At 41.0% G+C, this 72,089-nt stretch overlaps 1 protein-coding gene across 1 annotated transcript; it reads left to right on the forward strand.

Moving 5' to 3' along the window:
• Window positions 1-499: 499 nt before the first annotated feature.
• LOC108680088 (mucin-5AC) lies at window positions 500-44,347 on the forward strand. Its single transcript, XM_047880040.1, has 20 exons — window positions 500-678; window positions 31,548-31,667; window positions 31,902-32,906; window positions 33,109-33,369; window positions 33,755-33,955; window positions 34,360-34,504; window positions 35,075-35,229; window positions 36,006-36,145; window positions 36,497-36,588; window positions 36,825-36,944; window positions 37,354-37,523; window positions 37,982-38,187; window positions 38,809-39,508; window positions 39,761-39,995; window positions 40,589-40,783; window positions 41,146-41,343; window positions 41,724-41,856; window positions 42,168-42,286; window positions 42,682-43,061; window positions 43,214-44,347. The coding sequence occupies exons 2-20, from the start codon at window positions 31,629-31,631 to the stop codon at window positions 43,484-43,486; spliced, it is 4,767 nt and encodes a 1,588-aa protein (XP_047735996.1). The 5' UTR covers window positions 500-678; window positions 31,548-31,628; the 3' UTR covers window positions 43,487-44,347.
• The last annotated feature ends 27,742 nt before the right edge of the window (window positions 44,348-72,089 follow it).

The raw sequence follows: 72,089 nt of genomic DNA on the forward strand, positions 1-72,089 counted from the left end.
ACCCAATCAATGGAATGAGGGAAAAAAGAAGCGCTCACATCCACTCCCTGCGCCTCACAGCTGCAATTGGCGCTCACCTTGCAAAACTAGGGCCGGTAAGCGAAGTCTAGAATACCACAAACAACATTTTTTAACGAAGTCAAGGGAAAAGATGCGAAATTTTCTTGAAAAGGCATCAATATTGCTAATATATGATTGAAAAAGTACATTTTCTTGAGCTATCTTATTATTAAGTGTTAATTAGTTCTTTTTAAAATATTGAACTTCTAGAACGTGCCTAGTGTGTCGAGTTGTAGGCGGAGACTCTACCTCCGCCTTAGTTGTGACGTCATTGTTGTTGATTTTCACCGTCATCTGGCAACGCTTGGCATCCATTCCGAGACTCTGGTTGGCTGGCATTGTTTGAAACTAGCTAATGCCAAGCGCGTAAGAAAACAACCAATCGAATACGCCAGAACTTTGAACGAATCATGGATCCTCTAGACTGCCAAGAATGGACTCGATAGCTTTGGTCTGTTGTCAGTAGGAAGTGGTATTGTGGGTGTATGTTGTGTCAGAGGTGCGGTTATTTTGTGAAATTTGCATTGAATTTAGTGTAAAAGTTGTTATGACATCACCAGCAACAGTTCAGTACATACAGTTCATCTTCAAGTTCGCTACAATTACGAAAACTGACTGGTAAGTTTCAACTTGTACGTTCGTCGGCCATGTATTGTCAAGTCCATCTCTGTGTGATAGGGGAAGGACCTTCATAGCATTCTCCTATTATATGGATGCATCCTGCAAACCTTAAAAAAATTTTAGATTAAGGAAAGTTTATGTCGTTTACTCCATTATGCTAGTTTCTACTTATTTTCAATGAGTATTTGTCCGATGATGTGTGAATTTTTTGGCGTATCTGAGAATTATGTTAAATTTGCTCTGCCTTGGGCTTTTGACTTGGTGTTCCGTTCCGGCATCCCGGCACGACTTGCCGTCTGTCGCCTTATCGCCTAGGCTATACGCTAATACGCTTACCCCCTAGCTCTATGATACTCAATCTTTAGAAAATTTGTAGCAACCGACATCATGTTGAAGTTGATAATTGGTTTAGGTATATACCTCTTAGTATATATACCCATGCTAATATATATACTAAACTAATTCGTATTAGTATATATACACTGATTAATTAATTAGTTTATATAGGCTACATCACTGAAATTTTTTATACCTACTTATTCTCGTTTTCTTTTATGCATTGCTAGTAGCCTATACCTGTGCATTAATTAGGCAAAGGCGGTTATTGTTATCACTTCAATCCATTTCAATTCTGCAGAAACACAATGGTCTAGAAAATAACGAAAGGAAACCACACGTCTTATAGCCTATTAATAATCTACGTACACTTTTTAATCCTTTGTTATTGATATGGCTCAGGATTTTGGCACAGGATTCTATTAGCATCTTACATGCGATTCATATGATATAGGTATGATTATATCCAATAAGGGAATATTGATCCGTTTACCCTAGGATTGCTGGGTTACTTTCACTGTTTCACAATAAAAAAATCAGCCTAGTTCTGAGGGAATACTAGTCTAGTTTCTATTATTATGTGTGCTTATATGATTGATGAATGTCTGTTAGCTATGTACCTACTATCTGTGAGACTGTGCACTGTGGGTCTGTGGCTGCTCATTAATACTCCTTAAGGCTTAAATTCCACCCTGAATTATTGATAGGCCTAGCCTATGCTGCTGTTGGCACTGCAAAAATCAATTTTTTAGGACTGCTGTGAATATGGTTTAATTGAACTTTTTTGTTAACATGCAAGTGTGAACTTTTACTTTTTTGATGCTAGGCTAGGTAGTAGGAAGTTTTTTAGGCAGCATGTATGACCGATTTGGAGGTTGTGACCGGAGGTCACCATGCACCCAATTCCAATAACTATGTCAAGTTCAACTTGGAACCTATCTATCATTGGAATTAAATTTTGATTTTGAACCTTCTTTGCTTTGTCCAGGTGTTACAGAGAAATATAATACCTAAATTCAAGCTAAATTTACACTGGAATGACTGGATTGTCTGATTTTTTTCAATGTAATTATAAAATTCATTTCTTTTTGATTAGGTATATCCGTACATAGTGGCAAACCAGAGCTTTTTTGGAATCAGTTCATTTTTAATTTCCTCAATAACTCAAGATTTATACCAATTTCTTATGTATGATAATGCAGGTATCGAGGATACTTTACTGGTCTACATAAAACATATAGAACTCAAAAATGAACTTGAAAGAGAGTCTAAAAAACTTTCTGCTTTGCCACTATGTATCCGTATATCATATGTTGATCTAATCTAAGCTTAGTCAGTTAGTTGCTGTGGCCTGTGAATTTGGCATGCAATGATTACTGGATGTTTTGTTTATAATTTTTGCTTCTAAGCTGCCTATTTTCTCAAAAGCTGCCATTTGCCAGCCCCCAGTGATGGCCCAGTCCTCCACACCAGGACATAAGGATTGTTCTAGTGCCAACTTGAAACTTCCAAGTGTGCAATGCAGGCTTGCTTCCTGCAGTGGTAGTGGATCCATTTTTTTTTTTTTCACCCTAAGCCTAAAAGTTGTGCTGGTGCATACACATTACACGGCGGTCAGCGGATACATGAAAATTCTGTGATGGGTACATTCCAAGACAGTAATTGTGTGACACTCTGTTGCACAATATGCAAAAAATATCTCACTATTGTTGAAAGTATGACCAAAATTTTGATTAAACAATTCTGCATCTTGGTTTTTCGGGGAATTATATTAAACCTGCCCGGATTGCCCCTACTTATGCATATTTGTATGATGCATGTCTTGTAGAAGCCTTGTAGGCTTGTAGTATAAATATATTATTTTCCTGCCTATGTCCTGCTTGTGCGGAAGTTGTGCCTGCTGCTGCTGCCATAGTGAAAGCCTAAGCTTGGGAACATGCCACCCTTGACTTGATTGCATCCCAAATGGCAAATGACACCAAAATGCTGGCGATTGTGGTATTTGTCGATGATTTTATTCATTTTTTATAGCCCTTGCCTAATTTCAATCATCAAAATTGTAGTATGTAATGTACTTGTCTTGTAATGTACCCTTAATTTTTTTCATTATGCCAAATGTAAAGTTCAACTTGACAAATTAATAAAATATATAACTCAGTACTCACTGCAGTGAGTGACAGAGAGCGCATTTTCTTGTCGACAAAAACTTGAGGTCACAGACAGACAGACAGACGGACGGACATGGCAAGCACAATAGTGCATTTTTTTCCATAAATGAGAAAATGCACTAAAAATGAATAAATAAGTATCAAACTTCAAACTAGTTTGTGTTCCATGGTTGTGATTATTTTATTCCATTAGCAGTAATGGTTTATATACAAGTTCACAATTGTTAGGATTCATGATCTGATTTTAATTTCTGAATTCAATACTATGGTGAAATTTTGGCAGTTCGATTTGTTATTGAAGTTAATTTTGTTTTTGAATTAATTTAGTCTGAGTTTCTAATTATGTTCTAATCAACCAAAAAATTTTCAAGATCAGTGTGCAGAAATTAGCCAAAGTTAAGATGTATCATCATTTAAATTTGTAAAATAAGTTGAACAATTAACTGTGGCACACAATTCTGTTTTCCTGGTTTTAATTTTTTTTGTGTGCCTTATATTCAGAGTATTTGTAAAACATAAATCATTGTAAAATATATGGTTTCATTTAATATGTCAAGGATTCTTTACCAAATGGGCTCAACTAGGTCAATATTTATTATCGTTTAACATATAGTTCCATATTTGAGGATGTTTTTTTTGTGATGTTCGAGAGAGACACAGCTGCATTTATAGACCTGGGGTGTAATTAACTACATTACTCTTTTAGCTCATTCATATATACTGTGTCAATGTTTTATTTGTAAAGCATCCTGTACTGTAAACCACCAAGTTTGAAGTGCATTTGAAACTTGCATCATTTTGACCATTGAAAGAAAATTGTGTAGGCTGTGATTTTTTTACTATATGAGCGTGCATAAGAATTTGAAATACTCGGATGCAATTTAATCCATAATCAGGCTTAAATATGAAAATAACTTATATAATAAGTGATTGGCAACAAAGTTGTCAGTCTGCTTCCGCAAGCCATGTGCCCAAGACGGTTGAAGATAGATTTTAGAAATAACTCAGTTGTTGAGATGTTTCAATATGCAGACATGGCATGCAAGTGGATGGAGTGGCAAGGTAAATGTCACTATACTTGTCAGCTGTTTTGGAAATGCTTCTGTGGTGTTCCTTCTTATACATTGTATATCTTATGCATAAGGATTGATTGATTTCTTCAAAAATTCTATTAGATTGATTGATTATTTAGAAAATTTTATCAAATTGATTTATTTCTTAGAAAATTCTATATTTCTATTGAGATGACAAATATTTTTTTCAATGACATTCCATCCCAATGCATTTTGAAACCTGTCAATTATACTATTGTATAATTTGCTGATTTTTCCATGTATGGCAGAAGGTATAAAAAATTCAAATTTAAATGTCCTGATCTTCCCTAATTTTTAATATGTACTTGGAATTCGTAAATCTAATGTAAGAACTTAGGTTACTCAATTTAGAACCTAATTAGAGGCTATTCAAATTATTAACTCCACAATTTAGCTACTGAAAATCTAACTTCAGCTGTTATTAGAAGATTTTTAAAGCATGTTTTTGCTATAGATCATTGTTGTGCGTAGCTAATGAAGCTTGGGCTTGTCACTTATGCAAATGCTGAAGGAGGACGCTAACGTTAGGGTTAGGGTGGTCCAGGCTCAGCTTTATTATCAGCATAGGGCGTTGCTGCTTCTGGTAGTTATCACATTCGATCCGCGGTTGCTATACAGCGAGCAAGAAACTTATTCAAGACTATATTAACATTCAATTTCATAGCATGCTGTGTTTTATTTTCTCATTAAAATTATGATCTATTTTTTTTTGCTGGGGAATGGAGCAACGTATGATAGCACCGCATGTTTTTCGTAGAATGATCTACATTGCATCTTCTGTCCCACTTGTCGATTCCCTTCAGTATACATTTTTTCCTGATTTTCAGGATCACGAACGTTGATATATTCATTCCTATCAATTAATCTGCAAACACATTACGGAGTGCTGATGTAATAGATTTATTTGGTTTTGAACACATATTTGCAATTGATAAGATGGGAAATTTCAGATGATGGTTGCTGAAGTTTCTTGGTGCGACTGCCGCCTATGCAGTTGGGCAGACTAGGCTTAGCGACTGGAAACTTTAGTCGGGCGCTCTCGCTAACTTGTTTTTTATTGGCATGCCCTAACATAGCAGTGGTACATGGGCAGACCCTGTCGCCTGACTCACGCATCGTGAAGACAACGCACGATCTCATTCGGTCGTCGTCAAACTCTTTGATGTCATTATACTATTATATATTGCTTGCAGACGCTCAAATAAATACGTCAACCCTGTAACGGAATCTATCCCGCATATGAATGTAGGTATAATTATTGACGGCTCTTTAGATTTTGATAGCATTCTTAGTTTATTTGGAATAGTTACAAATTACATTACAATCAACCAGATAAATAATAGAGTGTGGGCTCGAATTCTAAACTTTATTATTGATACGAATAATAAGACTTGATGCTACAACACGTTGAGGACTGCGCGTTATGCTCACAATTTCAAGAGATACTCAATCAGTTAATGTAGTAGGTCGGCAACTGGCCGTTGCTTGTCTCATCAACTGGAAAATATCACGACTTAGTTAACTTGCATGCTGCGAGCTCACGCCTCCCTCTGAAGTGATCGCTTCGTCGTATTCAGCAAGGATACCACTGACGTTCTTGTCTCTCCAGCCTGGCTATCGGCGCATGGGAAAAAATGCAAATGCGCACCTCGATGAGAAAAGCGTTTGCTGATGCTGCTCTTCCGATGCTGGCGTCCGTGTACTGCCGTCTGCCGAGATCGTGCTGCGCATACTTCTTCATAACATCTTCTTCGATTGGGGAAACCGCAGTATTTGTCACCTGTCGAAACACGACATGACTTTCGCTTGACGCGGGACTGACAAGATCAAGCTACCTCATCTATTTTCCTCATCTGATACACCCAAATTCAAAGGCGGCGCTTGCGCGTTCACGTTCCCCCTTGTCAAGTCTCTCTCTTTGTTTCTTCCGTTCTCAGAATTCTGTCCGAACTTCATCCGTACTATGTACTTTATTTCCATAAACATATAATAATTTCGATAAAACGCTGTGCTATTTGGAATATAGAAATATTTTTTCGTCTTCGTTTGGTACAGTTGGGACGGAGTTGAATGCTCCAAGCTTGCATGTGTAGTGTTTGCGGCGGTGCCACATCATCGCGTCGTCCCGTGGGTGTGAGCTGCTGTGCCACGTCTCGCATACGCTGGCCAAGCAAAATTGGCATTTCCCTGTATCAGCATAATGAACTAATGGGAGCGTTCGCACCTCTGACCTGTTGTACTGCTATTAGTGCTATATATAGTTATTTGTTATTGCTTCATTTGAACAAGGATAGCTTACGTTGTGAGCTAAGTCTGTAATAATTGAATGGATTTGGTGTTTGAAATCTTGGATAAAATTTTCACTCCAAACCTAATAATTTTGAAGGGGTCCAGATCATTTGATACGGAAGCTACTGATACTCTGATGAAGCAGCTAAAATGTAAAATTTTAGTAACATATTTATAGTCTATTTTCATGTTCCGTTCGCATGTGAAAACCCTCAGCGCAAGTGCCCGATCATTCCTTATCTGTATATCTTTAGTATATGTTTCGGACTTAGTAGTACTCGATATTCTTGAGATGATCTATTCTCTGTTATATATCGTATAAATAATCCAATTAATATCATAAATACTAATTGAGCATATATCATATATCACATATATTCTTCTTGAATGCATATAATGAATATATATCTGAGTTTATGTTGGAGTAGTATTTCTAGTTGACCTATCACTAATGACGGGCTTGTAGGTGTCACTCCTTGTGACGTGCTTTGATGTGCTGCGCGTTCGTCTCAAGTTTGCGTATTGGCGCACACGCTCTGATATGCCAGCGGACGCGCGGCGATGCCTTGCGGGGTGAAGGAATAGGTAGACGAACAGCGCTCAGGCGGAATGGCAGGCGACTAGCTAGGTGTTGGTGTGGCAGACGTCTGGCTGCTGTGGTTTGGCAGGCGACTAGCTGCAGCGGTGTGGCAGGCGACTGTCTGCAGCTGTGTGGCAGGCGACTGTCTGCAGCGGTGTGGCAGGCGACTGTCTGCAGCGGTGTGGCAGGCGACTGTCTGCAGCGGTGTGGCAGGCGACTGTCTGCAGCGGTGTGGCAGATGACTGGCTGCAGTGGTGTGGCAGGCGACTGACTGCAGCGGTGTGGCAGGCGACTGGCTGCTGCGGTGTGGCAGACGACTGGCTGCAGCGGTGTGGCAGGCGGGAGTGTTTAATGTGTAACGAGGGTGTAAAGCCAACAGCAAGACGCATGTGCGGTGCTTGAGAGGGAAAGATATTAACGGAGAGGATTCTGAATAAGTGAAACGAAAGAACAGGTGTAGAATGAAATGCATTAATTGTAGGTTTGGCCGAGGGAGCTACTGTGGCTGTGATAGAGCAAAAAAAAAAAAAAGATGTGGAGCGCAGTGTGGAGGCTGAGAGAGAAGAGAACGATGTCACGAATTGCTTGGTGATTGGTGAAAGATAAATAAAAACGAAATCGCAGAAACCACGATAAATATATTTAACCTATTATCTGTTTCTGGATGGTAAGATCATTTTGAATAAATTCTATCAAAAACCCTATATTTATTGAGTATAAACTAGCCTTGTAGTAGACCAGTCAAGTATATACTTATATTTTTTATGTATTTTAACCGGATATGCCAGCATCTACAGTGGGGGGAAATAAATATTCGTACACTTGAAAAATCGTATTTTAATGTATGTAAGTACACAAACTTAACAGGAAAAATGATTTAAATTATGTATAGAGACGCATTGTATTCAAAAATACTATCAAAAGAAATTAAATCTCAATGCAACAAAAAACAATGCAACATGTTCACTTTTCGGGTGAAAAAAGTATTCGTACAAAATGCTTTTTGGGAAAAGGTTCTTTGGACGGACGAAACAAAAATTGAGCTTTTCGGTCGAAATTATCGTCACCATGTGTGGTGGAAAGACGGTGAGTTTGGTCTAAGTGAGTGAGTGAGTGAGTGAATGAGTGAGTGAGTGAGTTTGGTGAGTTTGGTGTGTAAAGTTTGGTGGTGGCAACATCATTATCTGGGGCTGCTTCTCCGCAAAAGGTGTTGGTAACATATCACTTATAGATGGTAGGATGAATGCTGCAAACGTAACATATCACTTATAGATGGTAGGATGAATGCTGCAAACTACCAGAGCATCCTGGAAAATAATTTGACGACTTCTGTTGAGAAACTAGAGCTACCTGGTGATTGGATTTTCCAGCATGATAACGATCCTAAGCATACTGCAAGATCCACAAAGAAATGGTTCACTGATAGAAATGTACACGTTATGGAATGGCCAAGCCAGCCGCCGGACTTAAATCCGATTGAAAATTTGTGGCGGTATTTGAAGATTCAAATTAAGAAAAGGTCCCCAACAAACATTGAGAATCTTAAGGAGGTGTGCCAAGAAGAATGGTATAAAATACCAGTCAGCATCTGCAAATCATTGGTCGAGACGTATAGAAATAGACTGGTATCTGTTGAGCTGAATAAAGGGTATTCAACCAAGTATTAAATTAAAATAATGCGGATTTATTTTTTTGTACGAATACTTTTTTCACCCCGAAAAGTGAACATGTTGCATTGTTTTTTGTTGCATTGAAATTTAATTTCTTTTGATAGTATTTTTGAATACTATGCGTCTCTATACATAATTCAAATCACTTTTCCTGTTAAGTTTGTGTTCTTACATACATTAAAATACGATTTTTCAAGTGTACGAATATTTATTTCCCCCCACTGTATATATTCCATCTAACCTTTGTATGTACCTAAATTTTCAACTGTGTTTCGAAAATTTATGAATGGCTAACTACTGCATGGCTGATGGACGCAAAAGTCTGACGCAAATCGGTGAGCTGGCTGTGCGGATAAGCACAGTGGATATAGGAGCTGTGAATTACGTGTTTGAGACCCGCAACAAGCTGTGAAAAGTTTTGCGACGTTCAGAATCGGCGACAGGCCTAATGGCCTAATCTTCCGCGCTGACACCGCCACTAGAGGTCCCCACACCCTCAATCCCAGCCATAGGAGTGAATGACAGGGACTTGCAAGTTCAGCATATGCCAGGCCGTCATCATGTGGTGCGATGTGGCGGGCGTTTAGGTGCTAGTGTGGCAGGCGTTTAGGTGCGAGTGTGGCAGGCGTTTAGGTGCTAGTGTGGCAGGCGTTTAGGTGCTAGTGTGGCAAGCGTTAAGGTGCGAGTGTGGCAGGCGTTTAGGTGCGAGTGTGGCAGGCGTTTAGGTGCTAGTGTGGCAGGCGTTTAGGTGCTATTGTGGCAAGAGTTTAGGTGAGTGTGGCAGGCGTTTAGGTGCGAGTGTGGCAGGCGTTTAGGTGCCAGTGTGGGAGGCGTNCAGGCGTTGCGCTGCTAGTGAGGCAGGCGTTGCGCTGCTAGTGAGGCAGGCGTTGCGCTGCTAGTGAGGCAGGCGTTGCGCTGCTAGTGAGGCAGGCGTTGCGCTGCTAGTGAGGCAGGCGTTGCGCTGCTAGTGAGGCAGGCGTTGCGCTGCTAGTGAGGCAGGCGTTGCGCTGCTAGTGAGGCAGGCGTTGCGCTGCTAGTGAGGCAGGCGTTGCGTTTCTAGTGAGGCAGGCGTTGCGATGCTAGTGAGGCAGGCGTTGCGATGCTAGTGAGGCAGGCGTTGCGCTGCTATAGTGAGGCAGGCGATGCGCTACTAGTGAGGCAGGCGATGCGCTACTAGTGAGGCAGGCGTTGCGCTGCTTGCGAGGCAAGCGTTGCGCTGCTATAGTGAGGCAGGCGTTGCGCTGCTATAGTGAGGCAGGCGTTGCGATGCTAGTGAGGCAGGCGATGCGCTACTAGTGAGGCAGGCGATGCGCTACTAGTGAGGCAGGCGTTGCGCTGCTAGTGAGGCAGGCGTTGCGCTGCTGGTGTGACCGACAACATTCTTGGTTATGTCGTCAGGCATCGGTCCCTTGTAGTTCTATTATTTTACTATAGCCGAATACGTGATTGCGATGTGGATGATTGACCTATAATTTTTCGACACCAAGTATGTTAAGTTTAAATATTGTAAGCTTACTAAACTGACTGATAATTACTAATTGTTACTAATTACTTACTTTCTGCTAATACTTGAAGTAGAGTTCATTTCTAAAGAAGAGTGGATTGTCGCAGATCCGCTCTTCACGTGAGCTCATGAATCAATGCCGGAATTGACGATTCATTGAGATAATTTCTTAACTTTGTATTGTGTAATTGAAAACGGCAGGCCAGCGCTGCACTGTGGTGCTTTCTCGTACAAGTCTTAAGTATTGAAGCGTTAGTGTATAGTTAGTGCGTTAGTGTACTCGTACAAGTCTTACGTATTGAAAAAAACGATAGTGTATGTAGTTGGTGCGTTAGTGTACTCGTACAAGTCTTAAGGATTGAAGCGTTAGTGTATAGTTAGTGCGTTATTGTACTCGTACAAGTCTTACGTATCGAAACGATAGTGTATAGTTGGTGCGTTAGTGTACTCGTACAAGTCTTAAGTATTGAAGCGATAGTGTATAGTTAGTGTACCCGTACTAGCTCAAGTGAAGCGTTAGCACAACGCTCACGTTGCCTCTGCACTGATGTAACTGCGGCCGTGGGGGCCTCGTTCATCACCGAAATGTTGTTGTTGCATCGGTCGTTGGGAGATGCTGGAGGAGGCTGTCGTCCTGCAACCTGGTGCTACACACCAGTGCTTGAAAATCATTCGAGATGCAGCCTCTTTGGAAGATGAGATGTTGTTCGGCAACTTATATATGTATGCTATTATAGGATAGTTATTTTGACAGTTATGAAAGCGATCATTTTGGATTATTCGCGATTTATGAAAATTTATGAACTTTGACGTATAAAAGTTAACGCACGTCGCAATAGCGAGAATGTTTTTATTTCTAAATGAATTCCTTTAGAATCCTAGTATGCTCAATATGCTCTTGCAGTTTTTTTACACAAGTATTTCTTATTATGACTTCATGTTTACACGCTCGTACTTTTGAAATGAAAAGCTACTGAGAAAGAACACATTGAAGCGAAGCACGCACGTTTGGCTTACTTGGGGTTAGAGTAGCGTTACTGGTCTCGAAATATCGTCAAGCTTGGAACGCAGAGCTATCCGAGGTTGACAGTAAGCCTATTTCGTATGATTTGATAAACGGGAACGCGGGGTGAACACTATATACTGCGGCACATCGTACTAGTACATTCAACATTGTTATTATCATATTCAACATTACTATAATTATGATAAATACAATTTTCATCAATTTTTCTAAAATATCAATCATTTTCGCAAACCATCCGAATTACTTCTAAATTTACTTTTTCTTCCTTAGTTTAGTTAACGGTAAACTCACTTCAGCCCTGTCCACCGACGTTTGGGTAAGACCTTAAATAGCTCCCGAAATTGTTCCTCTAATTTGTTATATTTCGTTGTATATTGTACATGCTACCGACATTATCTTGATTTGTATTGTTCAATTAGTTTTATAGTATAGTATTTCATTCATTCTTCCGTGTTCAACTAACGTACACGTTCTAGAGCACACACTTCTACCTCGTTAAATTTCGTTGCTATTCTTTATAGTGGTGCCCAACCACTATTTATAGTTTACCACTGCTCTAGTGTCAATAAATCAGATTAAATGTATGTAATTACTATGATAAAATGCTGTTGTGGAAAACTATTGTGGTGCGTTGGTATTAGTGATACCGGTACGCGGCGACTGTACGGGAACTTCAAGTGGTACTCGATCAGAAAAATGTTTGGTACGACCGTAATGTGATGCAACATGTTTTGCTGAGGTTATTGTTGTGCGAGAAAAATCAGATTATGTACATGCTGCTCACATTTGAAACCAATTTCATATGGCACTGGGGGCCGATAATTAGGTACAGCTCAATGGACAGACAGACTAATTGTCGAGAAAAAAAGTTCCATAATTTTTTGTCCTTGTGAGTTTGGGATTGTAATTATTGTTACTAATTGGGTTGGATTTTTTCTTGTTGTGAAATGTTAAATAGAATCTTTGTACTCAGCCCCTGAATTCATGTACCGTAGGTTAGTTGGAGTTTACAAGTTTCAACTATCAACCTTATCTTCTTCTAGCCGTAATTTCTAAACTGTAACATGGCCACCTTTATCACAAATTTATGACTATTATTGTTTCACTTTTTACGTATTGCTTTGCAGGACATATTTTAGTGCACTGAAGTCAAGATGTTCGAATTACTTCGTATTACGGTTGTTTTCTGAGCCTGCGTTTGATGAACCCATTTCAACGTCCCGTAACTGCCCCAATACCGAGGGCGTTGGAAGGCTGCAAGTTGTGATACGCTAACAAATATATTATATCTTATGGCACTGCACGCGCCGAGGACTAGCTTGATTTTGGTGAGCGACTGTCAGGCGAGTGGCCACCACTCAATCTTCTTCGTCTTTGTTTCTCTTTTTTCCCCCCACTGTCGAATAATGACTTTCTCGACTTGCGGTCGCCGTCTTTCTGGCTTACGTGATTATCTACGGGGTTTTTATTGCTGCCGCGCCCTCTGATATATGGCCTGGCTTTTACTCTTGCCATGCTCACTTGTCAAAATAAAAAAGTATGGTAAACCATTCATTACACGTCATTACATTCTATGGAACGTCAAGTAATTCATAAATGAATAGGAAAGATTCACATTAAATATAAGGATGCAATCTTTTTACGATTTTATTTATTTATCATTTAATAACTCTGAAATGCAAATGAGGTTTTTAGATTTTTAGTTTCTTTACAAACTAGTTTTAATGTCTACTCTATTCATACAGCCTACTTCGAAGTTCCCCAGTGCAAATTCTTGTGATGTGGTATCATGGACGAGAGGGAAGGCATGAATGAATCTACATGCCGAGTTGCCGTTCCATACTGTGCGATATTATCGTTGAACTAAAAGGTTCTCTAATCAATGACATTAAATACAGTTTATATTTCTATCCAAAATGATCATTTATTTGTATAATTATATCATTTTTATCAACCTTTGACATTGATGAACAGCTATAACTGAAATGTTATCATTGACGGCTCTGGTACAATTAAATTATGTTCTTAACTTCTGTAGGAATGTTGTTGTGTTGTGGCAATCCATGTACGGTAATCATTATTCCTACCGTTCGTAATCGTGTATATGAAATTTTTTATTCTCACCGAACAGTCACCCTAACCTAACCGTATCTAACTATTGAAAGAAGTTCATTGAAGGACCTCTCTGTGAGCACGGTTATTCAGTGCACGAAATTGCAGCCTGTGACCGTAACACAGTCCGGCACGATCAAGTTACTGCGCGAGGACAAGTGCTGCTCCAACGGGCGATCGGCGCGTCTTGGGTGTCGACTACTCCACGTTTTCCTTCCAATATCGGGCTAAAATTTTGAAGAAGAATATATTTTTTTAGTTATTGAGTTTTATCATAATTATCAAATGTTATGGATAATAATTGAAAAAAATTACCACGAATTTCGAAGTAAAGAGTAATTACCGCTACCACTTTCTTCTAATACTTGACCAGTGTATACAAGCACCTTTAGCGCTGAGCATAACTATCTTTCCTTTATTATTTATCACTGAGCACGCTTTTATTGACTAAGATATTAACCGTTATAAATAAGCATGAGTTGTTGCCCATGTTATTTCATGTGCCTCTGCACCAAGGACTCCCAAACGTGACGTTCTCCTCGATATTTGGAAGGCGGGTCACTAAGGTCACGGTTGAGTGATTTTTTTTTATCGTTTTCTGGTTGTGACGATGTGACCGGTGCATTTAACCACCATGGACAAAAGCGATACTCGGTAAATTAATAGGTCATATTTTACAAAAAATACACATTCTTATTCAGAGCACGATCACAGAAAGGACGTAGCACTGATACGCCCTTGCTAGATCAAACTGGGTCAGGATTATACCCACACAAGGACGAAAAGTGCGTCGCTATTTTATAAAGTCTCGCTCGCATCTCTGCACGGATGGATCATTTTATTTCAACCAGAAATCATCGTCCTAGAATTGCTCCCGTTTTAATTGAACCTTTTCAGAGTATTTAAATTACTTGGTTCTTTCCCTCTGCAAAAAGGCACGAATTAGTTATCTTGGGTCAAATGTATCGGTAACCTGCTTTTTAGCGCATTTTCTCATTTATGGAAAAATTGCACTATTGTGCTCGCCATGTCCGTCTGTCCGTCCGTCCGTCCGTCCGTCCGTCCGTCCGTGACCTCAATTTTTCGTCGACGAGAAAATGCGCTCTCTGTCACTCACTGCAGTGAGCACTGAGTAATATTTTTGTTCGTCAATAGCTTAGATATATGTTCGATTTTGACTTATTGGCGTCGGGACGAGCGTTAGACAGCGTATAACAATTAACGATGCACTATACATGTATCTCTCAGGAGTTTTCCTAAGGAGTCAAACAATTTGCGAAGATAACGATGTGAAAGGTAACAGTAGGACACCACAAGTGCAGATAACGCTGTGTACTATATTTGAATGGGCTGTAACCATATTGCTTGTCCATGTTTATATATAAACACTGTGTCCACCTGATACGACACCATGCATATCACGAGTTTTCGTGTAAGTGTCGCGCTTATTTTCTTGGTCTTCTTCATGTATGTGACCCACGCGTTGCCTATCCTCTCACCGATCATTTGGCCATGTCTACTCCCATGAACGTGTCCGTTTGTGTACGTGTATGTATGTATGTGCAGTCATAGCGGTGTGGCGTGTACGTTGAACTTAGAGCGCGCGCTTTCTGAGTCTGGGCGGATCTTGCCAGAAGTTTCCTCACCGCGTGGTGGGGTTGCCAGACGGCGACAACAGATCATCTCAAGAGTGTTTCTCATTGGCCGAGCCCACGCATGCGCACTGAAGTCTGCTTACATTGTTCACCTCGAGCTTGAAACGAGGAGCTCCTCGTGCACTACTTGCCATTGGGCGAGATAAAATTTCAGCTAACCAAAGTACCACCGCTGGCAACAAGAAACTTGATGATATTCCTTGACTAAAATAAAACTAGGAAGTAAAGTTCTGATTACATTTGAGTTTAAAAATAACTGTTTGCCGATTTAATTGTTTTCTATCCTATAGGTATCAAAAAACGTATATATTACTACTACTATTATGATATATTATTCTATTTACTTCTCATGCGTAATGTTATTTTGTATGCATTCTCGGTACAGGTCGTTTTCTATGTCCGTGTTCTGCATTTTTGCGTGCACTGTATTTTGCGTGGAGTTACATGAGCGTTACTGGTGCTGGAGGCGGTACCGAGAGGTACTGCCAGAGTAGTCTTTGATGTTCTTGTTTAGCGCGTTATTGCTTCTCTCACGTCACTTCGCGTTAACCCCCCCCCTCCCCCACCTCCACTCCCCCTCCTCCACTCCCCTCATCTTTCGCCCTCCCCTTCACCCTTTCCCCCTCCACTCGGATCCTTCTCCCCACCTCACCTCCCATTGTTGACCGTCTTTCTCCCCTATGCTCGCCTCGCTCCTCGCTTCTTGCGTGCTTGGTTACGTTCTGTACTTCAGTACTTTTGCATTGCATTTTTTAGCATTACTATTAATTTTAGGCGGGATAAACATCTCACCGTATCTATATTTTAATGATCACTATGAGAAATTTTGTTTCTTGCCTTTCATAGACCTCGTGTATCCTACTCTGCTGGTGCACGCTCCTCCGTTGCTCTGTTTCCCATCTCCTCTCGCTTCGTATCCCGACCTCCCCTCCCCCTCACCCCTCCTTGCGCTGTCAGTCCACGCTCCTCCTTCGCTCAATTTCCCACCCACTCTCGCTCCGTATTCCCTCCTCTCCTCCCTAACCCTCATCCCTCCTTGCCTTGTTAGTCTTCGCTCCTTCGCTCAGTTTCCCACTCACTCTCGCTCCGTATCTCCCTCCCCTCCGCTCCCCCTCACCCCTTCTTGCCCTTTCAGTCCTCGCTCCTCCTTCGCTCAGTTTCCAACCCACTCACGCTCCGTATCCCCCTTCCCTCCCCATCAACCCTCCTTGCCCTGTCAGTCCTCGCTCCTTCACACAGTTTCCCACCCACTCTCGCTCCGTATCCCCTCCCTCGTGTCCCACTGCGCTGTGGGACATTACCCCTCTGTTACTCTCCATAAACACCCCCATCGTGCTCATCATTACCCCTCTGTTACTCTCCATAAACACCCCTATCGTGCTCATCATTAACCCATCGTGCTCATCATTACCCCTCTGTTACTCTCGCCATAAACACTCCCATCGTGCTCATCATTACCCCTCTGTTACTCTCTCCATAAACACACCCATCGTGCTCATCATTACCCCTCTGTTACTCTCTCCATAAGCACCCCCATCGCGCTCATCATTACCCTTCTGTTACTCTCTCCATAAACACCCCCATCGTGCTCATCATTACCCCTCTGTTACTCTCTCCATAAGCACCCCCATCGTGCTCATCATTACCCCTCTGTTACTCTCTCCATAAGCACCCCCATCGTGCTCATCATTACCCCTCTGTTACTCTCTCCATAAACACCCCCATCGTGCTCATCATTACCCCTCTGTTACTCTCTTCATAAACACTCCCATGCACGTAGGCGCTTGGCACTCCTCATTTTCCCTCCGTTACACTAGCCGCGTTCTCCAGCTGTAATCTGTCCGTAATTGCAGTTGAACTTTATCCGTCCGTGAATACCCCATACGTTTTTTCGTAAATGTCTTTGTACTCCCTCCGTAAATTCCGATACATACCTTACATAACACCAGCCGCACTCCATCCATAATTCCAGCTTCACTTCACCCATAATTCCAGCCGCACTACACCCAAAAGTCCGGCCGCATTCCACCGGTAATTCCAGCCGCATTCCATCCGTAATTCCAGCCGCATTCCACCCGTAATTCCGGCTGTAGTGCACCCGTACGTCCGCTGTGTGTCTCCTAAATGAAGTTCTCTCGTCAACTCGCTCTCCACGTATTGTTTCTTCCTATAATTTTAATCTCCCCATATCGCTTCTCGCTCACTTCGTAGCGTTTCTCTCTCTCCGTGATGTCCCTCGCTCTCCCCGAGTTCTCTCCTGCTTCCTCTCTATGCGTCCTCGTTTACCTCGCAGTCATTCCCTCGCCTCATTACTCTTCGGGTCCCCATTTCTCTCCATCCACTTTATTCCGTGCCGGTCTTCTACCCCTTGCTATTCTTCTTCTCATAACTAGTATCTCTCATTCTTATCTCTCATCCCTCGAGATATGAGATCATATTCCCTATTCATTCCTTCAAACCTTCGTATCCCCTCACCCCCATATCCCCTCACCCCCCTCATACCTCCGCCCCCTTCATATCTGCCGCTCGCTTGATCGCGTTCTCATGATACGCTCCTGCCGCCAGGCTCTCCCTCGCACCGTTCACCCTGCCGCTATTCCGCTACATTTGCTCCCCACTTTCATACATGAACGATCACTTATGAATTCACCTGCTCTCACTGCTAGCAAGTGAACGCTTTCCTCCCAACGGGATCTTACAATGATCACGATGATCGTAAATTATATTGATCAATGTAGTTTTGGCAAAATAAAAGAATTTTTTCGCATTCTAAATGCATCTTGTGACCAAATGTACGGTGCTGATGCGCCAGCACGCTCCTGCCACACTGCTGCTACTGTCAGCATGACAAAAGTTTACACTCACTCTACAGTCTAGACTCTAGAAGATCTTGGGATGTTTTAGTTTCTCGAATTCCGCCTCCAGTTCCCTTGCGTTGTCAAAATAGAAAGTTCAATACTATTTGATGTGCGTTTTTTTTCGTGAAGATGTTTTAGTCATCAGTTTGATAATATGTTCTTCGTGAGTACTACTACTCAACTTTCCTCTGATAATAACCATAGCTGTTGGAAACTACATTCTATTGCTTTTAGATAATTTCTTGGACTTTTCTTGTGATGTTGTTTCTCTAATTGATTGGTTGGAGCGTTCATAGAATTTTTCTCTGGCTCTCGGTGCCGAAGGAAATGCGGGAGAGGACGAAGAAGAGTCTCCAATTTCTGGAAGCGATCCTCAATCAATGGCGCTGCCGCCGCTGCCTGTGAACGTCGTCAGGTGCGCTCGTGTCACCACCACGGCGCGGGCCTCCCGTGGGTCTTGTGCTGGTCTTTTGTAATAAGTCGGTCTGTTATAATATGGGGTTCTGTTATTTTGGTCCGTTATAATATAGAGGTATGTTATAACAAGTCGGTCTGTTATTACATTTTGGTCTGTTATAATATGGAGGTATGTTATAACATAACAAGTCCGGTCTGTTATAACACGTTGGTCTATTTACCCATTTTGGTCTGTTAACGCATTTCAGTGTGTCTACCCATTTTGGTCTATCTATCCATTTTTTCTGTTCGCCCATCTTGGCTTGTACTATTTCTTCCTAACCTTCCATAAATGGTTTGTTCGACAGTACGACTGATCCCTTCTGGACTACATCCATCGAACGGCCAGATTCAAAGTGACGCGTTAATCTAAATTTTCTTACAGGAGCGTTGTCCTTTTCGCTGATAACGACAGAGTGTATAGATTTACTGTTCATAATTAGAATAAAGTTAACAGCTAACGTACGCGTGTGAAGGTTGAGTGACTAATTTTTTATTGGGAATTTATCGAGAGATGAATTCCTTAAAGTAAGGGCGCGTTACGAATCTAACTGTTCTCCTGTGACTCCTCTTTTATCTCGCCACACTCAAGAAAGACCTCTTGCTTGATTCTATACTACTTTTCTCGGCCAATGTACATAGTTTGAGGATCCCGCAACTGGTCTATACTGATGTTAATATAGATTATTTGTTTTGTCCGTGATGTTCTGCTATTGTTCACTTTTGCCAAAGAATCTTGGCCTGGGCAAAAATGTTATTTGAAATTACGGAGGCAAGCCGGCATGGCTGTCCCCCACTAATGGATTGCGCCAGAGGCAGACTTAGCAGGGGTGATGCGCGCGGTGATGGTTGGTGATGGTGCGTGAGTTGCGCCACCAGTTACTTCCTATTGCTGATGTAATTGCTAACTCATCGAAGTGGACCGAGTAGTTCACTGAATGCCTTTTAAAATAGTATAAATTAATAGTATGAATTTACAGTCTTGGACTTGCCGTCATATTTAATGGCTGATAAATAAAACCACGTAATGCATTAGCCGCTTAAATAATTTGCTAGCAGCCAGACTATATACATCTGATAACAATAGTTAAAAATGGATTTTGTGGCTTCGTATTTCAGCGAACCGACATCGACATTAAACTATTGCTTCACGGTAGATAAAAGCTTGAGTGCCCAAATAATTCCTGCGCTGCAAGAACTCGAATTTGTCTATTTTGATATTACCGACTACGAAAGACAATTTAAAAATCGTCTCGCGTAAAGCTGTAGCAATTCGTGATCAATCAAATAGTTACGAGTGTTTTGATAAGATTTGCTTGTGTTTAAATATGGATGTGGCTTCTTGAATGGAAGAGAGAATATGTTTACGTGAACAAATAATGATATTTGAATCATCGATCGCACTGATGTGGACATGCACCACAAGACCGTAGAGTGCACTCTGCGTGCTCTGCCATGCCGTGCCCTCGCAGCGAGGCGAGTAATCAGAGTAATTGGCTGCATGCTAACAAGCAGCGTCAGATTGAATTAAAAAGCTATTCCCTGATCGCCTCTGTGCCCATCCTCACAAAATCCAACGTCGCGTTCAGGAAAAAGAGAGAGCAACACAGACAGGGACACTCGCGGAGCCTTTAGATGCAAGCCTCAGTTTTGGCGTTTGTATATGCGTGTGGCAGCTCACGTATCTCTTCATAAAAAAGGTGCATGTTGAACGCAGTTTAAGAGGCTTAGTTTATTTATAAGTTTGAATGTGTTAATAGTCAGAGATGGTGAGAGGCAAGGAAATTAGGATTTGTTAAAATTTTAAAATACAATTCTATTGCGAGTATTGAATGGTACAGTATTTTAGTAAATTGTAATATTACGAGTCAAGTAAAATTTTCGTTGAAATTTATTAATGACTAATGAATGATTTTAGGCATGAAACTACTGTTGCCAAGCTGCTTTAGAACGACGTTACTTAATTTATTTTCAGGATTGATGTTACACGAGTTTGGATTGCGTTAGTTTCACGTCTCGCATTTATTGATTGGGAGTGCAGGTTGAGCGCGCGCCGTCATTAAGACTTTGTTTGGCTTGAGATCGGCGGGCAAGCTCCTCGTCATCCATCCCTCTTGCCTGCCCTTCCATTTCCCCTCATTTCCCCTCTCTTTCCCGATCAAAAATCAGCCAAGAGTAAAAACTCGACACTTCAAACAGGACGAAGAAAAAGAGCAAGAATACAAACCATTATCTGTCTCATCGCTGCCTTTTTTTATCCTTGGGGAGATTCTGTTTCCGGTTATTTTTTGCAATTTTATGTATGGTTCGCAAATGGTTGCTTTGGCGTGAATTTGCTGTGAAACATAAGCTAGTTTATTTTAACTTAGTTCATGTGTGTGCTCAGATAAACTTCTTTCGCGGGTAATTAATGATCAAGAAAATATTGACTTGAAGGCCCTCTCGAAATTCCAACCTTGATAGAACATCATCGTAGCAGGAACCATGATAAATGGTCTGTACTTCGGTGTTCTGCCGAGAGAGCTTTAAAGTAATTCAGTCATAAATTTGTGCAAAATTTTACACAATGGATTACCATCAGTTTTCTATTAATTAGAATAAAAACTCTTTAAGTAAAAGAAATAAAGTATCATATGTCATTCAGTCTTCCATTGTTCTAGCCTAAACTTCAAACATTTGCAGTGCGCTTGCACATATGGTTGACCAGCGTTGAATTCGAAAAGAGTATATAATATATCTACAGCAGCGTAGCATATTGCAGCGTGGTACACGTGACATATTGGAGCTAGAGACCTGAAATTGGACTTTCCTTTTCTTACTCAGCTGCTGAAATTTTTGGCCCGAGCCAATGACCCAGCTGGATCGATATTGAATATATGAAACAACATTTCTAGAATTCCACTGAGCCTGGAGTGACGTACAAATCGCGAAAGGTGAATAGTAAATCCCACCTTCCAGATTTATGCCGACTAGTGATTACTATAGTAAAGTAAATTTTCTATTTCGCTGCAATGGAAAGTTGTGGTAAGAAAATATGAATGTATTGAAATATTTTGATTATAAATGAATTCATTTCCGACATGTTTGTTCAGTATTTTTCGTGTGGGCTATGGATCAAGAAATATTCAAGAAACGTATAACAAAATACTTGAAGTGTTTAATATAGTTCGAAACTTATGCCTGTAATGATGTTATTTTCTGAAAAAGAAAGTATTCAATATTTATTTGCATCGCTATTATGTTTTGGTTGAAGCATACGACTGCAAGTTGGCCACAGAATCGACTTTTGAACGTGCATTCAGAAAAATTAGTGAGGCTTTGTCCAAATATCGATGCCCTTGTTGTCTTTTGTACGGGTCATCCTGACCCAGTATGGCTCTGTAAGAGGGCGTTTCTGTGAGACTCTGCTCGTGCTGTGGTTATAAGGAAGTGTGTCTCTATATAGTTGGACAATGACAACATTTTTCTGAGAATGTATATAAATGAGCAACTGTCGCTTTGATTGCGAGTAAACTATTGGGTCAATTGTGGACCTTTTGTAATGATAGTATAGTTGCAGTGTACAAATAAGATCTGTCGCCTTCCGCGGTCTACTGTTTCTCCATACGACGGGAATTTTATTACAGGCGTAATCGATCTGATTGAATAAATAATTGGAGCTTCCGTGTATTCGGAATAGCTATGTAGGCTTTTCCTGTCCTTCATCTCGGTAGTCTATCACCCTCGCGGAGCCTGAGCTCTGAACTCCGTCAACTAAATGGAGATGCCTGAAGTTTCTAGGAGTTTTTCATTCTTTTGTGTGCCTTCCTAAGAACGTTTGGACCCGAGCCATTCAGTCTCAAAGATAGCCTTCGCTGCCGTGCACACTTGGATGCTCTTTTTCATCCATTCCTTTGGTGTTCATGCATAGATTTTTCCATTCATTCTCTGATATGATTTCAGATTTTGTTTCATATTATATTTTTTGGCAGTGGTCAATCGTCATTTTTGATGACGAGAAAGGAATGGAGTACATTCGAGATCCGAGAGCATCGAGTTGTTACTTCAAAATAATTTCACAGTAATCTATGAAATGCGATCGTTTCTCTTTTGATAAGAAAAATTGTCAAGCGTATAGGTAATTATTTATCTCCGAGCGCTATCAAGTAAACTTTTCAGAAACTGTTGAATTTGAATAAATAGTACATAATTACTAGGATTTTCAAGCATTCCTCGACTTTAATTCCTCAGCTCAAAATAACGCTTTGTCTTCATTAGGACGTTGAGTGGCATTTGTGAATCGGTCTCGTGAGAAGAGCGCACAGCTTTTTTTTACGTCTTGTTTGTCTGGTTTTACTCGAGATTATATTCTTGTTCAAAACCACTACTACTTGATTTAATGTTCCTCTAACAATAGGAGGGAAGTTGTCAGGGAAATATAAGGGAATGCAAGGCTCATTTAACATTTGCATCGTATATAAGAAATGCGTAATAAAAGGCGGACAGGTTTAGAGCTGGACGGGTTTTGGAGGGAAATGTTGCGTGGCGCGTGTAATGCGTCTTGTTTCTTGCTTAGCGTGCACGCGGCTTTACAGCCCTCCTGGGCCCCGCAACCCTAGAGATGGTCTGTGCTCTACACTCAGAAACTAAGTGAGATTTGTCCTAATAATGATGCGCTTTTTACCGTTAGCTAGGTCATCTACCTCCAGGTTGGCTCGGCCTAAGGACGTATCATTGCTATAGGTTCGCTCTCTGATCGTGCAACAGGCATGATAGTGTCACTATTTGCAGTATTTGGAACATATGATCCAGCCATGTTTCTGAGAGCACGCAGTGCCGAGACCGTGTGCTGAATTATCTCTAACTCACGCCCCCAGTATCTGTCAATTTCGCTTCCTATTGCCGAGCTCGGCGTTGGTTGTATTCATATTACGTCACATCTGAGTATTGCTGTAATGTTTTTTTTTCTTAGAAACGTTCCTGTGTTGTTTCTGCGCAGTGCGGCTGTTTGAATTTGCATCCTGTCAGTACATTCGTATCTTGATATCGCGAATATCTTGTAAATTCGGATGCCATAACGAATCGATATCACTCTCGAACGGAATCGTACTTGACACGACTTGTGATAGCTAATCTAACAATTTCTATTTATCTCAGGCGTTTTCTTTCATCTCGGCTAATTTTGGCAGTTTTTTCTTGCATAATGTTACTATTTTCAACAAATTGTGATGCAGGAAAAACGCGCTTTCGTTTCAGTTTTCGGAAGTGGTGTCTTTCATATTCTCTTTTGATGATCTGCATGTATATGCTTCTGTGTTTTCAGTTTACATGGAAATTTCTAAGGTTGACTTCAAAGTCTAGTGCGGAATTTTGACTGGAAGCAATGATGGATAGAGTGATTCCGAGCTCGTAAATATACATTTTTCTCTCGTCTGTTCCCTCTCAGGCTTGCCTGATTCCTACGGCGGGGCTGCACCACTTTTTTAAAGCCGATAGACGTAAAAATTTGGTCCTGTACTGCCGGACTCTCCCGATAGTTTTTTTTTCCGGGCGGGACACTCTTTGCATTTTTTTTTCTAGTGAATAAATTAAAAGGAGGCTGAATAAATTACGAAGGAGGTGGCTGGGCGTGAGGTCCGTGGCAGCTTCTTTTTGAATGCATTGCTTTTTCCACTTCAAAGCTAAGCTCGTTGCTCAATTTTTGTGCTCGTTCGCGCGTGCTGGCAGCGCGGCTGCACTAGTTAGCGTGCCCGTGTAATGCAGTTTTGCTGCGCTAATGCAAACATTAATTACTTTGTTACGAGTTTTTCTGTTTAGCAGGTAGTATAGTGATGAGCGACATAGCTGGGAGATTAAATAATTTGTTGACTTTTGCATGAATTTTTTGGTTGGGCTCAGAACTCGAGCAGCTACTCAGGTTTAAAATGTTCAATATTATTGATTGTGCTTTGTATTCGAGGTTGAGCTATTTTTGGCTATTTCCAGTCACGGCCACTATTTTTTTCGAACCTTATGCGATGCAAGCAATTCACTCTCCCTCCCTATATAGTCGCCATTACCAGGATGGACAACTACAATAACAACAATAACATGCAAACAATTCAAATTTTACTTGCTATGTACCCTGCGACGAACTTTTAGTTATTGCTTAGTTCACTTGACTTAGGGTGTGTCAGATCTTTGACACTTATGATTTTTACACTTGAATATCATCGTCATTACGATGTATAATTCACGGATATCCAGGTGGACCTTCGGTCACCTTCCTCTTGTGAAGCTTGCGCCGGCTTGTCGAAACTGTGAAGCGCGATTGTAATATTCATGGGAGGGAGAAGCCGCCGCCATGTTCCTGGCCTTTGCAAGGCTCGCAAAATTCTTGCATGGTTGGTCCACCGCCTGCAAGTAATGGAGTATATTTCCTCGCACTCCATTTAGGTGCTCTCAAGTGCACACCTTGGGATTGCTTGCAGCAATTCCTACCCTATTCTGGCAAGCTGCATGGGTTGCCACAATTTATTCAGATATACAACTGTGTGATTAACCCTTTGTCTACTGATGATAAATGGTTACCAAGCCATCTACGCTTAACTTTGAAGACGGTTAATGTATCCACAGGAAAGGGCTTAACCCTTTGCCCACTAACGGAAACTAGTTCCTACACATTTATTTACGCATAACGTTGAAGACTGTTAATGTATCCTTGGACAAATGGTTAATCCTTTGTCTACTGGAGGCTACTCTACTAGTATTAAGTTGCTGGTTGCCGAATACACAACCTTGTTATGCATTTCATCAAGTAAGCCCGTACGTAAGTTTCGGTAACACTGAGCTACATCGGCGCTTGAGGCAGGAATGGATGTGAACGGAGCTGTTTAGCAGGCATCGGAGCGAAGGCTCAAACGCAGCTGATCTGCAGCTCGGGCTCCGCTCTCCCACACGCGGCGTTAAATAATAGATCTTCTCCCCCTGCTGCTGCTTCTCTTAATACTGCTCTCCCTATAGTACTGCCTCTGCTCCCTCTAGTACTGCCCGTGCTCCCTAGTGCTGCCCCTGCTCCCCCTAGAACTGCCCCTGCTCCTCCTAGAACTGCCCCTGCTCCCCCTAGAACTGCCCCTGCGCCCCCTAGAACTGCCCCTGCTCCTCCTAGAACTGCCCCTGCTCCTCCTAGAACTGCTCCTCCCTCTAGGGCTACCCCTGCTCCCCCTATTGCTGCCCCTTCTCCTGCTAGTGCTGCTCCTGTCCCCTCAATTGTACTGCTCCTGCCCCCGTCTATAGAGCTGCCCTTGCTCCCTATACATGGCGTCTGGCATCCCCCCGCTGTTGTGTTGCATCGCTTTAACATATTACGGCTGTTGCATCTTTCCTGCTAATGTGTTGTCCCTGATGTTGCGATGGCCTTGCTGCTGCCACCCTGTTGCTGCCGCTATGCACCGTTCACAATTCATGAGAAGCTACTGGTCAGTTCGCACGCTCAATGTGGCTTTTTCATTTCACTCACCGATGTACGTCACGTCTATTTGACACCTTAATTTTTTCCCTCTCCATTTTCATCCCGTGTTCTCTGCGTCCAGCAGTACTGACGCTGCTGTCGTTTATTGCGCTAACGCAAGCATGGCGAATGCTCGCAGAGGCTCCGTATGATACGTCTCTCGCGCCTTGGCTCTTCACGAGTCGACTCATTCGCTGCTGCTGCCACCAGCCCCTTACAACTCGAGTGCTCCTCATTCAGTCTCCTCTGTGCGCACTGCACTCCAAGCGCTCTGTCCCTCAGCTTCTTCTGCCCAACTCAAACCAATTGGCCTTTTAATTTCGATTTAACATAGAATTTCTTTCACTGACTTCAAGATGCGCCCAGCGCTCTACTCCTTCCATTCTCCAACCTGCACCCAGCGCTCCACTTCCTCCATTCTCCAGCCTGCAACTAACGCTCTATTCCCTCCATTCTCCAGCCTGCAACTAGCGCTCTACTCCCTCCTTTCTCCAGCCTGCAACTAGCGCTCTATTTCCTCCATTCTCCAGCCTGCAACTAGCGCTCTAATCCCTCCATTCTCCAGCCTGCAACTAGCGCTCTACTCCCTCCATTCTCCAGCCTGCAATTAGCGCTCTATTCCCTCCATTCTCCAGCCTGCAACTAGCGCTCTAATCCCTCCATTCTCCAGCCTGCAACTAGCGCTCTACTCCCTGCATGCTCCAGCCTGCAACTAGCGCTCCACTCCCTCCACTCTCCAGCCTGTAACTAGTGCTCTACTCCCTCCATTTTCCAGCTTGCAACTAGCGCTCCACTCCCTCCATTCTTCAGCCTGCAACTAGTGCTCTACTCCCTCCATTTTCCAGCCCGCAACTAGCTCTCCACTCCCTCCATTCTCCAGCCTGCAACTAGCGCTCCACTCCCTCCATTCTCCAGCCTGCAACTTGCTCTCTCCTCCCTCCATTCTCCAGGCTGCAACTTGCGCTCTACTCCTTCCATTCTCCAGCCTGCAACTTGCGCTCTCTCTCCTGCTTACACTCTATTTTTTCGCTTCTTCTCCTTTGTCATCGCATTCCCTTGAGCTATTCGGTTTGCTTTTGATTCGCATCGTCTCTCTCTCTTCGGTGCGGTCCGTGTCCAATCCCTTATATCACAATGCCTTCATTTTATTTTATCTAACCGACACCTTCTCATTGTTTCCTTCATTTGAAAATTGATATTGCTGGATAATGCCTGCAGTTCATCAATTTGGCTTAGCAAAATTTTGCAGTTCATCCTGCAGCTTATCTCTAGTGGCGTGGCAAAATCGGACCGATTGCAAAATTGTAGCGGGTAGTTTTTTCAGGAGCTTTTCGGCAGTTGCAACGAGTTGTATATACAGTGAGTGCATAGGCACCCCGGCACAGTGTTGCGAGCGCTTTAGATTCCTACTAGGTAATTATGGCAGTCAGATTCGGCAATTTAGTTCACCATATGGGGACTGCAATGGCTTAATTTTTGAGTTGTAACAAGTATCATTTCGTGTAACCGTTCATTCAGCCTGTTAACACGCGTTACTCTCATTAGTCGAGATTAAGACTAACATGGTCTCGCTGTTCCCTTTCCTCTACTATCAACAGCTAGAAGGCACTTCGTTTTCAGGCCTAAGTAAATCTTTCTGCGCTGAAAAAATTGTGTATATATCAACCCCATCGGTAGTAGAGAAGTACGTTTGCCAATCTCAGAGATTGTTACAGCTTCGGGTCTAATTAGAAAACTCCGACACCCTAAATTAACTTATATCGTTTGCCTTTGCCAGAATTTGCCATCATTGTCATTTCACTAAATCGTATCTGAAACTATCAAATTGATGCGAAGTGAAGATTCATAAATGATTGCATTTCTGATTTGTTGAAACATTTGCTATTTAAATCCAAGTAGCAGTCTTTGTATCTTGCAAAAATCAAAAGATCCGCGAAGCTCTGCGAAGCGAAGCATTTCTTGTGTCTGCTTAATTTCCTCCTTCCAATCGATATATGGATCGCTTTCAGAGTTTCGTCTCAGCTGGCGCGGCTGCTGCGTGACTCCAACAAAAACCTTTGGTCCCTTTGGACCTGAAACCACCTAAAAACTTCTACAACATGAGCGCTCTCGAATTAAACGTCCGCCAGAGTCCTCGAAGATAAAGCCTTGAGCTTGTAAGGGGCTGAACAAGAGAATGCTCCGTCCTTGGGCGAGGCCTTCCTATATAGCCGTGCTATCTTCCTTATTGGATTTATTTTGAAATTTATCGAGGCTTCTTTTGAACTTTTAACATGGTTTAACAAAAATTTATTTCTGAAAAATGTGTGGAAGAGAATATTCTTCTTAATATCCAATTTGATTTTACTTATTTTGATTAGAATTGCCCACTATAAAGTGAACTAAATGATTTCAGTGACGAAGTTTTGAAAGCCATATGTATGTCGCTCACTACGAGGAAAATCGAAGCACGACGTTTCTATTCCTATATGAGATTAATTTCCTATTTGATTTACGGTTTGTCATAAATCCTACCAGCTTCGAAATAGTTGCATCTGACTGTTACGCAATATTATTGCGTAAAATAATCCTAAAAGTGATCAAACAAATATTGGCATTGATATTTAAATTGAGAGAACCTATTCAAAAGTTATGATTCTATTGTACACGATCGTGTAACTCGATTTTGACTTATATCGGACTACTGGAGTATAGCATATTTCTTTGGCTCTTTACTGATTAGTTTATAAATTAACCGTTATTTTGTTTATAAATTTCAACCATATGGTTCATTCTAAACTATAGAAGAACGCGCGGTACTATTCTACCCATTCACACAGATATATTTACAAGGAATAAAATATGCCTTTTCTTTTGGGTCAAAAAGACGCGGGTTCTATGATACAAATAGAAGTTACGGATATTCTATGGTGCCTATTTGCGACCATGGCAAGTAACTCCATGTAATTCTGCGCACGCGGCATCCCCGGCTTTGGTGTGCAGCCATCAATGGGATCTTGCGGCGATCCTTCCATTGCCTGGAGTGGCAGAGGATGTTGCTGTTGCCCAGTAACGGAGTTACCGTCCCTTGTTTTTGTCGTAGAATTTCGCAGTCTCAGAACACACGTCGTTATTTTCCCGTAAAATGTAACGTTTCTATTTATTGTGTCTATTTCTATCTTCTATTCGCTACATTTCTTTGTCGATGTCATTTTCATCAAGTTCTATTTATTTGTACGCTGTGGTTTTAGAAAGCCTCATTTTTATACAGAGTAAATGGGACATTGTTCGTAAGCAATTATTATTACACCCAGTATCTATATTCTTAGTCTTTTGAAATAACATTTAATTTTAACAAAGAATGAGCATGCAAATAAAGAGAAATTTATGAATAATAATTTTCCTGACAATGCAGATGATTGTGAATGCTGCTTTCCCTATGAAATTATCATATCACATTAAATGACGTACAACATAGTCTTGGGCGGTGGACTGTTGTGAACAAATTTTTTTCTGCGCTCATCAATCAAAGGAAATACCGGTTCTGAATGGAACTTTTTGCATTACAAAAAAGCCTCAATCCTCGACTTGGTAATTCTGAGAGAAATTTTCTCACGTTTTTGTGTACCAGTCCAGGTGACTAACTTATACACCCTTGAAAAAAAAAACAAGTTCATCATAACATCGTTTTCTGCTTTTACATTTCGATTGGGTTTACAACATTTTTAATTATCTTTTTTACTGACTCTGCAATTTCATTACCAGTTATTCGTGGTCAGTGAGAAGACGACTCTCAGGTGTCGGTAGTCCAAGTTGGCAGTTGGTCTGAGCTTGATCGATGGCTCGCTGGGTATTCCAAGTCCAGCTCATTAATGCCGCGCGTTCACCTGGCCGTCGCTAATTGAGTCATCAGATCTCCGTGCGTTATATGTGCTTCCGACAAATCAGATGTCCGTCCGGCGAATTCATTTTCATTTCTGGCTGATATTGATGGATAGCTTTTGTAGAGGCATTGGCTGTGATTAAAACCTCAAATATGTTTTCTTTGTTGTATTCTTATGTTTAATTATTATTGTTCTAAATTGTCGCAGCTTTCGATTTCAGGCGGCCACACCCTCGATTACTCTGTAATGTTTAAAGCCACCTCGCCAGTTTTGTAGCATATACTAATAATTCTCAAATTTTAAATATATATTTTTAGAATCGATCTTCGATAACTTCTATGTTTTTTTTTTTTTTTGTTTCTAGAGGCCAATAGATTATTGTACACTTGGAACCACTAGTGAAAAATTTTGCCGAAAAGTATTGACGTATGAATAACATTTAACGAAAATATTAGTATGTTTTTTTTCTTCATTCATGACAATATCCAAGAACGACGTCGCCTATCTTTAAACCTTGTAGCAAATTAATATGTTTGTTTATGGTGCACCCTCATGTTTTATTTAAATTTTTTTGTCGTACATTGTGGTGGAATGCTCGACTGTAGAGAACAAATTGGACGTTTCTTACCATCCCCGACATTTTGCGCGAACGCATTTCAATATTTTGTTGCTCTCGTCTGTCTCTCTTGATCAAAAATTGTTATGGGCTTAGAGTGGATCCTGGCTAAAATCCATTAGGCTGCATCACTCGAGTTCTCTTTTATGCCAGCTTTGGGACATTTCTGAACTTTTTTCCGATTAGGACGCTCCAAAATTAGATTTTTCTGCGAGAGTGGCTTTAGGAAGCTGATCTTGCTAAGAGGCAGAGAAGCCTGCCCAGAGACACGGAAGCCTGGCTTTACGATCGAATTCAATGATTAGTGCGAGACTGGTTAATAGATTGCAGTGATGAAATAGCAGTGAAGATTGCAGCAGCAAATATGGTGCAAGGTGGTTAGAGGAAATGAAATAACGATATTTTGTTCGTTGTCAGTGAAGCTTGAGCTTGTTTTGGTTCGCTGTCGCAGTTGCTTGGACTTGAGGCACACAAACCTGCTTCGGCGACTGCCTGGACCACACTGTGTGACTGTGGCTGCGTACAGCTTGGATGCTCCAGTCACTTGCCCGGCTTCACACAATCGCTTGCATTTTCACATTTCATTCCGCTGACAAGCATTTCTTGACGTTTGTGTTTTGATGTTTGCCAGCGTCAGCGAAATTAAATTACCGGTACTGTCGATGCGGGGAAACATAATGCCCTAGGGTGTTGTCATCCCGGCATTGGGAGCAAAGGTTGTTATCAATGTGCATGATGCATTGTTTTCTGACTGCTGGAGGCGCGTTGACATATGTCAGTAACTCTTCATTTTAAATGCCTGCCTTACAAAGATTATTCATCTTAGCTATATTTACTTTAATTTTTTACTATTTTTCCATGGAATTGAATTTATTACGCCATATACTGACTAAAAATTTTCATCGGTCTTCAATTTGCCCGATACATTCACTTGTGCAACACACTGCAATTAATAGCTACCAGTTTCAATCGACAGGGGCGTTGCGATTCTGTTTAGTGATAAGATTAATCAGAAAAAGGGGAACCTAATTCAGTAATGTGATTTCATTCTACCTCAATTTTTCTCTGATCTCTCCTGATTGTTTAACCTGACCTCACTAAGGACGTTGATGTTTGTGCTCTTCACCCCTAATTATTTCACGTCACTAATAATATTCTGTGTTTGTGCAGGAGCTCGCGCCGCTAGTGATGAACCGGACGCAGCTTCACCAGCGCGGTCGTTCTCGCCGCCGCAGTTAGCCGCTGCTGGACATGCAACCGCCTCTCCTTCCAGCCCAACCGTGTTCGCAGGTACCCGTCAAGTGCAAGTCATTTGGATCAAGCAAACTTTTGTAGCGGACAGAGCAATCATTGTTAAAATGAACCAAAAATGGTGGCTTATTATGTTTTGTACTTATTTGTATTGTTATTATTGTTTTGTGCAATGAAGAAATGGAATTTTGCGTTACATGAATTTAATGGTTGCGTGACACTGGAATGGATGCGAGATTACTTTTACGTGAGGATGTTTTGTTCCGCGTGCAGGAGGCTGACCACTGCAGTGACGAGGTTGCTGCTGACACTGCTCCTGTCACTTCAGCTGACGCTCTTGTCACCACCGCCTCTGCTGCTGTCAGTTCTCCTGTCAAAGAACAACAGCTGTTAGCTGCCGAATCCCCGAAGCTTTCTCCAAGCACTCCTCTGCCTAAACATAACATCCTACAGACTCCTGACGACTCGTGCCTCACTCCTCACGATACTCACACTCTTCACCCTCAAGACTCGACACACTCCATTCCTGATCTCCCCCAAAACTCTGTGCCAGAGTCACCAACTCCTAGCAGTCCTTCCGTTCAGAGTTCTAGCTCCGCTAATTCTCCTGCTACAACTCCGAACGCCACTGCCTCCCCTGCATTTAACGCTGCTGCCTCTCTTGTTTCTTCCCCTCACAACGCCTCTCCCTCTCCTGCCTCACCAAACACGTCCTCCTCCTCCCCATCTCCTCCTCGCGTAGCGAGTGCCTCACCGCATTATTCCCCCATCACTTGTGATGCGCCAGGAAATCAAGCCCCAATTATTATCAGCTTCGGCGCTCCTGTGTCGTGTTCTGATGTTCGGTTCGCGGCAGTAGGTTCCTCTCCCGTGACTTGTATTTCTTCCGCGTCAGGGGCGACCATTTTGACATCTCTTGCTCCAACCTTCACATCTGTTGGTCCTGTTGCCACATCAGCGACGTTCACCGCTGGCGCTACTCCGGGGTCCATCTCCTACAAGGTCTTGCCGTCAACAGCCTCGCGGGTGACCGCTCTACAAAGCAACACTGCGCCGTCCTACGTTACCTACACGAGTCCTGGCTCGTTATTGAGTTCTTTCGTTCCAAGACCTGCGTCGGCTTTGTCGGTCGCTGCAGGTGTCAGGTCTCCTCTTCGGGTCGCCGCTCCTCGCATTGCCATGTCTCAGGTTATGACTCCCCAGCCTGCCCAGCCCCAGCAGGCGCCACCCCAGTCCCCACACCAAACCCCCACTGCAATCACTCCTCAGTCTTCACAGGCAAGTAACTGTCGTCAGTAATATCTCATAGGTAGTGTTATATTATTGGCAGTGACATGCTATCTCGGTGTTTTCGATGAATTTATTTCATCTTTCATTTGAAAATCATTGCCTAAATGTTCTCTCCAGGGATTACGGATTATGTTCAGGCCTTAGGTTTGTGTTGTTGACGTTAGTGTAAACGGTAGTGATATTTGTGCAGCATTTCTACGTGCAAGCTACGATGACTGGTCCCGCCATGAGCATCTCTGCCCCGCCCGCGATCGCCCCCGCGCCGCCCCCACAGACGACACCCTCGTCCACCACCACCACAGCGGGGCAGCAGCACCACCAGGCCACCTTACCCACCCTGCAGCAGCAACTGCAGCACCTACAGCAGCAGCAGTTGCAGCAACCCCTGCAACAACCTCTGCATCCTCACCAGATCCATCACACGGCTGTCTCTCCGTCAGCCATGGCTCAAGTAAATATCATGATTTATCATGTCAACCACGTTTTTGCTTTTTTGCTCTACAGTTTTTTTGCCGGTTAACTAGTTTTGTTTTTAAATAATTTAAAAACCAATGAAATAAGAGAAGAAATAATCTATTGATAAAATTGGTCAAGTCTTGTTTTTCATTCGCATCTAACCGGCCTAGTTTAAACAGTTATGTCGATGACGTGTCGATATCCACGCTCCAGTGGATTTTTCTTCCACTTAGCGCCGTAGCAATTGCTGGTTATGAATACTTGGTAATTATTCCATTTGTTCTGTACTAATGTAATGAATAAACAATAGCTTTCAAGCTTAGCGCTTACGAGGCAGATGTCGCAGCCTCCCACTCACTCTCCCTTGTTCTTGTGTTCAGTTTTCGCCGCAACTGCAAGTGATTCAGTCATCACTGCCAGCACCGTCATACAACCTGACGCAGTTGTACCAGAACGCTCAGGGTCAGCTCATCATGCCTGGGGGCCTGGCCCTGCAAAGCATGCCTGGTAACGCCACGCAGTCCACCATCAGTCCTGCGCAGGCCATGCAGCCTGCGCTCAACGCCGGCCAGCACATTCAGGTACTGACGCATATCTCGTCATACTTTCGTATTGCTACGCAATTATCGTGTACATTTTCATTGGACAATTAGAGTGTAATTCAATCTCCACCGTGCAAGGTCATCCCTGAAATTTAAATGCATGTAACAATTGCATCTTAATGAGTACTTATATAAATTGTTTTAAATAATGGTCTTTTAATTATTATGTAAACAATGTTTTTCTTTTACATTTTCGGCTCATTGAATTATCATTAAAAAGGAATGGATTCGATTTTCAGACATTTCCACCAAGTTATTTCTGAAAGTATTGACTATTTATCACGGTGTCAAGCAATTAAAGAGTTATGAACTACCCTTTAAATTGTTTATCCTGAAATTATGCTTCGAACACGAGGACAACTGATCATTATTTTGTGAATAAGGTAATCACGGCGGGAGGGAAGGCGACGGCGTTCAATGGTCAGCTGACGGCAGCGGGCACCCACATGCTGACGACCGCTCAGCTGCCCACCGCGCAGCCTGGCAAGGCCGCCACCGCCACCCAGCAGGTCCTGCACCAGTCACAAGGTAGCTAGCTACTCATGCCCCACTGCAATCTCTCCTCAGTCTTCACAAAAATATATTCACTTCATTCATTTTTGGTTTAATCGAACTCAACAGTCACAAGGTAGCTAGGCACTCATGCCTCACTGCAATCTCTCCTCAGTCTTCACAAAATATATTTATGTTTTACCCATTAAATGTTAATGACATCATGCTGAAATGTAACTTCAGCTCACTTTTTTTTCCAAACATGTTTGCTTAGAGTTTGCACTAAGTTTTGCACTTGGTATAAACTGCTTGCATGAATCTCATTATGTCCACGAGTTTTAGCATCACGTGGACCAAAACAGGAGCTATATGTATATTTGTTCAAGCCAAGTTTAACACGTCCTGAGAAGTTTTTGGAACAAGTTAGTGATGTCATTTATTTATGGCAGACAACTTTTGGTGATGATTACAACTTTGCATTTTGTCTGGTCTTCTTGTTCTGATTTCTTCAACCGGCTTAACTCGGTTGAGTAAATAACTTTATAAGGATAATGATAATAATTTAACGTTCATTGAATAGCTAAGATAATTGCTATGATGTCACAGGCTACAGCCAACACAGCTTGCTCAGCTCGGGCTCCCAGACGCTGCTGCTCAGCTCTCCTATCAGCCAACAGCCCACGAATATCTTGCCTGCCGCTGCTGCTCAACCCAACACAGCTGCGGCAACCCACAAGCACCAGCACGACCACATGCAGAAGGTAATTACTGTGTATTACTGTACATACGTGGTGTGTAATTGTGCTAATTACTGATGAATTACTGAATTGTGGTAATTACTGTACCGGTGATATGGTCACCGACCACATGCAGAAGGTAACACTGTTTGGGAATACTTCATGCTTCACTAGAAGCAAAGTGAGATCCAAATTCAAAGCGAAATGCTGTTACAAAGACGGAAAAGATACTTATGTAATGTTTAGCAATATGCGTGATGGATTTCAAGAAATAAACCACAATCTAAACTTTTGCTGCAAACGTAAAAAACTTGAGAATGGTAATATCGGCATTATAATGTCAAACGTGATTGTCCACTATCTTTGCCCCGTCGTGCCACTCCTCACTCACCCGTACAGGCCCAGAAGCCTACTTCTTTTTTGACTGGTGAAACTCTCCCCGTCTCCCGCCCGCTAATATGCAGTTCAACTACTCCTACATTTCAACCACTAGATTTCATCCACCTCTACTGATTTCAAATACCAAAAGGAACTTGTTGAGCTCTCTTCTCCCACGAGTACTTAAAATATTACAGTAATATTATGGCTACTCGCGGTTACCCTCGGTATTATCGCGGTTACCCTCAGTATTATCGCGGTTACCCTCAGTATTATCGCGGTTACCCTCAGTATTATCGCGGTTACCCTCAGTATTATCGCGGTTACCCTCAGTGTTATCGCGGTTACCCTCAGTATTATCGCGGTTACCCTCAGTATTATCGCGATTATCCTCGGTATTACGAAGTGCCTGCTGCGTGCAGGTGACCCAGGTGAGCACCGCCTTCAGCCCAGGCGTCCAGGGCGGCCTCACCTGGGCTGGTCTCCAGAACCCTGCCGTGCTCGCTGCTGCTGCAGCTGCCGCCCAGCACCCGCAGCAACATCAACAGCAACAGCAACAGCTGTTAGTAGAGAAACCTAGTAACATTAAGTTGCCGAACAATTTTCTGTTTATTGAAAAATATACTTATCCATTTCTTTTTCTGGCAATGATGATTTTGAAATTCATCGATTTTGATGAGATTTACTTGCTAAAAAATAATATAGAATCAAGACTGTGTTTAAACTACAAATCTTCAAATGTTGATAAGTAGGTGAGAATATATCATAATTGTTCGTGGCTCAATTCATGTCATTTTTCAATTCAACATAAAATTTTGTCTCCTACAATATTATGACCAGCAATAAACATCACCGTCATTGGCTGTCACAGTTACTTTGTGTCTAACGAAGTTATTGTTGGTTATTTGTTCAGGCAACACTCGCAGCCATCCATCATCTTCCGTAACGCACAAGCTGGGCCTCAAGACAATGGCGTCTACATCCCAAATCCAGTTCATTCTACCAGTGAGTGGCAGTTAAAGATCTACGTCTCTTTATTAAAAGTTCTCTTTATTTTTTCTTTAAGATATTTGCATAGATTATGTTATGGAACTTCACTACTTATGCCCATACTTTATACTGCAGCAGGCATCGAACTGTCGTTAGTAATTTTTTTATATTTTTTTATTAGGCAATAACAGCATAAAATGAGACTGTATATCGCGGTGAAGGAATAGAATTCGCATATACTTGCTGTGCAGGTCCTGCTAACATCCAGCCCAAGGTGACGATGAGTAGCAATGGCAACGCTGCTGCTATGCGGCCACCCCTGCTGCCGGCATCACTGCAGCCCCAGCAGCTACACATGACACACACTCTTGGTACGTACACTGCAGCCCCAGCAGCTACACATGACACACACTCTTGGTACGTACACTGCAGCCCCAGCAGCTACACATGACACACACTCTTGGTGCGCGCAGCTCTGCGCACGTATTTTAATCCATGCAGCATTGCTTATATACCTTGGCACTTGTAGCCTAAATATTCTATCGAGCCTGGTCGTTATTTCGTTTTGAACATCGTATCTCTATCATTAGCGGATATTTGGTTGGAATTTGTATCAGTGTCTATGAGCAATCAATAATTTCGCGTTTTGAGCAATACTCTGTACTAACCGACTAAGTGGCACAAGGTGCTCTGTCTTGGTAAATATATATACTTCATTTATAAAAATTTATCAAGTTATAAGTAGCTTCTAAACTGATAAAGTATTGCTGTGGTCCACAGGTCAGTCAGTGAGCGTGTCGGGTGTGGTGCCGGTCTCTGCAGGTCAGCAACAACAGCTGGTGACCCTCCAGCAGCACCAACAGCAGCAACAGCAGCTCATACGACCTATAGCTTCTGCTAGTACACAAACGGGCGTGAGCGGGCAGACGGGCAAGCATCAGGTGAGAAATGTAAGCATTTAATTTCATATCTTTTGTGAGCCTACTAAAAAATTTTTTGTTCGTGTGTTTGTTCCAATTTCAATGCTAGTCTGATCATGACCTATAGGACTGTTGTTTTAAGATCCTGCAGTCATATTACATTTAAAGATATTATTTTCTAGCGAATGCATTGCTTTTCACTGACAAATGAAATAAATAATAGGAGCGTAAATTGATTGTGTTTGGTGGATCAGCATTAGGTTGATTAGGCGAGTAGATGTTGTGTTCTATTAGTTTAAATCACTCACGTTTACTGTACGGAGTCTCTGTGAATGTAGTCAGAAACAGAATCGTATAACACAATCTCGTGAAGTAAATGATTCATTTAAATACGAGTGGTTTTTATTCTTATACGAGTTTATTATTATACGAGTGGTTCATCAAAAAGTTTAGTTTGCATTCCTATTTTACATGCTTTTGTTTTTCAGGGGAAAGTCGCTCGTAAGAATCAGCGCACAAACAACTCAAACAGCACAAACGTGAACAGCTTGGCGCTAACAGGGAGCAACAACAGCATCAGCACCAGCCTCCCCATCATCACCGCTACTGGAGCTATCACCAATTCAGCCTTGGTCACAAAGGGCGTTCAAATACAACCCATGCCATCCATTGGACAGCATCCTAATCAAATAAAGTGAGTTTTGCTTACAGTTCACTCACTTATACACATTGATGACTGGGTTTGGTCATTTCATCGTTTTTGTTTCCACGTTCAGAATTCTGTTCATTTTCTACACCACCAGCGTTATTAAACACCGCTGCATCAGAAACCTATGTGGTTTCTGATTTATTTTGATTTGATTTTTGGTACAGCTTCTCACTAACTTCTTATTTGGAGCCTCCGCACTTGCATTATTCCTTCACGTCTTGAGTTTGCTAGGGAGCGGTTTCTCTAATCACGTTTCATGCTTAAAGAGCACAAAATAATTCCTTTGAATGAAAGAATAAATCAATAATTTGTTGGCGTTATGCCCTGTCTCCCCAGCGCAGTGCAGTAATGCAAATTTGTTTGTTCTTATTATGTGTTTAAGCCTGTTTCATGTGTGACTACTTGGCATTCACTTCTATAGCAATTCATTTTCGAAAACAAAATATTCTCTCGCACGGATCAGGGCTAATGTCCGAAATACTAAAAAATGCTATTTGCCTAAGAAACTAGGCCTTTTATTTCTGGACATGTCTATGCTTAAAAGTTTTTTGTTAATCTGCAATGTAAGCAATTAAAATATCTTGATACATAAATAATTTGTTCCAGACCCTTGGCTCCTCTGACGCCTTCATCGAGCGGGCCTATCCCTGCTGGCTTGCCACAGTTGGTGCGTATGCCACATAGCCACGCCGGCGGTCTGAAGACCACAGCCATGGCCTTAACCAACGCCACGGCGACCCTAGGCGCCCTCGTCGCCACGAGCACGTCCACGCCGCAGCAGTTCACGAGTAACACTAACACCACGTCCATCATGGTGGCTCCTCAGCCCGCCACGGCGTACGTGTTGCCTTCGTCCTCCGTGGGGGTGGCCGTGAGTGCCACGCCTGCCACGAGCGTGGGGGGCGTGTTGACGGCCGCCAGTGCGGGCGGTGTGCTGACCGCGGCCAGTGGGGCGCCTCTGTACACACAACTAGCCCCTACACAGCAGATCACGCTACAGCAACAACAACAGTTCCAGCATCAGTTTCAGCAACAACAACAACTGCATTTTCAGCAGCAGCAACATGCTGCTGCGGTCGCTCAGCAGCAGTCTCAACTGCAGCAACTGCATCAACAACAACAGCAGCAGCAACAGCTGGCATTACAATCCCAGCAGCTCGGGCTTCAGCCCATCGCGCCAGCGTTGATGTCTCAGCAGCCATCGCAGCACATCACATTGCAGCCTGTCTCAAGCCAAGCTCCTGGCACTACTGCTGTGTCGCAGCAGTCACACCTACAGCAGCAGCAGCAGCTGCAGCAACAACATCAGCAGCAACAGCAGCAGCAATTGCAGCAGCAGGCACAGCAACAACACCAACTACAGCAACAGCAACAGTTACAGCAGCAGCAACAGCTGCAGCAGCAAGCACAACAGCAACAAGCGCAGCAGCAACAGGCCCAGCAACAACAAGCACAGCAGCAGCAGGCCCAGCAACAGCAAGCACAACAGCAGCAGCAAGCACAACAGCAGCAGCAAGCGCAGCAGCAACAGCACCAGCTGCAACAGCAACAACAACAGCAACTGCAACAACACCAACAGCAGCAAGCAGTTGCCAAGCTCCAGCAAGCACAACCGCAGGCAATATCAGCGCAAACGATTTCAAACATGGCGACTACGTCTCTGAACGGTAGCGCGGTGGCCTCAAGTGCTGCTCAGACTGTCAGTAGCAGCAGCAACGTCGTCAGCAATAATGCTTTCCCTGAGAACACCGGCATGTCTGCAGAGGCCAACTGTGCATCCGAGAATGGCGATGGTGAGATTACAGGCACTTCGTTATACTATGAGACCTTTTAGGTTTCTTATATCTTCAAATTGCCAATATTGAATAAAGCTATTGATCTGAAACGGCCTTTTTTGAAGGAGTTGAGAGGAATACGGAAATTTCTCCCAAAAATTTGTTTGACGTTAATGCAATTCACGAGTTGATACGAGTTTAGAAAAGCCCATCATTTAATGATTCTGGGTACCTCACCATTGTATAATATTGTGAGTCACGTATAGGCGTATAGTGAGTCAAGTATACGTTTCAGGCCCTCTCCTGGACTTATTTAATCTGCAATTTCAACAAGTAAATCAGGCTAAAAGTTTTATTCGTATATTTTTAAATTAGTACCTAAGTCCATTTCGATCAGATTTTATGTATCTTCAAATAGGCCCCTCCATGTAGGCAGAAAAGTTTTGCTGAGAATTTAAATTTTTTAACGAGACGTCACCGTTTGCCCTCGCTACTGGAGCATTTATTGCTTTATTTACCATTTATTGCCTATGTGTATGTATTGCTTTATTCCCTAAGCGCACTTTCTCTTCACCGCACCAAGTTTTTGCAATGTTTTTTGTTCGCTTCAGCGCGCAGCAGCGGCGCATCCACACCCGTGAGCTCGAGCAGCTCTGGCACGAAGACGCCCGTGCCTGAAGCAGGGGCGACCAAGATTCACTCTGCCGCCCTATCGTCCCCCGTCGCGCCCTCGTCGGGGGCCCCTAAAGCCATCGTTAAACCGCAGGTCCTAACTCACGTCATCGAAGGATTCGTCATACACGAAGGTACCAGCGTTGAACTCTTCATTATTGGTGTCAGAAATTGTCCTTGCTATACTAGTAATAATAATTCTCCGCAGTAGTCGTACGGAAATTTCACTATTAAAGGTCCTCCTCAGTGTTTTTCAATTCATTTTTTTTTCTATTATGAATCTTCTAAAAGTTAATAAAAAATCTATATATAATCATTTTCCCTCGTAGAAAATGGAAACGTCGGTTTTGAGGAAACTTGGGTGAAATAAATTCCGTATTTTAATCATATAATTCAAGGCTTTCATTCGATTTACGCGAGCAAGGCTATGTGGTCGTGATATGTAAGAAAGATGTCCACAAGGTGGTTCTTAAACTTTCATAAAATGACCTCGCAGCTTCGGAGCCGTTCCCGGTGTGCCGCAGTTCTCTGTTATCGGACCTCAACGGCGTCAAGGTGAACGGTAAAGTCCCGAGTGATGGCAGTAACCGCGTCAGCGTCAACGGCACAGCACATCTCGAGTCTGAACTCCAGCTAGACAGTAAATGTCCCTCCTCATCAGCTGAGCTTCCTAATGGACAAGCTGCTTCTCCTGGTGAGTTACTCATCTCTTTCAGCCATGTAAATTATTTTGACGATTTTTTTATAATTCCGTTTGTAGGACACAATATGTACTTAGTATATGAGAGTTCCCATAACGACATGGCTCATTTGGGTTTATCTGGATCTGAGTTAGGGGTCCAAGTCAACTAATCATAATGAAGACTTGAAGTTATGAATACAAGTTATGAAAATTCATTGATTTTGAGACATTCGTCGCCAACAAACAGATACTCATTCTCAGTTGTAAAATATTTCACCAACTACGAATTTTTGCAAATTATGTGGGTAACTGACTTAGCTAAATTTTGGAAGCAATTTAAAGTTAACTCTTGACAGCTTTAGAGAAAGTGCGAACAAATTCTTGTGCGGCAGGCAAGCTTGTCGACGTTGGCAGCGGCCGGTGCGAGGCGTGCGGCAAGCCTGTGGACGGCGCGCTGTGTAAGAGCGGAGCCAAAACCAAACTGAGCAAGAACAAGCGCTTCTGCAGCGTCGCCTGCAGCAGGAAGTCAGTTTCTTGGAGGTTCTCATAGCTATGCGTGTTAATTTAATGTAAAAAGTAGTTTTGACGGCTAAAGTTTAAGTTTTTAAGACGGTATAATAATGATTTTACGCATTTTTATGTATTGATAGCCCATTTTCGTAATGCCCTTTTCGCTGCCCTCAGCTTTTTTGTAATTCTTTTGCGGCAATAATCAAATAAATTTGTAATGTTATAATCTAATAACGTTGTGAAGTTGTAATGAAATAACGTTGTAAAGTTGAAATCAGATGATGTTGTGAAGTTGTACGGTAATAATGAAGGTATTTTTCACCTAGGATAACGAGCGGCCAGCAGAAACGAGCGCTCTCAAGCAGCAGCCCTCGACCCGACGGCGGCAGCGACGCCACTAAACGCTTCAAGGAGGACCTCGCAGCAACGGCTCCTCTCAGCGCACGTCAGTTATGCTAAACAACGATGTTATAAAAGCTGAAGATAACGAATAATCAATTAACGAAGATTATATTGTTATGACGAGTCATGCGTCTGCCTCAGTTAAGGCATAAATTGCAGGTTTCAAGTTTGTTCAATAAACCCTAGAAGAAATATATTGCAGATTGAGCTACAATTAGAGAATATGTGTTCTGCAAAATTGATTTCCCATGGATAATCTTCCTCTTGCTATCAGAAACGAGCTCACTGCTGTGACCCTCATTGAGAACACAGATTTGAACGCATCCGTATATTGTACTAACATGTCTATTTGTTTTTGTTGTCATTGAGCAGTAAATTTTTTTCTCAAAGTTTTTGTTGTCATTGAGCAGTAAATACGTCATGACATTTATGTTGCAGGTACTGAGGTAGAGCCAAACAAGTCACATCCCCAATCATCCGCAGTCTCACCTCGTCTCCAGTCTCCAGCTCAGCCACTAATGACAAACTCTCCTGCCGGTGCACTGACTCCACTAATCGTGCCACCTCTTGGTGGTATAGTGCCACCTCCTAACCCAGTGCCTCTTGGTACTCCTGGCGTCGTAGCTCCTATGCAGCTTACGCCTGCCATGCCGTTGGCACCTGAGCATTTACCGCCTCAGGTTCTGCCTCCAGTGCAGCCCGTTGTTGGTATCACAAATACGGCCGTCGCTGCGGGTCAGGCGATTTTATCAGCTGAATGCAAACGCGATTCTTCGGCTCCATCGCCTGTTCTCATGGATCAGTCGACACCCACCAAGGTAGGCACCATTTCTTATTTTCTTGACTTCTACAGAGTAGTTTTTTCAGCCTTTGAATTTATTGAAAATATTCAAACTAGACATGTTTCACGTGAATCTTGCTAACTCATAACTAAAATCTCTCTTATATCATGTTTTTCCTGTCACTGCAGCGTGTTGGTGGTGGCCCGGCCAATTATTTAACAACGGACATCCCCCAGTGGACGGTCCAAGACGTGGTGCAGTTCATTCTTAACCTGCCAGGTTGTCAAGATTACGCTGAGGATTTTGAGCTCCAGGAAATTGATGGTCAAGCGCTCATGTTACTGAAAGCCGATCACCTAATGAACGCCATGAGCATCAAACTCGGTCCAGCTCTGAAAATTTGTGCAAAAATTGAAGCCATGCGAGGCGAGAAATCTTCGCCTCAGCCTGCGCCTCAATGATGAACGTACAAACAATTTGTATCTTGATAATTTCTCTGTTCTTAAGTGGACGAGCGTGCAATAAGGCGGCTTTGAGCAGCATTTAGCGCAATCAATAAGACGAGTGTTAATGCTCTATTTCCTCACAATGTCTTAAGTCTCAAACAGTGAATATTTTCATTGTAGTTGTAAAAGCCGGCGATTTAAACGTGATGTAATTACGAGCTATGCTATTTCTGTGCAGAACCTAATGTAAAAATTAATAATCTTGACTACTTATTTTATTTATTTGTGCCTACTTTTTTGAAAACTAGGCAAGCGGTTTGTGGATGGCGAGTGTACTTTTCTTTTAATTTATTCGTGGCTCCCTACATCGCTGCAGTTTAGTTTCTTATCACGTTGGGATTTGGTTGTAAGCTTGAAAATAATTTTTTGCCCATTCGTTTGCTCATATGACCAAGTTGTAAAACTTCCATTCCCGCATCAACGAAGAGTGGTATGAAAAAAATTTGTATTCGTCGACCATCTGAAATTTTTTCAGTATCAAATAAAACGTGACTGCTTTGATCCATGTCAAAAATTCATCGTTCTGAGCTTCTTACTTTATAATATTGACATCATCATACTATAGGGCGATAATTCTTTAAAAAAAGTGTTATTTGCTGGTCTTAAGCTCTTGAGGCGATCAAGTTTTATTGGTGTGAACGACTTGCCGTAAAAATTGTTGGTGAAGTTCAAGGAAGAATGAGGGTCGCCACAATTACTAGCAAGAATTGAGGTTAGTTTTGTTCCCGTAGATTATTCATTAGTTTTATTCGTTTTGAGGTCTTTGAAGTGATGCTGCTTGCAAACGATTTTGTCTTTTTTTTTTGTTTTTTTTTTCATTCATCAGATACTGTGTTCATCGTTGATGTTGGCGATGGTGATTCCCATTTGGTTTCGTTTCAAAAATGGCGAAAAATTTGGCAATGAAACAAAACAGCAGTTTGAAGCATGTTGAATTCGGACTCTGCCAAATAGCGGCTTCCTTCGTTGCATTTCTGTCTGTTACGTGAAAGTATTTTATGTATATCTGAGATTCTTTGTTACGCTAAATAGATGCTTTACCTTTCCCTTCGAACTCTTAACTTCAGTCCGTTGAGATTTAGTACTCGACCAATTGTATAGTATTCAACCCTCTAATATTATGCCTTGATGTTTAAGATTAAAGTCGATGGTTTCACAGTTTCAATAGTTGCTTTTACATTGAGGCCTCCACACACTGCCATTTTCCGATGTGTTCAAGTTACTCTAGTGCGAATCGTTTTGTTATAGATGGATGTTCTATGCGTGTCGCATGTAAATATTATTGCTATCTTTAAGAGCTAAGATGTTGAGAGATACTTTCTATAACGAACCTCCGCCATTGACAATGAGATAAATGAATAAAGTGTACCCCATGCGAGCTGTCCAAGCGCAGAATGTTGATAAAGGCAACTCTAATTATGACGGTAATAATGACACAGTTTCATAATGATCAGACAAGCTTTTTGATTTGTTAATTTATTTTGCGATTAATGAATTTTTTGTTTATCTGTACGTTTATCATGTATTTTGCGAATCTTCAACTTCTGAACTTATACACAGCAAGCATCACAAAAACATTAATTCATCTCATTTTGCAGAATTTGAATTCTAGGCTAAGGTTACTTGTAGGTAAGAAGAAAACTTTGAAATGCTGTTAATGTGTAGAACTTGGTATTGTTTCTTGAATAATTATCATGGTAAAGTCGGCGCTGGAACTACCTATTCTGTACGTATTTTATGAATCTTGACTTGGCTGGAGTTCGCTTCAGAATGATTCTTTCTGCCCGAAATAAATCTTACTGCCATTGCCGCTCTTGAAATTTTACGTCCTTCAATTTATAATTTCTAATTTACCATGTTACTTAATCCTTTTATAATATCATTAAATTGCTACTCATCAGAGCTCTTTTTAATTTTGTTCCTTGCTATGCATAATACCGGATAATACCTGACGCTGTCTATGTAAACCAAACCATTTGGATCAATAATTTTCGCTTTCCGTAGCCTCACTCGACGTGCTATGAAATGTGGGCCAAAACAACAACACTCTTCAGAGCTATAGTGTAGATCCTACGTCAACAAGCTGTAGCAGCTTTTTTGATTTTGTAACGCTACTTGTGTTACTTCACTAATAAAACTTGCTATTACATGATTTTATCATTCATATTAGTGTATTTAGTAAACTTATTGTACCTTTGTTCGTACTAATCATGCGACCCAATTTTCCACTAGCGTCTCTCCCAACAAACTAACATTAATTAACTAACATTGTGCCCGGCGCGCATGTGGCTGATGTCTACCATAAACTAACTAGCAACAGAAACCCTGTCAGCGCAGAAGCAGAGAGATGCAAATGAATTGGGATTGAAGTCATCTACTGATTTAAGAATCGCAAACACTCTACAAATGTATAAATTATGAAAAGCTTGTCATCATTCAATCATTTACTGCAGCAAAGAAATAGCTACCCGCAAACTGCAGAGCGTGGGCGGACGAAATTATTGCTACAAAATAAATGCTATGAGTAATTGATGATTTAAATACCCTAATCCTAATCTTACCGTGAGCAAAATGATTAAACGTTGAAAAATCACTAACAAAAATGGGATTAATTGAGCAGGGGAATGAATTGAGGTAGTAACATTATATCAGCCTTTAATGCCGTTAATGTCATGAGACATATATTACTAAATGACAAGTAAATCTAAAATTTTACCCTAAAATGTGCAGAGAATAATTATCTTTACCCTAAAAATTAGAATAGCAATGTGGACAGTTTATGAGTAATTTTGAATTCGGAGGATTTATTTTGCAATAAAAATACTACAATAACTTGCAACCTCCATCAGCGTAATGGATTTTGACGTAGGGGCGAATGGGAGGGATAAACTCTAACTCCACTCTGTACCGTATTTGTTTTCGTAAGAAAATCTTGACTCAAGGAGTACGGTACATCTGGGGGCGAATGCACTTGTGTGTTGTGTCCGATTGAAAACAGTTGGCTGTCTGATGCCCTTCCCCCGTGCTTTTAGGCGGTTATACTCGGAGATAGTATTAGCTGCGCGTATTCGCTGCAAGTTTTCTAATACCAAATACTGTGGTTTTGAAGCAGTCGGTGCCTCGGTAGCATACATAGTTTCCACTCTTGCTGAGGAGGTGAAAAACTTTAGAGCAGCATACATAGAGTGTGCGTGAGAGACCTAATAAAGTCATGTTTAATTTCAAAACAATTCTTTCTGAATTAGTTTTCGTCGGAATATCTATCGTGACGTATATTCCACGACAAAACGTACTTTTGAAATTTATATATGAAGTGTTCAATAATATCTTAACAGTTAACACCTCTTGACGTTCTTAGAACCGTCGTCTTTGGGACAAGATATAGTTCATAAAATTAGAAACACTTGCCCCTTGAAAGTCAGAGAGTGCCACAAAATGACAAATGCACACAACGGCTGCTGCAGCCATACTGACGAAACTTGACGCAAGTTGACGCCACATTAACAACTGCTCCAGACGGAATTGTACAGTTACTTGCATCTGAAGAATAAATCATCACAATATTTGGAATGCAAAAACTTGGAGAGAATACTCGCCACTAATAATAGCCCCGTGCATAATTGCACCCTTTCTGTGCTACGTACATGTGTTTAATATAAAATAAGTGTTGGTTTGTGTGAGTGCTTCATTAACCTGCGTTTGGTGCGAGGCACTTACGTATAGTCATTTTTCATCCGTCTGTGTCCTCTTTCTGAGGATTTGGTCCCTGACGCTTGATCGCCCGACTCAAGTGAGCTATGTCCAGACGGGCAGCAACTGTTGGACAGGACAAACCTTACAGGGCTAAGGTAAGTTTAGGAGTTTAATTGTATCATTTTTGGAATTGAACTTAACTAAAAAGACTGTATGACTAATTAGATCCGAAACTAAATTTATCGGAGACCCCTGTGAGCACAAACTTGTCGCACATGATGCAAACCTCTTGGAATCTTTGAGTTTGTCATAAATTTCGTTCGATCAGTGAATCATGTTGAGCGACCCAGGTCCTGCAAGAAACCTGTGGCACAGGATGTTGAATTCGATGACCCATCAACACGTCTGGGCTTAAAAGAATCTTGAAACGTACTTTTGAAATTTATATATGGACTTAATATATATATGGATATATATATATGGATCCATATATATATATGGACATGTTGAGATTTTCTCATTGAAAGCTGAATATTAATCTAACATCATTGCCACTTAAGTTTCCACAGAACTTGTGTCGTCCGGCCTCACAGGCCTATAGAAACAATGGACAAAACTAAATGGCAATTTTTTGTAAGATCAAAATACCTCTGTAGTTATTATGCGGTAATCGAACCATCCAAATTGTAGTTCTGGCCATTATTGTTTGGTTTTTGTTTACGAGCTGTGAATTGAGTGCAGAATCTGCCAAATGGCAACTCGTGTGTCTAATTATCCAACGCAGCCCAGTTACGCTTATAGTTTAACTTTCCATTGTTGAATAGTCTTACCCTTATTCTAAGTAGGAAAGTAGCTTAGTCTTAGTTAACATCGTAGCGGCTGTAGTATAGGTAACGTATTAGTTAAAATGTTTTTTGGTTAAACACGATTTGGTTTGTTTCTGATCTCAAACTGCCAAGCTTGGTGAGTGAAAGTTCCACGTGACACATTCCTCCGTTCTATTGTCTAGTTTTTATATGCTAAATGCACATCGAAATTATTTACTTAATTCCAAACAACCAGCAATACGATTTTCCTACACAATTTACGTCCCACATCCCCGTCCACGGTCAATTATCCTGAATGTGAGATCCATTCTCCACAGAAGGGAAGCAACATTTTTTACCAATTTATATTTAAGCTAGAAAGAAGAAGTACTATCACTAATTCGTGCTATAATGCGCTTCAAAAGTAGTGTAAAACACCGAGTTTTGAATAATTATTGTCATGCGTGTAGTGGTAAGTGGGATTTAGTTGCACGAAAGCGGTTAGAATAATTTAGTTATTCATCGAAAGACAATTTCTACAGTTTACAACCATTAATTTGATTGGTATACTGAAGAACTGGGTCCAATTAATGAGTGAAAACGCGTTCCATTTCGTCCCCACCGAATTTTCCATGGACGACACAGTTCCTTAGAATTGAACCTAGGAAAATATATCTAGCTAAAAAGTATTTTGTTACTTTTGCTTTGCGATTCTGCTGTAGCATCAATAAAAATAAAATAAACTGGATAACTATTTTATGCCACATATTACATGCAAGGATCACACTCATCACATGTCCCACCACGTACATGTGGCGCAGACACAAGGACATTCGGCACAGCTTACATGTGACATACGTAGCTTACATGTGGCATTTGTTCTTCGTGACATTGATTCAAGGTGCCATAGGTTAAATTCACACAGGTTCAATAGGTCGCATTCAGCATAGGTTTCATGCGGCATTGGCTCCATGTGGTATAGGTTCCGTTTCCAATGATTGTTTGGCCAATTGGTCATAAGTGTGCTGCAGCATCGACGCGAGGAGATAGTTGAGACCACTTCTCCAGCAGAATTAAATTGCGTTTGATCTTGGGGATGTGCCCGACGGATTAAAGGTAAAGAAAGAGAGGCGACTTATCGATAACTGATATCACTTGAACGCAAAGATGACAGTAAAAAAGGTAGTGCAAAAATTTGCGTACACGCGGTAATTGGGCCCATCTGACCAGAATTATCAACCTTCAGTAGCAATATCTGGTTAGCAACTCAAACTAATTAGACTCTGTAACGCGCAGTGTATCTAATATCTGGTGACATAGGTTTATAAAGAAAATGAAAATAAGTATAAGGGATGGGAAGTAGACAGAGCTGGGCAGCGCTACTCTGAAATGTAGCGGCCGCTATACCGCTACCGCTACATGATCTGAATGTAGCGGGCGCTACCACTACCGCTACAATTGCTTAAATGTAGCGCGCTACTGCCCACCTCTGTTAACAACTAACATGTTGACACTAGTAACAGGCTGAGGTTGATAACATTACACCGAAATCTTTCGTACAGTTTTATTCTGTAATTAATATTATGTATGTATCATGCTGGGTTTTAAATATTATTTAATACTATTAAGTAAAATCTAAAGGCTTTATCTATAAATGTAGCGGTGGTGCTGCAGCGGCAAAACCTCGTATCGCTACTTAAATATATAGCGGGCGCTACCGCTACCGCTACGATTGCTTAGATGTAGCGCCGCTACTGAAAATGTAGCGGTCGCTACATGTAGCGCGCTACTGCCCACCTCTGGAAGTACACATGAATTAATCCGGGCTTTGATGCGTTTGAAAGATGCTCAACTCGAAAGAAAACAGCGCTCTCAAAGTTTTTTGTCTTCAGATACATTATCAAGAGCAGGGTGGCCCAGTGGTTTCAGTTCAGAGTAAAACGATTGGACCTGATGGGTACGGGTTCGTTCCCAGCTACCTGCGACAGTTTCTCGTCAGAATCGGCGAGAGCAGCCGGGTGTTTAAGCAAAGCAAAATTGGAGCAGTGAGTTGCGCATTCGAGACCGCAGCAAGCTGTGCATGTTCTGTGATGTTAAGAATTGGCAACAGGCCTACGGCCTAAGAAACGCTTAAACCACTATTACATTACATTAACCATCGTCCATACTATTCGAATCTAAATAATCGGCTACTCAAGTTGCCTGTCGACAGGCAGAGAGTTGAGCTCTTATTGCGGCAGTTATTGGAACGGCACGTATCTGCGTCGATTTCAATATGTTTCTACATAATTTTTATGTACGTTTATTAATGCATTATAGTCCTGCCGAGTACAGTTAATTGTGCATTTTACTTGACGATATAGAGGTCGTCAAAGAAGTCCGGTCGTGCATGAGGAAACCGTGGGTCTGGAATGTGTAGCGACCTAGAAGTGTCTCGAAACAAGTGACTCGAGTGTATCGTGCTCAATAAATTATATTGACGTAGGTGACATAACAAATATTGCGGGAGGTGATACAAAACTGGAAATGCTCGTGTGAATTCTAATAGAAATCGGGGAGCCCGTCAAAAGGTTCTGAGAAGGTTAAAACGATTTATCATGTTTTGCACACAGTTATTGAAATTATATCTAATGATTAGTTAACTTTATGATTTGGTAGATGTCGGAGTTTGAATTATTCAGATTCAATCTACAAATTTAAATAGTTTTTCACTGATAGAAATAATATGTAATATTAATAAGCCTGAAATTACATTCGTGTTGTTACCTTGTAGTATTTTCTTGTACGTTGTGGTGAGAAAAGGACACAAGAAGCATGTCAGGATGGACGCAACTTGAAGTGACGATGGAAGCCGCGATCTCGAAATAGTTTGGCGGCGACGAGATCAACAAAGTTGTTGACAGTGCAACGCTTAAACTGTTCTTCTAATCCAAGTTGACGAAATGGCTGATGCTGAGGATCGGAACTGGTTCTGACCAATAGCAATTTAATTCCCGAATTCTCTTACAAAAACAGAACTGAGTAAGGAAGTGTTTATAAGTAATTTGAATGAAATAGTGCGTTGGCGTAAATAATCTTTAAAAAATAACTAATACTTATGTTATAATAGAATACGAGCAGAAATGCGGTAACGATCAATACTTCGGTTATGATCAAACAATACGTCAGCTCTATCAAACTTGAATCCCGGAGCGATCGACACTTCGGTTACGATCAAGCAATACACCTGCTCTCTCAAATTTAAACCCCGTAACGATCAATACTTCGGTTACGATCAAACAATGCATAAGCTCTTTCAAACTTAAACCCCGCATAACGATTAGTACTTCGGTTACGATCAAACAATACATCAGCTCTTTCAAACTTAAACCACGTAGCGATCAACACTTCGGTTTCCATCAAGCCATCCGTCGGTAACGACCAAACAAATTTTAAAGGATCACGAGAAGAAGAAGAAAAGTCTGGAAAAGAATCATGAAGATCACTTCATATTTTCAAAAGTTTATCGGGATTCACTATCAAATGATTTTTTCACCTCTAGAAAGCAGATTTTTTGAGTCCATCAATTGCAAAATTATTTAAAAACTTCGGAATGGAACATCAGGATGGTAGAGAGAGCGTGTAACGACTACGGCTGCATGAGCTTAACGACGGCAGATGCAGCAAGTTGATGGATGAAGTGAGGCGGTCTTTGATTTATGAAGGAAAGAGTAAGGCGATATTAAGTTACATCTCCCCAGGTAATACTGAACAACTTGATCACAATTCTTCTATTGCTTTAGTTCGTATGCAATCACCTCTCATCCATCCATGAACGATCAAAGTTCGATGGTTGATGGACGAATGCTTGTCAAGGTCCAGTGGGTGACTGATTGGCGAATAATCGCAGGATGAAAATTATGAATGATAGCTACATGTTGAGTTTAATGCAGTGTGCACGTGACTTTAATCACGTGGGCTGGATTTCACGTAAACGTCTTTGACATAAATTTTCACCAATTTGAAATAAGTTGTACGTAACTAATTGCTTATATCTTAAATTCCCTGGACAATAGAAAAATTTTGAATGGGATAAAATTAAAAAAAAGGTCATGAAATATATAGTTTTTTCATTGGTTCAAAACCTCACGTTGTATTGTAATTTTACTCACTTACTTTGACACTCACTCACTCATTTACTTAATAGTATTTCCCCTTCGATTAGTGTTAGAAACCGCTCATCCTTCCCTGCGTGCAACACAATCAACAGAAGTTGATTCGCAGGATTTCAGGAAGAGGTCACTAAAGATATTCAATAAAATTCAGTTTCCCTTCATAATTAGATGAGCGTGTGTCCAGTAACTTTAATCACGAATATCAGTAACTTTTATCAAGAATATCGCATATGATCATTATCATTTCGTGTGCGCTTAGATTCATAGTAAGCAATTTATTTTGCATTTTTTTACAATAAAAAAACATTTTTACTTTTAAGAGCTACCTTGCCTATATAGTCTAATGAGCAAAGCGTTTTAAGCTTAAACGTTTTCTTTCATTATAATTTTTTAAGCGATTTCTTTCATTATTCTTTACTCTCGTTTTGATGCAATGTTTGCCTAAATCCAAACGTGAGAAATACTCTATGAGTATGGTAGTTATTAAAATACCATACATATGATTAATATAATTAATGGGGTAATATTAATTTGTTGATGAGCCAATTACTCGTGAGCGAATACAGCCATTCATTTTATAGCAATAAAAATTCTCCCAATACCTGCTCTCGTTCAATTGATTGATCAAAAATTGACTGTTACATTCTGGCAGACATAAAAGGCCACACTATCTTCTGGTATTGAAATATAGATTGAGCTTTCACCCTAACTTCTGTGAGCAGTCAAATATGCATCCATTTAATGCCATTCTCAGAGCGATGATTGGTAAGTTTGATTCGCACACCGTTAGCCATATTTGTGCAACCGAATGCCAGAGGCAGGCTCATAACTTGTGGCAGTCTGAACTGAGATAGTAGAATGAGATTATACACGCGTATTGAATTACATTAATTTATGGTAATATATCTATAAAATGTTGAATTCAACAGGGTGAGCCACTGCTATACTGGGATCTAACTTGCGTGTAGCTTCCCATTCTGGTTGAAAGTCACTACAGGAAATTGAAAGGCATCTGAAAATCGAGCTCTTGATCCCTGATGTTATTTAAATTATATTTCTGCTTGGATTGTGAAAATGCTGACGAAAATATTCAGGCAACTTCATTAATGCGACCGGAAAACTACAGTTTTCGATAAAAATCTACGGATATTAGCGTTGACATTTAATTTACCGATGCAATAATTGCAGCATGAAAATACGTTTCCCAGAAATCGCGACTTTTCCCAGAAACCCTTGAGACATGTGTTTTTCACTTAGAAAATTTTCTAATGGAAAATAGTTTTAAGAAATCCTATGAGGAAACAGAATGCATCCATGTAACCGGAATAGCAATAATTTCAACAGCAAATCCATACTGTAAATTAAAACACCTTCTAGGACGAGATATGTTATATATCAGACAGCTTAACTAATAAGCTAAAAATGCCTTGATTATTTATGAACAAAGCCAACTGCACGGATAACTGACACTCCTAAGTTACTAAGTTTGCCATTTAACACTGCAACATCAGGGATACGTAATGCGTTTTTGCTATCAACACAGCAACAAAAACCGTTTAGAATGCCATGTTTGCTATTAACACTGTAATAACAGCCGTGTAGATTGCCATGTTTGCTATTAACACTACAACAAAAGCCGTATTTTACGACTGCAAACACACAATTTGTGCAAGGAACGTACGTGTTCCTGCTTGGCTGCTGCCGAGTTTACGTTCAGTTTGCTTTGCTCTTGTGAAGGAATGCTGAATGCAAGTTCCAGGCTTCAGTGTCGAGCTGACCGTCGTGTTGTGTGGGTGTGTCGACGACCTTCTCCTGAGCTCTGACTCGAAGCTCACTTTCTCCTTCTTTTTGAAACAAATCTCATACAAATTTACTTCCTAAGTCTCCACTGAAATTTACACCTAATAATCCGTAGAGTAAAACACGAACTTGACTTGTGATGGTTATCACCGAGAATGCATTTCTGTTTTTCTTTTGTTCAAGATCATGAATCACGAAGGTGAAATATTTTGGACCGGCCCAGAGCAATTCTATTCTTTGTTTTTTACTTGCCTTACGTCTGCAAAAACAGTGCCAGAGAATAAAGGAGGGCCTCTCCAACCTGTGCTTGTGTAGCCGAGATATTTTGTAGGCCCTGGGAATTGCATCACGCGTGTGGGCATCTCTAGTCGCTTTGTGCTTCTCAAGGCCAGGAATTGCGAGCGGTCACGCGTAAATAAACGTTGAGCGTTACATTAGTTAAGAGTTATATATTAACTTTATTTGCCAATATAGCCTACCTAGACCAAGTGTAAATATTAATTAGTATTATGTTTGATTTCATGTCTCTGTCATACTCCTCAGTTCAAGTTTCATCTTCCATTTGTACCGGATAGATTTTTAGTGACTTGAATAACAAAAATTTCAAACGGAGTTCAAAAAGTGTGTACAGTTTACAGACGATCAAAAGATTTTGTGGCCTTCAACACTGGAGTGGCAAAAGCGTCTTGGTCGCGTCCACGTGTGTCAGCGCCGGTGCTGCCTTTGGCAAATTTTGGTTGCTCGGAACGCCCAAAATCCCGATATTTGGTTTGTGCTTCTCCACCAATCATTGACAACACTACACTTATTTTTTGAATTTGCTTGATGCAACACCTGCTTTGTTGTGCAGATTTATGTCCTCCAGCCATGTGGTGCTGTTCGTTTGACATGTCGTTATAGTAAACAATCTTGTTGTTCTCTCTCATCTCCCGCTTCTTCAGCTCTTTCTCACTTTTTACTCTGTACGTCTATCAATAAATTCATTTCCTTACGTTGATCGTTGGATGAGAGAATATTTGACGAGGATCTCTTGTCTATTTTAATTAAATAGTCAAATTCACCAACTTGCAAGCTTCTTCAGCTCTGCATAATTCGAATAAAAAGTATTAATCCGTAAAGTTTTTCATCTCTAACCTCGTTAATTTCAAAATCTACTCTCGATCGCCAAGATGCTCATCAATATGGCCACCTACCACAACACTATCATTGACACTGGTAGCTTTGGTGCACCAGCACCACCTCAACATCATTCCCTTGCACCACTAACAGCTCACCACATCAACGGCCACATCGGGTCACCACCCTCAGCTTCTGCGGTCGCTGTCCCTGCAACCAACGGACATCCACATCACCATATGCAACACTCACCACCTGCCAATGGCCACCATACTCACCCCCACCACCAGCATCACGGTCAACACCACCACCACCATCACCACCTGAGTAACAACCATCAAGTAGGCACCCAAGGGCCTCCTCAGAGCGCCCTAGGGGCAGCGCCCCCGCAGTTGGTAGCATCGATGGCTCAGCAGCCGACGTCGCCACCCCACAAGGATGCGGACGCCGTGAAGCTCTTCATCGGCCAGATCCCGCGGCACCTCGAGGAGAAGGACCTCAGGCCCATGCTTGAGGAGTTCGGTAAAATTTACGAGTTCACGGTCCTCAAGGACAAGCTCACCGGCATGCATAAAGGTGCGTTCAAATTCTCTTATTTATCTTTTTAAGATATGAATACTGAACTTCACCAAACTCTTTAATTTTGGTCCCTATAATAGTAACGTAAGTTATATTTTAGAGACATCAACTTCTTAATTTCGAAATTTTAACGGTTTACCCTTTGAAGATTCTTTGAATGACTCATATATGGCACGTTCTTTTGTAATGCATTCGCTCAACTGTTATTACAAAATTCTGAACCGCTTGTCTACACTCTACAGTATAGTGCTGCTGGTGCATTTATTAAAATATGTCAATGCCTTTGCAATAATTTCCATGATAATCATGCATGGCAATCATGGAATTCCTGAATCCCTGAATGCCATAACTTGAATTCCTGAGCATTATGGTTTCTACTAAAGAAAATCTTGTACGTGTTGGCCAGTTTTGTCATCATCCAATATTTCGTTTTAACTTAAATAAAATAATTACTGTTGTCGATTGGTCGTAAAAGTAGGTTTCCTCGTTTGATTTTCTTTTGTTATTGATAATCAAGGTTTAGGTCTACGCCGTACAAATAGCAGCACGAGGAAGACTTTCCAGGCAGCAAATATGACATGACACCAGCCTGATGAGATGGCAAACAGGCGCTCTGATTGCAGCGTCTCCAGCCTTGCTGGATGATGGTGCTCATGTTGTTGGTGCTCATGTTGCTGGTGCTCATGTTGCTGGTGCTCATGTTGCTGGTGCTCATGTTGCTCGTGCTCATTTTGCTATAGCTTATGCTGGATTGGATAATATTAGAGGTGCCCACATTTTCGTTGATGCTGGTCAATGTTGGTGTCGATGTTGCTACTTCTCATGATGAAGTTCAATCCATTGATAAAGCTGTTGCTATTGAAGATGCTACTGATACCCAGGCGTCTTTCATTGAATTCTGCTGGCGTCGGCATACGATATATCTGCGTGTAATGCTGTATCAGCGTAAATTCCTGACCGATGTGGTGTGCTGGGAGAGATGAGTTAGTAGTAAAAAAAATAATCCATGAAGTAGTAGTAAAAAAAAATTCAAAATATCCATGATGTTCCTGATAAAGTTCTAGTCTACTTATAGGGTCGCATCGCTTTGTTTGATTCGCAATTCGTATTAGTTTTTCGAAGCTGTAAAGTAAGCACGGTGGTTGTAAATGAATTCTATACATTAGTGAGAATTACGAATATTAGCTGGACATCATCTGAGCTTCAAAAATGCTGTTGTTACTATAATATTTTTCTGCATAAATACAGAATGAGGAAACATGTATTGTTAATTATTTTTCCTAGTAATATCATTTTAAGCTGTGACAGTCTTAAAGTTTAGCTTGGCTTACTCATGAGACATGAGATAGTCATGTTGTTGTGTGGTTCTATCTAGCCAAAAAGCAAAATAATTTGCTGGCAGAACAAAATAATTTGCTGGCAGAACAAAATAATTTGCTGGCAGAGCAAAATAATTTGCTGGCAGTGCAAAATAATTTTCTGGCAGAACAAAATAATTTGCTGGCAGAGCAAAATAATTTGCTGGCAGAACAAAATAATTTGCTGGCAGAGCAGAATAATTTGCTGGCAGAGCAAAATAATTTGCTGGCAGAGCAAAATAATTCTCTAGTTGCTTAACGATGATATGAAGTGGGAGTTTCAGAAGCTGCGTCCTCTTTAGCTCTTCAGCATTCATGGCAAGAACAAAGGAAATTTGTAGGGCTCAGTGGCCGCGTTGTGGCGGGCGATGATGGGAGGCGCCGCCGATGTAACATTAATCAGGTGCAGAGCAGCTCAACTGGGGACGTCCGAGGACTAATCCTGTGCCATAGAGCGTCGGGGGCTCACACTCTGCTTTACATGATAGCCGCTGCATTTGTTGTCGCGCTCGTTGCTGTTTACGCTGGCGGGTATATATCGCCACGGTCCTAATACGTGCCTATTGTCGTGTGCGCGAGCATTACAAATTGATCGCAAAATGGGCATCACTTTGCTCACTAGAGGTAAAGTGACTGGTCTTGCTAGGGAGAGCGTTGCTACTGCCAGTCCATGCGATAAACTTCTTAGTTTATTGCTTGAATTGCGTGTGGGAGAAGAAAATTATTCGCGGTGACGAGGCATTTTTGACGAATTTTTGAGTCCTTTAAGCCAAATTCATTGCCATTGTTTATTAATGACCGCGTGAAACATGCGATCACCGGTGCTATTATTTTATTTGTAGTGACATACTTCATTAAATGTATACAATTGTAATAATAAAAGAAAATTACTCCAATACCTTTCGTTTCAACGGAATTTATAGTTTATAAGTTTATCAAAACGGTGGAGACCGGAATGTCACTCTAACTTATCGGAAAATTTATAGTCTACTAAATAGTCTTCTATAACAAAAATCGTCTATTTCAATAGGCTAATTTATATGCTGCTGGTAATACTCGGATTTCTTTCTTTTGTGAACGATGGCTGCTGCAGCATAATATTGACAAGAGCTCGTCTGCGCACCACAGTCACTTGCTTCATATGGCTTAAGAGTGAACGCATCGCTTCCTTATGACGCGCGTGAAGCTGGCCTGTTGTGCTCCGTAGCCCAATAAGCGCTCATGCCAGCATCTTTGATACTTCACCAGGACCGAGCGAGGTGTGCAAAGAGTCTCACGTGGACGGCAACGGTTCGGTTAGTAAACCATTCTCCTCATCAGCGGATCCTGGCCGGATTTTGGAGCAAGGAACCTCATGAATAGAATAACTTCAATGAAATGAACTTAAACAAATTATCATTGCTATTCTCGATGCATGAATAGAATTTTTGGGATTTATCGAAGTATTTTCAGCGATGTTACTACCTGCATTTTGATGAATAAATCTTCGTCGTCGAATGATTTTGTCAGAACATTCTCAAGCATGAGTAATTCTGATAGCCTCCATGGATCTCCAGCCATAATTTATTTACGTTCTGAATTAAATTTGAACGGCTTACTAAACTACGAGCTTCTCAAACGTGTCTTAGCTTCTGAACGTGAGCTTCTCAAATGTCCATAGTCATATTAATATTGCATTACCATAGCTCTTCATTTTGTGTTGATACGAATTTCACCAAAATGAAATAACAAGTTTTTTTCTGTGTTCGGTCGTTTTACTTGTGAGCCTTGTTTTGAAATTAGTAACCGAGTACAGAAAGAACAATAATTGCAATCGAATTTCACGACCTCAAAATGAGCAAACACTTTTGCATTTACCTTCGGGTGCGTTTAAAAAGCAATAAAGAATGCAAGATCTGATACCGTGTGCCAGTCTTAACATCTAACCCTCTTGTGTGAATTTAAGAATTGATAACACCTTCTTAAAATATTTATAACGATTTTAGGGACTAGTTCTCATTTCAAATATCATTATCTAATCTGTGTGATCCATTTATAATATATTTATTGTTCAATGATTCGTATTTTCCTATAGGAAATGACAGAATGCAGCTGGTAGCGGCCAGGACGTTGTTGTGGGGCAATACAGCAGCAAATGAAGACACTGCAGCTCGATGGTTCCCATAACCGAGCTGGGGATGTCCAAGCTAGGGTGAGGTGGTGGGGAAGAGAGAGGACGACCGCGGGGTCTAGACGGAACACAATCGATACGCCGGGTTGTGGTTCTCGCCGAAACTCTCGCGGCAAATCTCAGTCGATACCGCCGGCACAGATATTCTCCTCTGGGTTCAGGGAGAAGAAAATGCTTTCGCCTTTTGTTCGGAGGTTTGGAATGATGGCCTCAAAATTTTGTACAACCTTGCAGTCTGAAATTTGGCGAGTACAATTCCCAGATATTTGGCAAGAAGAATATCGACGCAAAATTCCTGAAAAACCGTTACTCCAATTCCTGTCTCTCTTTCGTTTCGGGTTTCATTTGTTCACAGAACAATTCGTCATATATGATTAATATTAGGCTTGAAATAAATTAAATTTAGTGATTAAACGTTCATAAGCCTTTAGCTTCATTCAGTTATTTTTATTATTTCTTTTATTTATTATATTTTTCTTTTTTATTAGATAGTTGAACCGCGAATGAGAAAAAATCGATTCTCTTTGTCATTAAAGTCGGTATTCATATATATTGACAGGTTTACAAGGGATCCGCGTCGTTTCTTCTCGGGCGTTTCTTTAAATTATTCATGCCATATAATATGTACGATCGCTCATGAATTTCCTTTAACTGACAAAATAGAGCACAATATTTGTCAATTACTTTGTTACTGAATTCATACGCAAATTTATGAAGAATTTTAAAATGTATATATGACAATTTTCCGTAATGGTGAAAGTGCTTGAGCTCGTAACGCCAACTCGTAAAATTCGAGTATATATTCAATATCTCAGTCCGACGAAATTTTCGTAGATCATCTTGAAAATTGGGCGGGAACTTTATGAAGTTTCATTGCTCAATACACCAGACATCGGCTGCTGGCAGCTCGAGATTGACGTATAGGCAGCAGTCTCTGAATGTTGTTTTTACTGGAGTTTTATAGGCAATGTTTCTGAGTTAGTTACTGAGAACCGACGCTCAGGTGTGCCATGGCTTACGAGGAACCAATATAGCAAGCATCAAATTATGAAGAATAACACGGCATCGCTGCGAAGCAATTTAGCTGACTTCAAATTATGAAGAATTGCAAGTCTTCTTTGATTCACGAGGCTGCAGGGCATTGATGCTGCAACGCGGGCGGCTTTCGTAGGAAGCTACCTGGACTTCAACAGACTTTTATGCTGCTTCTGTGTCTTCTGATATTAATAAAAACTCAAGTATGTGTTTCTTACAAACTGGATTCTATCTTCACCCCATACGAATCACATTATTTTATTGAGTTCAAATAATGGCTAATAAAATGTCCATCATTATTTAGAATTTTCTTTAATCGGGGACGGCTTTTGTACGGGTTGATGATGCGGATCACATAAAAATTGAGAGATGATACATCATCAACTCCTTGTCTTATAAAAATTCTGGTCAATGAATTGCATGGTTGCGACTGAGCGACACGCGCGGTCGCAGCGAAGTTTCCAAAGTTATTATTGGAGATTACAGATAATACCAGATAACATATGGCAAAAACGAGAATTTAACCCTCAGCCGGGCTGAGTGCAATTTTTTTTATTTATTCAGAACCTTGTTCTCCATCACGATCTTCTTGAAGGATATAACTGGTACTTCTTTCGGAGCTTGGCTCATGTGCGTTCAGCCTAACTTGTCTCAAAATTTCCCATGAATCCTCCTGCGTTCCCAAAAGGCTTAAACATTTCTCTTAACCCAGACACTTGCTCTGAACCAAGCACAAAATTTATATAATCCTTGACGTACTTTAGTGTCAGCGGCAAAACTTTGCTCCTAAACAAACTAATGTCAAAATGCGCTCTAAATTGCGTCGACTATCCCCGTTTTTGTAGCGTTGATCCGTGAAATACGCACGCAATCCGCAGCTTTAGCGTGAGAAACGGCGGCGCTCTGACGGCCACGAACTGACGGTATGGGAGAGCCTTGTTTCCAGAGCCAGCAGCGACGGTCTGGCCCATACTTTCAAAAAAAGTTAAGAGAACGTAAGTTCATCAGCCAATCATTGGCGGCATTTCAAGCAAAATCCACCAAACATGACAAGAAAATAGAGCGTAAGTACTTACGTTCACTTAGTGAGTTTTGAAAGTATGGCCCCTGGCCCTCCCTCCCCGGCCTGTCGCGCTAGTTCCATGACACTTAGTGTGGCGTTATCAAAACACGCAGGCAATTGGCCTTATCATGCCGAAATTACTAATGAAATTCAAGTAAACACGAATGAGGGAGAAAAAAAAGACGCCACGTAAATTTCGCAACACGGGAATCACGGAACATCGAAACTCGGGTATCGGTTCATCAACTTTGCCATGCAGATGATTTCAAAAAGAGATTTATACAACCTCGGAAAAATGGACGCATAAGACTTGAAAATAAAAGGAATTCTACACTAAGCGGATGAGCCAAATCTTGGGAATTCGAGCTTTCATGTATCAGACAAGCTCGTTATTTAATTCAATATAATTACTTGAAGCTACAGTTTTGAAAAATAGAGAATCCACGTAGAAAAATCTAGAAACCTCAAGAAAAACCTACAAACCTAGTAGGATATGACGCTCCAAATCTGACGAATATCTGACACTGATAGCTGACATTTTAAAACTAAAATCTTGGTGACAGTTGCCTCATCAAGACTAAGTAGGATCTTGGTGAAAGCTGCCCATTCAAGACTAAGTAAGATCTTGGTGATAGCTGCCGCGTCAAAAGTAAGTACGTATATACTTGAATTAACCTCATGAACTCACGCTATAAATCTGAAGCTTGGGTCGAATTTCATGCAAATTTTAGTGTGCGTGCTAAGTTTTAATCACACTGATTCTACCATTAGAAACAAGAGGCAAAAATAACATCTCAGTTGCGTGGCAAGTTTGGGCACCATTTTGAATTTGTTGGTTTTGAGGAATAGTCAACTTGGAAAAAGTCTGAGATATTATTAATATATATGCAAGTAAATTACTGACGCCTGTTAAACATCAAGCGTCGGTGATTTATCACTTAAATTGAAGGAACCTTCATTTACGAATTACTGACATAACAATAACGTAGTTTCATTCCTCCCACATTTGCATTAAAATGACTGAAAAAAATTTAGGCACAAAAGACAAAAAATGACACGCATGCATAAAAATGACTGACAAATTGGGCATGTTACTATTATAGATCACCAATAATGTAATTAAGTGTTGATACATTGTATTGTCTCCTGCAATTTGTGTGACAAATTCAGGGGGAAATTATCGTCTTTCAATGAGTGTAAATTTTTCTTGAAACTCTCACTCGGAGTCAATGTTTTAGGGTAAACGTCTCCAATAGACTGGAAAAATAGTGCAATCGCGAACAAGAGTATTTCCAGGGAACCTTGATAAGTCGATGCAAGTATCACGAGTAAAACAGGGTTGGTACAATAGAGAATTTTTTGAGGGTGGGAGGGATTTTCTCAGGTTCCTTTATAATGGACGTTATCAGTAGATTTACGGGGAGCGCTCGCAGATAAGCGTCGGACGGGGCTCGGGCCTCCTGAAAAACCCGCTAAAGAATGGCCCGATTCTCCTCTGGGCCATTGACGTGCGTGATCGAGGAATGGCCTCTAGCAGTGGCATGACCCAGCCTCACGTATCCCTCCATTCCTCCCATGGCCTCCAGCAGCGGCATGACCCAGCCTCACGTGTCCCTCCATTCCTCCCATGGCCTGTTGGTGTTATGGAATAGTACCAACAAATCCATCATTGATAATCGTTTTCAGTAATAATAATTATTCCACCCAAGAAATAGATTTTCTCACTGTTTCAAACATTTCCAAATTTTAATCAGTCGTGTTTTAAATGCGAGTTGGTGAGGCCTATGGACAAGCACAACGAAATTTTATAAATCCACTTTGTAAGACACATGCATGTCTGAAAACCATGCGTACTTTTAATTGTAGGGATTTTTAAATAAGCTTTATTTTATTCATCAAATATTATGTATTTTACTAAACAAAACCTACTAAGAATGAAGATTAGAATTACAGAGCGTTCGAATCGGAATGAGAGATTACGGATGGGAAAGAAGCAGTTTGAATGTGGGCTTCAAGGTGGCGTGATGTGTCTCGCGGAGCGTATTCCAATAAACTGAAGATTGATCGGTGATTATTCATCAGTTTATAAAGTTCAACGGAAGTGAAGTGTTACGTTTATTATGTATGAAGAGAAGTGTTAATGTGATTTACGTGCAACGAAATGTTTCAATTTGAACGTTGCCTTTCTTGATTAGTGAAGCTATGGGCTGCCATTATACCACGACACAATGAGCCAATTTAACCTCCATGCTTAACAACACTAAAGTCATTTACTTAACTTACCGATATGTTGAGTCTCAGCAACAGCACTGATGTTGCAGAATACGAAGAAGCTCGTGTACTCAGATAATCGTCTGACTGCCGTAAATACATTGAGGTTACGCAGGTATGAATTATAGTCTGGCAACGTTCTTACTCATGTCACTACGAGTCACTTGTGGAAGTTAAATCTCGGGCTTTGATAAACAAAAGGGCGAATATTTTTAATTTATCGTTTTCCAATTTCAAATATTTTTTAATATGCAGCCATAACAGAATTTAATATTTTCATTCTGACGATTCGGCTTGAACAGCTAATGGATGCCATGCGTTACATCATGGAGACATTTTTATTTTTCCTTCCGATCTGATGTGCTAGTAATTTTCAAGCAAGAAGGGGAAATTGTAGTTTTTGAAACTTTAATTCATAGCGCCAGTGTGAATTATGTCGTTCCTGCTGCCCGTCATTAATACTTCTTGTATGACCCGAAAATCTAAATATTTTCATCAATGATAAGCGTTCAAATTTGATTCAAGCTGAAGTTGTCGCTAAAGGCTTGACACTGGAGATTAGAAGCTTATAGTTTCAGAATGTAATAATGAACCAATTTGGGCGCTGCTTCCTTTGAGCTTCACGTAGCACTACAGTAGTGTTACTACATGAGTAACTAGTGATTGTCACAACTTACTCTCAGGGTGACCGCGTGAGCGACTATTTTATTGTTCAATGTTCAAATGTTTGCTCACCAGAAGCCGTCTGCAATAATATTGAACTTGGTTTTGGTGTGGCATGCGTTGCGCACAGTATGGGCAGCACCTATATTCCGACCACGCTCCATGAAGGCCAAGCTGTACTTTCCGCTTTGAAAAATATCTTTTGCCTTCTCTGTCTTGCTTATTTGTCGACGTCATCTTTCCTATTAGTAACTACTGTTCCTGGGCTTCAAGAGTTCTAACCGGATTAACAAAATAACGTGTAAACATCGAAATGAAGCTACGTACGCATTTATATTAAATATCTAGCATGGCATGCTTCAACTGAAGAAATCTTTCAGAGTACGTATCTATTAAATGCATGGGCCGAGAACCAAGAACTATTCTTAATGCTCCACTTCTCAATGCCCGTAATTCCAGAATTCTTGTTCCTGACGTCAAACTCGATCTTGTACGAAGTAAACTGCGCTGCACCTAAACTATCTGACTTTCGTTGAAACGTAGTCCTACTAGGCAGGAGCGGTGTTTACTCCTCACCAGACTTGAAGGTAATGTAAGATTACCTCATATTGGTTTCAACTATTTGTTGCGCTGTAAGTCTGCATTGGTATCCACATTTTCCTTGCTTATGTCTCGGATCCGATCCGATATTGAGAACGACCGCTTCGCGCCGCAGAAAGCGGCTTGAATCGCGCATTCTCCCCACCAAGCAGCTAGCCTGATCGCGCTGTATTCTCACCGTAACTGCTTACACCATCGAATACTCGATTGCAGGAGTCGTTTGGAGCATTTTGCCTACAAATTCCTACACCACGCGCTGCCAGTGGGAATTTTTGTTTGTTTTTATGAAACCGTTGAGAAGCCTATAAATTCTCAAACATAGTGAGTGAATAAAATTTAAATGTTAGACGTGAAATAATTCGCAGATAGTAGAAGCAAGGCTTGAAGTTATGCTTCTCATTTTGATCCTGAAAATTCAATACTGAGATTTTGACTTCCCCATGATGAAATTGTAGTTAGATCTATTACGATTCATCGAAGGACGTTCTTCGTTCATTTTATTTTCTATTCTTCATGTGATCATTTTTGTACCGTTCCTTTTACCAGATGAATATTGTTCAAATGTATTGCAGGAATGAAGTATTATAGAACCCAAATAAACCCTGGCTGTCAAACGCGGCTTCTGAAGTAACAATTTCTCTCGATTTGATCGCTTTAGACTATCTGCAAGATAGCTCGAACTCCTGACATCGCATCCCCCGTTTTTCAGTAAAATTGCGCCGGCACGTTCCTAGAGGAATAATCGATTGGCCTGTGAGACCCCAGTAAGCTTTTTAAACAATTAAAACTTTTGGTGCTAAGGTAGCGTAGATTGATGAATAATGAAAGGCTACAAGCAGATTAAGTTAGGGTCGTGATTTTCAGGCCGGGAAAATATCAATTTTTTTGTCGATGATCTCTTTTTTTCATAGATCGGGTGTAAGTTTATCAAGACTGCCCATTTTAGACTACTGCCCAAGACTGCCCACAGTTTTTTGCTTCAAACTCTGAAACTTCCACTTAGACTCCTGCCGAATACAAATGGACAATTGGACGTTTCTAAAGCCCGGAAGCGAATTGTTTCGACATTAAGTTCTGGGGGTATAAACAAAGGCTGAAGTTGCACAATTTCTTTGAGCTCCTGTGTATATTATTAGAATTTCAAATTAATTAGAGAAGCTTCCGGATATGCGTGCATGTTTCTTTCGGGAAACTCGTATAAAAATATGGTTGTAATAGTATATTTGTACTTGATTTTGCGTTGTTCATGTATATTTCTATACGTAAAAAAATTTTGTTTGACTAAAGCGGAAGGTCAAGCGCTACGAGCGCTCACTTATTTGTATTCCGTTGGATAATTGAAGCATAATTAGAGCTCCTGTTCCGTTGCAGATGCTCCGAATATATCTGCGTGTGTTAATGAAGCGCGTTAAAACTATCCGCTGCATTGAGAGCCAATTTGCATAACGATGGCCGCGGAAGCTATGGCGTTCTTTTACCTATGGTCAGCATCGTTAGAATCAACTAATAAGCTCAAAGAACTGCACACGAATCGCATTCGTTCGATTGTGTCGGATTAATATTTTAATACCGATAAACCTTTGAATGTGAAATTAAACGTTTGATCTGTTGATGAAGGATATTCAATTTTTGGTAATATGTGAAATAATTTAATCCTATGAAAGAAGCGCATCGTGTATCTTAAATCCCTCTCACTGAACCCTTCTGTGCTAGGATTGTCAGCGAATGCATGGCAACAATCGTGAGAATTCCGTTGCTGATTGCAAGTTGGAAAACTTTGATTGTGATAGTGTAGGAAATGAAAGCATTCATGCTTTGCTCGGCACGTTTAAAGTCTAATATGATTATACGAAGCTTTTCCTTGAAACATTAATTAAATTTTATTTTTATGCCCAACTTTCGTGGCGCTTCAATGTGAAGTTTGTTACTCTTGCTATGTATCGTATGATTTTAAGTAGAATAAAGTGTAATTATTTTGAATGGATTAACTTAAATTAGAAAATAAGAAATTCCTCCTGCAGAGAAATCCTATGAAACCGGCATACAGCCCGATCCCAATGTTGCTTGGCATGTAAAATCTACGAAAATTTAATTAGCTATTTCTTCCTTTGATAACATATTACATCATCAACAGTCGTTTTTCGAAATTTATGCTAAAATTCTGCGAATTACGGAGCCTCTTCTTGGGAGTTTTGATTGGCAGATTAAGATAAGTGACACCCTGAAACGATAAGTATACCTGATCCAAGCACGAATATGATCTTTTTACAACACTTCTCTTTAACTTCACTTCTTGTTGTTTGTTTGTTTGTCTGCTACAAATCTTATAATCAACATTTAATACACTTCTACCAGTCCAATTGATCTGGAATTTTGCACACTTGCGTAAAGTTGGAGACAATACTTGAATCAATTGACAGAATAAATAATTTTGAAAAAAATGTTTAAATATGGAAAAAAATTTTAACTATTAAAATTTTATTTGAATATTAAAAAAAATGTCTAAAATAATTTTTTTAATGTATGATAACAAAATTAGAAATTTATTGTACATGTGTAACAGCAGAGACACTGGATTCTTCAGAAGTGTTGTATTTAAAAAGTAATTTTTAAATGCATATTATTATTTACAACACCCGACTTGAAACAACCAAAAATTAAAACCACAAACTTTTTAATTTGTATACGTTTGTAAAAGTTAGTTTGATGCCTCAGATATAGGAATCGATTGGGTGTTTATCCACGATACTGATCGTGTCGGGTTATGCTGTGAGCCAAAAATCAATTAACAAGGTTGGACGAAAATAAAAGTATGATTTTTATATTGCTGTATAGAAATTTAATGTAGTAGTCGCATTGCACGTTTTTTCCGCTCTATTTAATGAGTCAAATAGAAATTCTATATGTTTTCTGTGAATTGTGAGTTTAAAGAGATATTTATTTGATAACCATGCATAGATTTTATTCTTATGAACGAGATTCATGATTTTCCGACTATTTAATTGCATGAATTATCGATCCTGGGCACTGCCCCGTCACCCTGATATATAGTGTATGGTGTAAATTGAAGCTTTCGTCTTAAAAATACCTCTGCAGAAACTGACTGGTCCGTTTTGATTCCTATTTTAAATTATTTGTTTTTGTGTCTGGTGCAGTAATAATTAATGTTGCATTGCAATAAACATTGACAATTCTTGATATTCATTTAGTGTTATATACATATATAATATCCAACGTAGTCACGAGGTATTTTATTTTAATCCCTGCTTGTACACTCTATCATAATTGGAGGCTTGGACACTTGTTTAATCCCATATATATATACTTGCTCCTCAATCATGCGCGAAAACTAGCACATGCAGAATTACACATTTCTCGCTTTTGTTAAACCGTCTTATCGTCCGTTCCTGATTTGAATTAATTTGTAATATAGTGCCGGTTACATTATCTTAACGAATTCGGCTATTCGAGAAGTTAACGATGCAGTTATTGATTTGTAAGTGAATTAAGTCAGCTTTGCATGGTTTAAGTTTACGCGTCTGCAATTAAAGTCGGTTATCTGTCAACTACATATCTATTGCCAAGTTTATCAATAGGTTATTAAGTTGCTCAAGTTTGTACCGATACCGTTATACCATTGAGCAGAATCTGCTTCCTGAGAGCACCAAAGCGAATACCAAAACGGAGCTTGTGAGGCTGGAAAGCTGGTCTGCTTATCTCATAGCTAGGATACTAGCGTTGAGGGGCGCTGTAGCTTGCTGCATCTGCTCTGCTTATCTCGTAGCTAGGATACTAGCGTTGAGGGGCGTTGTAGCTTGCTGCATCTGCCCTACTTATCTCGTAGCTAGGATACTAGCGTTGAGGGGCGTTGTAGCTTGCTGCATCTGCCCTATAGGATACTAGCGTTGAGGGGCGCTGTAGCTTGCTGCATCTGCCCTGCTTATCTCGTAGCTAGGATACTAGCGTTGAGGGGCGCTGTAGCTTGCTTTCTATCCCCTCTGGTACACACGATCGGTCACTGGAGGGCCGTCACCTTGTGCTGCAGGCGCAATCTAACGGAATCCTATTCCCATTTTCCACTTCCACAACTGTTTACATTGTTATAAGGAGTTTTAGGAGTGTGATTTTTATCTTGAGTCACAGCATCTCACAGTAATTATCCTCGTTAATCCTCATTCTCTTCAATTCTTTACACATCCCCTCATGTGGATATATATGATAAAACCTGCACTACTGTTCGTGTAGGGAAATTCTTTTCGAATTATAGGTGCAACTGTGATGTGCTTGATAGAAAATTTATTCATCGGACTGATAGTCTGTTCACTGATGTGCCTGATTGCCTGTTCACTGATGTGCCTGATTGCCTGTTCACTGATGTGCCTGATTGTCTGTTCACTGATGTGCCTGATTGCCTGTTCACTGATGCGCCTGATTGTCTGTTCACTGATGTGCCTGATTGCCTGTTCACTAATGTGCCTGATTGCCTGTTCACTGATGTGCCTGATTGCCTGTTCACTCATGTGCCTGATTGCATGTTCACTAATGTGCCTGATTGCCTGTTCACTAATGTGTCTGATTGCCTGTTCACTGATGCGCCTGATTGCCTGTTCAATGATGTGCCTGATTGTCTGTTCACTGATGTGCCTGATTGCCTGTTCACTGCTGTGCCTGATTGCCTGTTCACTGATTCACCTGATTGTTTCTTCACTGATGATTGCGCCGCTGAGAAGCTCATCGCTGCGCTGGGACTTGACCGCAGTCGAGGCACTATGCGCTCTCCTAATGCAACACTCGGGAACTGTTTTGTTCGGAGCAAAATATAGGATTGGGTTGAGCCAAACGGCAAGGATTCCTCGAAAATATCCTGTAACAAAACCTGGAATGAGATTATTCGGGAAAATTTACCTTAGAAAGGCCTAAACTGCTCATATATATCTCGTTACGGCAATAAAGAGATGCTATCACAGTGGCTACGATCTCGGCTGCAATGGCAACCCAATTTCCCGGTATGTGCATGGGCTTTTTCTTAAGCGAATTCGCGGCTCTAATGGTCACCGAACTAACAAATTATTGCTGAAGAAGTACAGGTGAGGATTGCCAGCCTCCTGCTCTGTGCTGCCTACACCACTTGCTGGGAGTGCTGTCTTGCTTGCATAGTGTGGGTGGTGTTGCTTAGCATGGGTGGATGGTGTTGCTTATAGTGTGATTGGATTGCATAGTATGGGTGGATGGTGTTGCATGGTATGGTTGGATGATGTTGCTTAGTGTGATTGGATTGCATAGTATGGGTGGATGGTGTTGCATCGTATGGTTGGATGGTGTTGCATGGTATGGTTGGATGATGTTGCTTAGTGTGGTTGGATTGCATGGTATGGTTGGATGGTGTTGCATGGTTTGGTTGGATGATGTTGCTTAGTGTGGTTGGATTGCATGGTATGGTTTTATGATGCTGCTTAGTGTGATTGGATTGCATGGTATGGTTGGATGGTGTTGCATAGTATGGTTGGATGATACTGCACAGCATTGATGGATGCATTTCATGCTACTAAATTTCTATTCACTTAACATGTTCTTTACACCTACCTTGCGTAGACAGGGTTTTAATTAATACAAAGTGCGTTCACCGATAATCATCTCCGCTGGATTTAACTCAGTGATAACTATAACCCTTTTTTTAGCAATCAATTTCAGCGAGTCCGGAACTCTGCTCCCTCGATTTCCTATTAATAAATTTAAATGTTTAGTAAAATATTTAATTGATTTAAGAATCTATGCGTGTGCTGAATTGCAATGTGATCAATTATTAATCGCTTGAATTTTATTAAATGCAAGCGAGATTTATTGCGAATTTTTGCTGCATAATTTTGCGAGGTGTCGTGTCATTTGCAATCAGCCATCGTCGACCTGCGCTGTCCTCCCTGATGCGATTATTTTACAACAAATTGGCAATATTGAGTTTTGTTTCCTGATGCAACATTCAAATTCAAGAATAAATTGAGCTAGAGAGTTTCAGCTACGAAATCATAAGATGAAATTTTTAGCTTCTCTTCGTAATTCCTATATTTCATATGATATATTATAAATAACATACCTATTATCGAAGCCACGAGGTTTTAGTCAGTTGTATTTGAAAGACTTTTACTTAAGTACGACTTACTTTATTTCAAAGTCATTCATAGTCGTAAGAGTAGGACAATGGATTAACCTAAACCAGTCTTTCATTCAGCTATTAAATTCCACACCAGCTCATGTGCTTGCTGATCACTGAATTGTTCTCTGCTCATGAAAACTAAATGCCACGTATCATTATAGCAAAATGTAATTAACGGTCTATAATTAGGCAGCTTTAATTATCGTATTAGGCTCATTATTGCATTGCTGGCGCAGTAGAAAGTCGTCGTATCGCTTACGTGCCGTGCATTATATTTCTTGTATAAAAATACAGCCATGTGACGTGGCTGTGCCATGAATATTGTGTTCTTAATGCAGCCATGTGACGTGACTTAACCATGAATATTGTGTTCTTAATGCAGCCATGTGACGTGGCTTGATCATGCATGTTGTGCTGTTCTTAATGCAGCCATGTGACGTGGCTTGATCATGCATGTTATGCTGTTCTTAATGCAGCCATGTGACGTGGCATTTACGATGAAATGTTATGCGATTTTTCGTTATACATATAGAGTTATAGATATAGTATATATAGTAATCTATAGGTGTTGTAGTGCTCTTCAGTACTGATAAAGATTGAACTTGTGTAGTCGTGTTAAGAAACCTATAACAGTTGCTCGCGATTGTTTTGCAAGCTATAATTAATGATTCCAAGTCATTAGTTGTCTAGATCGGACATACGTATACATTATTGATAATCCAACGTCGAGAATGAGCACAGTAAAATTAATGATGTCCGAAACATTTATCGTTTTGCAGCTAGAGTACCGAACAAAACATTACATAACTGTAAGCTTCGCGTCGTTATGGCGTCGTTATGTGACTTTCATCAATTAAAACTTTTTATTGCTCGACAGGTTCTGTAGTTGCGCTGTTCACGTTGAGATAATAGGACAATATTTCTGGCAGATGGCATCAAATACCTGATCCGACTACACGTTTACTATCCAGTTGCCGAATAATGACCAAGTATATTCTGATGTGAGCAGAATCATGGAAGCCTAATTCCTGTCATCTGCGTCGATTGAAAGCCTCACAAAATTAGATGCGATAGAAAGGAAATTCGTCACGAAATGGCT

The sequence above is a fragment of the Hyalella azteca genome, unplaced genomic scaffold, assembly GCF_000764305.2.
Source record: "Hyalella azteca isolate HAZT.00-mixed unplaced genomic scaffold, Hazt_2.0.2 contig4507, whole genome shotgun sequence".
NCBI classification, from domain to species: Eukaryota; Metazoa; Arthropoda; class Malacostraca; order Amphipoda; family Hyalellidae; genus Hyalella; species Hyalella azteca.

Bases quoted from the DNA above. Each gene is read 5' to 3' on its own strand.
- LOC108680088 (XM_047880040.1), top strand. From the start codon at position 31,629: ATGCAACCGCCTCTCCTTCCAGCCCAACCGTGTTCGCAG. The intron at 31,668-31,901 runs GTACCCGTCAAG...TTCCGCGTGCAG, and splicing joins CAGCCCAACCGTGTTCGCAG to GAGGCTGACCACTGCAGTGA. The intron at 36,945-37,353 runs GTACGTACACTG...TGTGGTCCACAG, and splicing joins ACACATGACACACACTCTTG to GTCAGTCAGTGAGCGTGTCG.